This window comes from Ammospiza nelsoni, chromosome 19 (genome assembly GCF_027579445.1).
Source record: "Ammospiza nelsoni isolate bAmmNel1 chromosome 19, bAmmNel1.pri, whole genome shotgun sequence".
NCBI lineage: Eukaryota > Metazoa > Chordata > Aves > Passeriformes > Passerellidae > Ammospiza > Ammospiza nelsoni.
This window is the reverse complement of record NC_080651.1, coordinates 2,937,959-3,010,047: the sequence shown is the minus strand read 5'-3', so window position 1 is coordinate 3,010,047 and position 72,089 is coordinate 2,937,959. Positions and strand designations below refer to the sequence as shown.

At 40.8% G+C, this 72,089-nt stretch overlaps 1 protein-coding gene across 1 annotated transcript; it reads left to right on the top strand.

The window, feature by feature from the left end:
• Positions 1-11,881: 11,881 nt before the first annotated feature.
• On the top strand, positions 11,882-71,519 carry ANKFN1 (ankyrin repeat and fibronectin type III domain containing 1). The gene is made up of 17 exons (XM_059485943.1): positions 11,882-12,068; positions 18,846-19,056; positions 23,890-24,084; positions 26,110-26,223; positions 39,953-40,050; positions 40,624-40,714; positions 43,986-44,093; positions 50,480-50,579; positions 51,729-51,861; positions 52,473-52,589; positions 55,807-56,022; positions 58,080-58,246; positions 59,646-59,796; positions 61,570-61,738; positions 65,067-65,233; positions 68,358-68,577; positions 70,726-71,519. Exons 1-17 carry the CDS (start codon positions 11,883-11,885, stop codon positions 71,517-71,519), a joined length of 3,237 nt encoding a protein of 1,078 aa, XP_059341926.1. The 5' UTR covers position 11,882.
• The last annotated feature ends 570 nt before the right edge of the window (positions 71,520-72,089 follow it).

Sequence of the window (72,089 nt, the reverse complement as noted above, 5' to 3'; positions counted from 1 at the left end):
CAAATCAACCTTCTGGTTTTAATCCAATTTAGATAAAAGACAAAGCCAGACAACAAATTCACCCTGCATACTGATAGTGACTAATTTTCAAATTCTTAATAATTGTGTCCCCTAATTAAAACCAAACTACACAGTTTTATTAGACAGTACAGGCAAGAGAGCAGATCGGGTGCTTCCAAACTGCTAGAGCACAAGATTTTCTGTTAGATGATTGTATATATTAAATTGTTATTCACCTCATTGCAAATCCATGCCTTTATTTCCATCTGAGTAGCAACACTGGATGTTGCATGGAAGTTTTTTGCAGGTGTGCTTGTTTGGAAAAGTGGATAGAGGCCCAGAATGAATTCTCCCAGAACGGTATCTGCCGGGATGCAAGATATATTCTCAATTGCAATCATTCAAAAGACCTGCATTGAATGAAATGCTGCAAAATATGATGTAAAACATATTATTTACTTATTTTAAAAATGTCACAAAACAGGTATCAAAATTGGCCTGATAAATGTGGACATTTCTGTGTTTGTGCTTTGTGTGTGTGTGAGGAAGGTTGAAGCTGTTACCACTAAGAGCATCTGAAGTAAAACCCTGAGCATTTCTTTCTGTCCCAAGGCTCAGGTGTAACACTGATCAGGGCTACCTGCAGGGTAATTCTCTTGCCAGCACTGAATATCTGTAAGATTTCACTTGGGCTCAGTGTTGCCTATAGCTGAGACTGGCTGCATTACCGTATGAGCATTCAGGGCAGGTTTGTGGGGAGCTCATTACCAGTTTTCAATGACACACATTCACACAGACCATGCCCCTTAAAAAAAACAATGCAGAGAAAAGGTACCCAGTGAGAGGTTGCACATTGTGTGAATTCAGTTAATTTTTCCTTATAGCACCTCATAATTTTCCAGAACAGAGATCATTAATCATCCCAAAGTGTGTAGAAGTTTGGGCAATAGCTGTAAGACCACCAAATGCTGACCCTGAAGGAAATTAATTACTAAAGGTGAAAAGCAAGTGTTTTCTTAAATAAGCCACCTAAGCTGCCTGGTTTTGCAAATATTTATTAACACAATTCAGATGAAATCAGATCAGCACTTCTGGCTGCAGAGAGTGTTGTTTCATTGCAACAGGAGTCCTCGTTTCCAAATCCATATTCAATCTTTTAACACAGCAGCAAATTATATTCCCCATCTGTCTCCTGCGACAGCCCTAATGAATGTAATAACTGAATGGTGATGTACAAACCCTTTTGAAGTACCTCATTTATAAAATATAGGAAGTAGTTATTTATAATAAGCTGTTGGGGAGATGGGGTTTTATAGTTTTTGAACTTTAATATTTTCAATTTTCTGCATGTAACTGAAACATAAGTGAGCACATGATAACCAAACATTTTTGATACAGGAAACTCTTAGGGCAGGGTGAGCCTGATATCTCAAAGGTTTTCCCAGCCAATGTGTCTGTTCTAGGACTAACAAGTGCTTTACCATGATTTGAAGAACAAAAGGTGCTGAGACTGAACCAGCTGTGGCCCTGAGCTGTCCCACCCACGGTGACTCTGGGCATTGCCAGAGCCCTGCTGTGCGCTCGAAGCACCTCCTGCCCTGAGGTTAACCAGCAGTGTTCTCTCTGATTTGAGGGTGAGTGAGAAGGAGTAAAACACATCCCAGAGGGTCTATGAACAGCATGGAAGTTCATATAGACTTTTGCCAACACGTCAGGACTTGGCCTATACCACAAGCCCTCCTTGAAGAATTGGCCTGATAGCTGTTTTCCAAGGACTTTGCTAAGTCAGAGTTTGAATGTGGAGATAAAGCCCACAATTTTATACTCTGAATCAGATTCTCTTTGACCTGCTGGAAAACAGAGGAAGTCATGCTGCAATGAAGCAGCATGAATGAACATTTCAGCCATGAAAAGCAGGAGTTTATTTCAGATTAATTTCTCACCTTTGGATTTGGTTGATGCATTAGTTCAATGTAATAAAGAGAGAAATGGGAAGAGGGGCTGTGCGCTAAATTCATCCAAAAAGTGTGTGGTCATTAGAGAGCAATTATCACTTTGTATTCTGTCTTGTTTGTGAGATGGAGATGGGACTTGTGGCAAGGCCAAGCACTGATGTTTATTGCTCAGTGAGAGGCTGGAATGGTTAATTGAGAGGGAACAGATTCATCAGGTTCAGAGATAAAGAAAAGTGATGGCGAGATATTTTCATGAGCTGCTGTTCTTACTGCTACAGTTTTTGAAAGCCTTCACTACAGTAAAAAAATAAATATTTTTGTTAAAGCAGTATATAGACCTGCTATATTCCAAACAGACAAGACTTGATTGCACTTCTTACCGTTTAATTTCACTTTTATTGAAATGTTGCACTTGAGGTAAGAACAATTCCATCTTTTGAATTTTGCCACTGATTTTGCTGTGCCCCAGACCTCTTGTAAAGGATAAACAATCATATGTCCTTGTCTCTCTAAAGTATAAAAAGGTTTCAACAAAAACTGTTATGTCCATGTGCATTGCCTCTGCAGTAAACCTTGGATCTTCGTGATTCAAAGCTATTATAATTTCTCAGAAAAAATGAATGTTTAAATTTGAACATTGTGAAAAAGAATGGCAGTGGCAAATCTATAATTACTTCACAGCAATCTTTTCCATTCTGTTTGGGAATTCTGTTTGGGTTTTTTCACTGCTTCTGTGATGCATTGGTTTGGAATTCCTCAGAGTTATTTTCATTTAAACTCAAATGTAAATGAACAGCCACATCAGACCAAATGACTGCAGTATGAATTCCACTTGTGGAAGATTCTCACAGGCAGGCAGGGGGATGCTTCCCTATTGCAAAGATAACCTGCAGAGCTGTTCACAAAAACTGATCCAGAGAGATAGATCTCCTTGTGGTTCTTCCTCTGATAGAGCAGACAAATAGGCTCTTGGTTTGAATTGTTGTTATCTTAAACAATCTGTCTCCATCAGGATCTGAACAAATTATTCACCCCAGGTAAATGTTACCCTTTGAAAATAGCCCCTTTTCCTACTCTTTGTCCTCAGTAGCAAAGTTTTCCTGGTATGGTACCTTACTCTGGTTTTTTTTGTGGTTTGGTTTGCTGCTGGTTTTGTGTATGTGTTTCTTTCTAAATGTCTGATTTTAATATGTTAAAGTCACTAAATGCCATAAATAGACTTCTGCTTTAATCAGGGCAAACAAGCTGCTCTTTAAGGAATATCTGCTTAGTGAAATAAACAGTGCTTGGGGTTCACAGAACAGCAGGAAGCTGTTCTTCTGTTCTTTCTTTATTCAGTATGAAAAATAATGGCATTTGTGTAGTATTTTATAATGAATGCTCTTATACAGTATTGAAGAAAAGTTAATCAATCTTCAGAAACAGACTTTATATTAATAAGTATACTGCTAATTACTACAATCATATAAAAGTTGCAATGACACCTATCTATATATTTGTATGTTCTTTTTGGTCTTTTTAAAGACTGTGTCACAAGCCTAAAGATGCCTTCAGTCTAAAAAAAGAAGATGCTTCTCTGGGATGTTGTGTGTCTGCCTCTGTTCAGCTTCGTTCCATGCTCAATTTTGCTAAATTCAGTTTTTTTCTTTATTCTTTCCTAATCTAGAAATTGCCAGCTATGAAAAGATTGTTAATTTCTGTTTGTAAAATGTTCTGGTGTAACTTGAATTAAATGTAGTGCAGCTGGGAGCAGTCATGGCTGAACAATACATGGCATAAATTATCTCTATGTTGAGTGTCTGACTAGATAACATAATCAACAGGAGGCTGACAAAACATCACAGCTGCCTGTTGTTGCTGACAACTTCATTATTTCCATGATGTTCAGATGGGTAATTTGTTTCTGAGGGACAGCAATATCTTCAGACATGTCCAGTGGTCTCATGTACTTTATAGGCTTCCTGAAACTGCATGTGTTTGCACAGATTGAGGGGGTTTTCCTGATCTGGGGAATAATTGCAAGAACCACCAGCAAAGAGCTCTGCTCTGCATTGGTTTTGCAGTAGAGCAGCACTCCCATGTATCAGGATTGGTGCACATCTCCTGATAGGTAACAGCAGCTGCCCTTTGATTCCTTGGTTCAAACAGGGAGGGCTTTGAGGCACTGATGGACTTCTTATACTATTTTATTTCTGTTTACCTTAACTTAAACTCCAAAAGATTCCAAATGACTCCGTAGTTTTGTAGCTCTGACAGCCCAGGCCTGATTCTATTCCACTGCAGCCAGGAATTATTATTCTCAGGAATTTTCCAAGTAAAAAGACTAGCAGGGGTAAACAAGCCACTGTGACTGTATGAAAAATATGCCATCTTTAAAGAATTCTGACCAAACAGTTCTGAGTTTCTGCTAGTTCATTTAAAACCATAGTGTGAAGTACAAGCAGCAAGTCCACAGCTGCCACCAGGCTGAGAATTCCTCCCATCTGCATCTTTCCTCTGGGAATCTGCAAGCCCCAGGCACGGGTGCATCTGCCAAGTCCAGCTGTGCAGAGCCTGGATGTGTTGGGTTCCAGGTGGGGCTGACAGAACCCTGGGCTGGGAGCTGTGGCTCCAGAGGAAACCTGGAGGAGGCAGGGCTGCCAAGCCCAGTTCCACTCGTCACTGACATCACATTGCCTCACATATTTCAGAATATTTGGGGAAATTATTTCTAAGCTTAGTCCAAACACAATTATTTTTTCTTTACTCACAATTTCAGAATTTTTCAAGTTTGATCATGTCTGTGACTGATCAACTGGGAAATATTTGGCTTTTTCATAAGCATACTGAATACTTCTGTGTCTTTGTGGATAATAGGTTATTTGCTATGGATTTGAATCAAGAACACTGGCTAAAGTAACTAGTGAAACAGCAAGACTCCAATCAATGTCCTTGAAGAAACCCAAGAAACCAGGTAACAGGACAGAGAATAAACAAATTGGCAAAGGGGTATGTGTGAAAGATGATAGGTAAACAAGGAGCCAGAGAGGCAGGAATTGCCAAAACCAGAGTTGGAATTTACTCCAGTACGTGTTATGTATAAAAATGTGCAAGAAAGAATGAGTGTGGGGACAAAGAAACATAAACTTTTATGTGTTTGGGGGTTTGTTTGCTTTTTATTTTACCTTTCCCACTGAATATTTTTGACTGTATGAAAAAAACTACCCCATTATCTTGTTTCAGGGAGAAGAGTCACTTTAACTAGCTTTCAAGTAATGGAATTTTAAAATGAGAGTGCCTACAGGTGTCAGAGTTAGCCACTTTGTCTTGTTACTTTGGGAAGGGGTGGAGATCCCAGTCCCAGGTATCCAATCTGCCTGGCTCCACTGCTGTGATAGTGGATGGAGATCTGATATTTGAGCAATATTTGTTCCTTTTGTGGGACTGTGAACAACCTAAAAGGCAGCTTTGTCTCTTATGATGGAACAGCTTTGCCATCGCTGCAAGTAAAGCCAGGCTCCAAGTCCTTTTCTCCACTCCAGCCTTCCCACCCAGTTTCTAGTGGGCAAAACCAAATGTTTTTCACAGCCACTGCAGGCGATGTAAAGCAGGGACAGGCTGGGGTCCGGGGATGGGGGTGCCCTGCTGGGGATAGAGGATGCTCTACTGGGGATGGGGGGGATGCCCTCTGGAGATGGGGGGATGCCCTGCTGGGGATGCCCTGCTGGGGATGGGGGGATGCCCTGCTGGGGATAGAGGATGCTCTACTGGGGATGGGGGGGATGCCCTCTGGAGATGGGGGGTGCCCTGCTGGGGATGCCCTGCTGGGGATGGGGGGATGCCCTGCTGGGGATGGGGGATACCCTGTTGGAGATGGGGATGCCCTGCTGGGCACCGTGTCCCGGGACAGGGATCCCGGCGTGGCCGCCGCTCCGGGACCTCTCCCGGGCTGGGGAGAGCTGGGTGGACGCTGCCACCTATCGATGGATGGAGGAGCGAAACCCCAGCCCAAACACGGAGCTCCTCATCCCAGAAACCTCCCAAGGTCGGGGAGGAACGAGCAGAATTTGCTACGTGGAGTTAATGGCCAACACGACGCTAAAAAGCCTGCGGTGTGTAAAGCTGAGAACAGCACAGGGTGAGGTCTGGGGGACTGTGGCACTGAATCAGCCAACTTGGGCAGCCTCCTTAAACAAAATGTGCCACTAAATGTACATCTTCACAAAAACACGCAGCTTTAGCAGCAGTGAGAGCAAGAGCAGCTTGTGGGATCAGCTCTCCTTGTGTGCCACAGGCAGGGAACTTCTGACTCACCAGTCGTGGAAGGAAAACCTGTGGCAGGAGGTTAAGGCAGCAGTGTGAGTGCAGCCAGCAAAATGCTCTGTGCAGCTCTGGAGAGAGGAATGCAAGGGCAAGGAGAACTGGATGGCTTCTCTGTCCTCTGATGGAAGCATCACAGGCTGAGGATGGGCAAGTTTCTGCAGGAGATCAGACTAAAGGATCTTCTTCCACGTGTTTCATCATAAACCCAGGGTCTATTTCTTCTGTAGGTCTTTTAGCCTTCTTCATTTCTAGAACTAGATGTAGGTGTCTCTCACAGTTATTTACAAACATTCAATAATAATGTTTAATAATTGCATTTTTATCATTTGCTAAATGTATGATTACTTCTTTTACATTACCGGGAATTGCTTTGTTTCTTCTGGATTTTGAACAGGCTAATTATGAATTTATATTCGTAGGTCAAGAAGATTATAAATATATTAACTTGTGCCAAAAAACCTAATTGTATTTCACAAGAACTAGGCTTGGGCAAGAAAACATCTTGACTTTTTCTACTCTGCTAAATACTGTTTGGGTAGAAAAAGGACTAAAGCATTTAAAAAATCAAAATGGCAATGAAAAAGGGCTGCTTTCCACCATGCTGAAGGGAGAAAGCAGAAGATAGAATTATTGAACCACAATGAACTGGTGCTGGAAATGTTTAAGAATAGACTGATTTCTAGAAATTCACTCTATGTTTTTCCCCTCAACACAGCTGGAAATGGAGAATTCCTTTACAAGTGAGTTCCATAGGTGAGGCCTATATAGGCAAATAAAACTTATTTGGAGACTTTGCCTTAGAAGAATCATCTCTATTTAGCACAGCACTGAAAATGGAGTTCCTAGGCTTACATTTATTTTTAACTGATTTAGACATTTCAGATTTTCAGCATGTTTTTTCCAGATAGTATCTCAGTGTTAGAGAGGTATTTGGTGGTTTTTGAAAGATTTCCAATTCCCTCCTGTTGGCAAGGAGAAGTGACCTCAGTCAGCTCTCTGACTAATGATCCTTGGAAGGAGCAGAACAAAAGAGGGAATCCTGTAAATGGAGGGCCTGTGATTTTCAAGGTACAGGAGAAGGAATGCTGTGCATAGGATATTGTAATAGCACTTTGCAATTCTCTGCTGCAGCAAAGCAAGTAACTATTTGTATTTGATATTCTCATTATGCCCCATAACTATATGCACTTGATATTCTCATTATTTGCATTTGATATTCTCATATGCCCATGTCTGTGTGTATGTTTACACATGTACATGCAGGCATGTGTGTTGACAGAAAACCCCCAAAGAATGGTTTGATCCATATCCAGATTGGTTTAAAAAATACAGCTTAGCTTCCAGTTCCATGGCACACAAACATCAGGCCCAGGACTACATTTGAGCTTCAGCTACTTGGGCAAAAGGATGCCCTTGGGTATGAGGCACAGCACCTCAGCTGAGGTTTGAACTGTGGGAGAATCAGGCTGATCAACAGATTTTGGGAGGTTTCCAACATTTTCCAAAATCATGTCTGAATAAAACCAGGGAAGAAAACTCCGCAGATTGTAAGAGCAGCTCTGGTATCTCCTTAAAAATAATCCAAAATACTTTTCTGTAGATATTAATGGTCACTGGCTAGGGCCAGGAATTGCTGTGTTTTGGTTCTTTTCTATTATCTGATGTTGCCCTGGAGTTTTCTGATTGCATGAATTTAACCCAGTGGACTGTCTAGAAGGATAACAATTTCCTAGGTTGTTGTTTATCTTTGATTGTCACCTTCACTGTTTTTAGAATTCTGTATATGGGTATTTGAAATATTCCACATTTGACTTTGTGATTTTTTGTGGGTTTCTGTGGGTTCCAGCATTTGCAATTTTTTTGCCCTACAGTAAAAAAATGAGATTTTGAAATATCACTATTTTCCTATTTTGGAAGCTCCTAATGCAGACATTACAGGATCTGCTTTAGCATCCGTAGAGTGTGCTTTTGTTATCCATTTAATAATCTTTTTGAGGCGTAACCTGTTCAGGCTGGGAGCTTTCCAATGATGTTGCAGATGTCCCACAGCTATGGCTATGCCTGCTGCTTTTGTTGCTATGATTGCAGACAGCTGGCGTGGTAGCTTGCTTGGAGAAAGAAGAAACAATACATCACATGCAACAAGCACTACTGCACTGTGATTTTTACCCCTTCCTCTCACTGTTCTAGCATAAAACCAGCTGCTTGAGGATGGCTGCATTAATGATTTTTTGCTCATACTTCATGCCAAATTAATTACAATCACAGTTTTGTTTACTCTGGCAGTAATTATTTTTTCTACTTGCACGCTGTGCTGCTGATCAGTTTTAAAGGCTACAACAAGCTAAAAGCACACAGAAGTCATGGCATCTCTCACATGGAGGCTTCACATATTGGTCATTCCTACAGCTGCACAGGTAACTGGGACAGAGTTTAGGCACCAAACATTCTACCTGTGATACAACACTACTTGCTTTAAATACTGTTCTGCTCTGAGGTTTTAGCAGCAATCTTGGACTTCAGTAATCACTAGTAACAGGCTTTTTCATATCTGATCATTCATGCAGTGTAAGGAAGAGATTTACTCATTCTGCCCAGAGGCTGAGCCAGCAGAGACAGCAGAGCTAATGTGATTCATTGAAGGAAGAGTGGGGACAATTAACAGCAACTTGTTCACCTTTTGCCTTGGATAGCCTAAGCTGGTAAGTCAAATTTAACTCTTTAATGCACATATTCCTAATTACTAGTTTCAAGTATGTTTGATTCATAAACATACAGTACTGAGGGGTTTCTCAGCTGTTGTGTTTTCCTAAAATCCTAAGAGAATGCTTTTACAGCTATGCTGTGCCCTACCAATGCACCTGTCTTTAGAGTGTAGCATGTATGTGCCACATACAACAGTGATCTATAATTTAGGTATTTCTATTTCTTTCTCTGCAACATGTTTTTGAGGGACATGAATTATAGGTCAGTATCAGACAATTAAAAAGGAAAAAATCCCACAAATCTTTTGTAAAGGTAAATATTTTATATTAATTTGAATTTGAATTTGACTATTAAAGGACCCTGGTGATGGGGAATAAAATGGTTCAGTGCTTAGGTGCAAGTAGAAATCTGATCACAAAGATGAAACTGTAGGATGTGCAGAATGAAATATGAAATATGACCAGGGAGACCTTGGTCCCTGGTTTGGTTCCTAGCCATAGCACAGTGACAGTCACACTGGTTTGATGGGTATTTCCAGGGCAGGGCAGTAACTGTTTCCCCAGAGATCTGCTGCAAGACTTTTATGCTCTGTAATTCTTGGAAATGAAAACTGCTGTTAATTATGTCTGGTTGTAAGGGGAGCTGCTGTTGTTATTTTTTCTAGTCCTGCCTTTCCCAGTAAAACCTGGTGCTGTGCTGCCTGTTGCAGTGCTCACCTTGCTGTGGGGGTGCAAATTAGATCACACAGGGCTACTCCAAACCATATGGAGAGGTTCTTATGTCATCCTGAACCATGTCAGATTTGTGCAGAGGCTTCTGGATGTAAAAATCTCAAATGGGGCTGTTCTGCACATCTTCTTTTTCTAAATTATTAGTCTTCCAGGTGCTGCAAAAATTAGTTCTGACAATGACACAACCTCGGGCTAAGTGCATTTCAACTGGGGTGTTTGTTGTTTCAGTCAAGACAATGCACATTTCAAGTATTCACCTGATTGTTGAGGCAAGGATATGGTTGTAAAAGAAATAAAATTATTGACTTTTTAAAGGAGCCTAAAAATACTCTCATGAAATCGTTGATTTCTGTCCAAAAATAACAGCACCAAAAAACCCCTGTGCTTTCCATCACAGAATCATGTGGATCAAGCTGTCTCTTTTCCTTATTTCTTATTACGCTTTTCACCCACAATTCTGTCCAATCTCATTCCTATTGCTCTACTGTGAGTCATTTCCAGCCTAATAAGACACCACTTCCAGAAAGTTTTACAGAATATTCAGCTTGCCTTTTTTTTTTTCATTTCATACCTTGTATGTACTAGCAAGGATGCTCAGTACAATAATCTGCAGTAGCATTTTGTAGTTTTTCAGTGTACTCGTGTTTCAGTACACTGATGAAAAAATGCAGCTTGTTCACATCATGTCATTCCAGCTATTGCTTTATTGTTCCACAGTTATCCCCTGCACTTCTTTGGGATATTGATGGTGACTATACAGGGAACACATCTATGTTTCAAGTCATTTGTGATTCACCAGTTCTGTGTGGATAGCAAGGATGCCATCTGTTTTATTGTTAGCTGCTATTTCAAGGATGTTTACTTAGCTTTTCTATGGATTCACCCGCTCTTGACTTCACAGAAACATTGATGAGATTATAAAAGATTCTGTTCTCTTCTTCCATCAGTGTCAGACCATGGATCTGCTCTGGGTTTTTACTGACAAAGTTTCCACATGTGGCAAGGGCACACTGTGGTTACTGTCCTCAGAAGTTGTTTAGGTGGTTACTAACACACTGTTGTTTCCTTCTGAATGGATAGATCCTGGTTCATTCACCAGATCAAGGTGGGAAGGACCCCAGCTACCCCAAGGAATGGTAATAACTGGAGTCAAATTATGTTTAGCCACAGTCCATAAGAACAGTAACCCATGCCATGGGAAACAGGCTTGGTAGTTAACTGCTCTGAACCTTTTCTGGCTTGGTGACACAGATTAGCACCTCAGTGATGCCTAAGTTTGCTTTGGTTCAAAGCTTACACCAGCATTTTAGAATGCTGTAACAGAGACTCCAGTTTCTTTTTACAGTGTAGACATTGAAACAGAGAAAACAGCCCTGCCAACTGTCTGGGTTTTGAATGTGTATTGGGACAGGTGTCACTAGAGCACCTCTCCCAAAGACTCTCATTTCCTGGAAAACTGTCCAAGAACTGACAGGTGCTTCTCCTTTACTTGCTCAGGTTAGTATTTTCTCATAAAAGAAAATGCAGCTGTCAAGCTGTTCTCTGTAGAAATTTGAGATTCTGGAAACAATTTCTCCCTTCTCAAGAAAAGCTTGAACTTGATGACTTTCAAGAGATTCTGTGAAAAATATCTGGGCAACTGAGTTGAAGATGGAGACAAATACACTTCCTGCATTAGTGAAGGCTGGAGAAGAGAAGGCTGTACTCTAAATGGACAAGGCAAACACAGAGCAGGATAAAGTAAAACAACAAGTAGACACAACCAGTGCCTGCTCACTACATGAGGAAAAAGCCACTCATTATGAAACTGTCTATAGCAACATTTACTTTTGGGTGTCACTTTTTTCTGACACCTGTATTCCCAGAACTCACTCTGCAAAAACATTGTTTCCCTCATTAATTGAAACTCCTTCTCCCTATATGAATTAGCAAATAATTCTGGGGTGATCTGTTTTCTTTTTCCATCTTTAATTGTCTGTCTCCATAGATATCCATAGGTGTAATTCCATAAAGAGCGATTTGCCATTGAAAAAGCCCCAAACATGTGCAGAAGCTGTGTGTGAAGGTGATTTTAGGCCCAGCAGCCTTGCACTGTGTGTTGCAGTGACACACTTCTGATCAACGACGTTGGTCCAGCAAAACCTTACTAAAGAGCTGCTGCTTTCCCTCTAGAAAACCCTGGCTGAGAATGACCCAGCAAATGCACAACTTGAGCCTGCTGCAGAGCAAAAAGCACAGCATGCCCTCGTCGCCCAGCGCGGCCAAGCGGCTCTACCGGAACCTGTCGGAGAAGCTGAAGGGCAGCCACACGTCCTTCGACGAGGCCTACTTCCGATCCCGCTGCGACCGCCTCAGCCTCCGCAAGGCCTCCATGGTAACACCTGCCTCTGCCCTCTCCCATCTCCCTCCTCAGCTGCCTTTTCACCTCCACATTCTCCTCATCTCGCTTTGTTCCCTCACGAGTGCGTGTGTTCTTCCCAGCCTTACCATTAATGACCCTTTGTCAAGAGTTTGGCCTTCTTGAAGGGTAAAGACAGGCTACCTACTCAAGTGGTGATGCTTTATTTTAGGAGTAAGGTTGTAACTTGGCACTTACATGACAAAATGTGAATTAAATCTATAAATGCAAGTGTTGCTCTTACAAGAAAAGAATAAAGCATGTTTTGAGAAAAGTGAAGATGGCTTTTAATAGAAGTTCCCATTTTTCCACACGACAGAGCAAATGGAACTTGCAGGCATGGCAGATAAGTGTAATGATACTACCAAACTGTGGTGATGGTCAGTAGATAACTGATGCTTTATTTTAGGAGTAAGGTTGGTGATACTTTATTTAGGAGTAAGATTGTAACTTCTGGTGATGTTTTATTTTAGGAGTAAGGTTGTAACTTGGCACTTACATGACAAAACATGAATTAAATCTATAGAGGCAAGTGTTTCTCTTACAAGAGAAGAATAAAACATGTTTTGAGAAAAGTGATGATGGCTTTCAATAGAAGTTCCCATTTTTCCAAACAACAGAGCAAATGGAACTTTCAGGCATGACAAATAAGTGTAAAGCTACTACCAGACTGTGGTGATGGTCAGTAGATAACTGATGCTTTATTTTAGGAGTAAGGTTGTAACTTGGCACTTACATGACAAAACATGAATTAAATCTATAAATGCAAGTGTTTATCTTACAAGAAAAGAATAAAACATGTTTTCAGAAAAGTGTAGATGGCTTTTAATAGAAGTTTCCATTTTTCCACATGACAGAGCAAATGGAACTCAGTATGGCTGGGCCAGATAACAAAAATATCACATTTTGTCAGAAGGAGAAATGACACTCTAGACTCCTTTAATACTCACAAGTTATGTAAGAGACGTATTATATAAATCAGTGCAAGAATTGGAAATTATTTTTCATTCAATTAGCTGATGCTGTCCCTGCAGATTGTGCTTTCCCAAAGTCAGAAGACCTTGCATGACCTGTGGAGACTGTTGTCTCTCTCTGTGAAGAAAGACCATGACCTGAAGGAAGCAGGGGACCATGGCTGCTTCCTCTCAGCTCTTCCAGAGCCAATAGATTCTTGTTTCATAAGAGAAGCTTGAAATTCAAACAAGACTTTTGAGCTGGAGGACAGCCTTTTCATGGTAGCCAGCTGTGGTGTCGGCTGTAGCAGCTCTGCTTCTGAGGCTTTGGGTTTCCAAATGCTTTTCAGTTTGTAGGGATGATTTGAATTGAGGTCTCAAAGTATGAACCGTGGGGAAAGATTCTTTAGATGAATTTTTTAGCCACTATCTTATCTTGTCTTCTTTTTTTTTTTTTTTTTCAACTTCAATTTCAAGCATGACTGAGGGAGTGAAGGAGGATAAACCAGTGCTGGGGACAAGCCAGAGCAGACTGACATGTAGGCTGAATGAATGCCAGCCTGTGAGCATATCTTCTGACCAGTGTTTATCTAAATACACCTTTCAGATTACATTTTCCTTCAACATGGGCTCTTCTGTCATACTTCACTAATAAGAAGAGAAATTGCCAGTGAGCTGAGCCAAAGGACTGAGGAGCAGGGCAACTGCTGCTGGGGGCCAAGTCCTCTGCTAACCCTGAGCCAGTAACTCAGAACCTCAGATCTGTCCCTTTTCACTCTGATCTGCCAGCAGTGGGAGTGCCTATTCCATCAGTTATCATCATTGGGAGACCTGATTTTATGTTGTGTGGATGGGGATTTAATGGGACACAGACATATCTGTGCTAACTTTGTTCCCCCAGCCCACTACACTGTCATGGGAGTGTCACAGCCTTTGTCACTGACAAAAACCCAGCAGAGGAACCTCCAGGTACCACCAGTCTGGGGTCTGAGCTGGTGTCCACAACAGGCAGTGAATAGACTCCCACTGAACTTGAGAGGCTTTGGATGCCATTCTATCCATTCTGCTTGTTGTTTTCCCAGTTTTCCCTAGAAATAAACAGCAAGAAAACTATTAGTGAAGGGGTGGAAATATTCCAGGTCAAGTTGCTAGCTCATGTATTTTCAAATCATTGAATTTCTGTGCTGTTGAGCTAAGGAGTAAAATCATGTCTCCAGACAAGTGAACAACATTTGTTAGAATTTGTTTTCTTTCAGCTTTGGCTTGTGAAGAGTTTTCTTTCCACTCTCTCTTGCTGTGCAACACTTTCCATTCAGTAAATTGTTGTCTTGCTGCAGACATAGCAATGTCCCAAAATAGCTTTATTCTTGAACTCATGTTTATCAAAACAAGTCTTTGCAGAAACTACCTTACCACTTTTTCCAACTCCAGTAGTACATAGTGGACTTTTTCAGTCAAACTTAGAGCAAATAGCTTGAAAGGGGCACTTCATTTTAATTAAGCTACATAAGATTGCATTTCTAAACACTCTGGCACTGAATCACTTACTGGAACATGGTTATTACTTACTGCAAAGCAATACTGTAGTTCTTTTCAGTATATACATTTGTGCATCACAGCAACACCTAAATAAATTAATCACATAGCACAGCTGTCCAGCTATGATTAGAGGCTGCAGGACTGAGTCAAGGAAAAAGCAACGTAAAAACTGCTCCTAAACTTCACCCAATCACTTTTAAATGTGATTAAGTTTTCCTTTGAATTTAATGCTTTTGTCCTTTCAGAGCAGAAGGAAGTTATCTAGTAAAGGTAAATGATTGCTCTTGTTAGTATTTGTGACAATGTCAGCTGGACTAAAATAGAGCACTGGGGTTTAAAGACATTACTCCTTATACATGTTTGGATTTCTTATCCCAAGGCTGCAGATGCCTGAGACATGCTGCAATACTAGAAAGTCTTCTACATGGAATGTGATAAGCTTTTTGCAGCAAACTATATTGTTTTCAAATATATTTCTGTTTTCTGTGTGAAAGCGAATAGGGAAAAGTTGGTCAGGTGTGTAGAATGTTTTTCTGGACTTGGAGAGCTGGGCTGGATGCACATTTTCATATGGGGCAGTTCAGTAGCATGGGTGAAGATGTAATAGATACCTTGCTGCCTCTCCAGGATGATTTTGACTGTCTAGCAGAGTTTGATGTGCTCTTCTATGGAAGAGGGACGCACACATGACCATTTAGAAAGGCCACATCACAGCTGCCATGATTTTACACTCTGAAATTACAAAACTTGCCAATGTATTTCAGCCTATTGCCTGTGTCTGAATTGATCATTTGGAAAACCTGATATTTGCAATTTGATCTTGTAATGGTTTGGGTTGGATGAAGCAGCTTATAATAGTCATGCTCTGTTTCTCATTTAAATCAGTCCAGCTTTTTCAATCAGATTTCTAATGAAATGAAGAAATAGAAATTTGCTTTTATTTTTTCCCTTTTGGTGAAACGTTCTTGCCAGCAGGTCAGTTGGCAACAGCATTTACGACAAATTTAACTTAAACATGTGCTTAGATTCTGTTCAGCAACTTACTTAAGGCCAAAATTTCACAAATACTTCAGGTATTTCATTTGGCAAGCAGAAATCTGAAGATGCATTTTCAAAGCACACCAGCAGGTCTAAATCATGATAACCAAAAAACCCCAGTTCAAATCAAAATTTTAAAATTAATTCTACAGCAATCTGACAGGTAGGTAAAATCTGTTAAGGGGTGTATGTGTGTGTGTATATTTTAAAAGGACAAAATGCCTTTGTCAGCCATAATTTTGATTAATTTCAGCTATAATAGTGAAGTTAGCCATCTCTCTTTTATTATTATGTAATAGTGAATTTTTGGTTTGTTCAATGGAAGAAACTCATGGGATGTAGTACAAGATTTCCTGAGTTTCTGAAAAAATTTGAATTAAAGCTAAATAATGATATTGAGCACTTAGAGTAGCACTCTACAAATGCTAGGTCATTTAACTTTTGTGCACATATGTAAAGCAAATCAAAAGATAATTATTTATTCTGGTTTTTAAAAAAGGGACTACCATGTGTGTACACAGTGCCACAGAAGGGAGAATGTGAAGAGAAAAATAACCACCTTCCTGTCCTGAGTGAGCACCACATTACAGCCTTTCACTCAGTAATATCATCAGCTTTACCTTTTTGTTCTGCCCCCAAACTGTTTCCAACAATGAACTTAACAGAAAGAAATACAGACCAATGCAGTCCTTCAGTTTCCTTCAACCAATTCCCTGTGTAATATGCTCTTGATTAGTTCACTTCTAAATAAGTAGATTTTCATAGCTGTGATCTATTACAAGAGTAATATGCTTTAACAGTCTATCTGTTCACAATTCTGCATCATAATAATAAAGTCTCATGGAGTAAAGAGCAAGCTTTCTTTTTCCTCTGCACTTCATACATCAGTGCTCTCTGCATGTTAATTTTGAGTGCACAATACAGTGACATACAGCTGTTAAATCAATATTACTGTTGAGTGGAGCTGAAGACGTACAGAAGTATCAGAATCATACCAATAATTAAAATGTTTTGTAATTATAATTACTTAAAATTCTTTTGATGTCTAGCAAGAGCACTTCATTCTTTCAGCGTACGGGCAAAACACCAGAATAAACATAATGTTTCTGATATCAAGATTATAAAGGTGTTACATAAGCAAGACAGGTGTGTGGAACTACTGGAATGATAAGAAGTATTCCTGCATTGCAGTAAAAATTTCTGACATTTTTAAAGTTTTCCCTTATAATAAGAGAAATATGTGCTGTCTTCTTTTTTAAAATTTTCTGGACATGTGCTCTACCTAATGACAGAGTATATCCTTATAAATTATTTTTATTTTGATCAGAGGGGTTAAAAAATGATAAATAGAGCTGCTTACCATTCCATTGTCCCTTTTTCTGAGATTTTTTTATCTTATATGAACCCTGGAATATGGCCTAAGTATCTAATTATAAAATTAAACCTGAATCTTATCATTTGGAGAAGAGTCTAAACCCAAGAATGTGACAAAACCCCATGAAGAGCACTGATGTTTAAGTCATATCTTTTATTCTGCATGGAGACCAACAGAAAAAATATTTCTTCAGCGTGAGCTGTTCAGTACTTCAGTGTCTACAAGGTGATTCCCAACTCAGCACTACTGTCCCAGATTTGCATTATTGCTGCATAGCTCATCTCACCCTTAGATTGTCATCTTAACATAAGTATCTCGTTTCTTTACATTGCCAGTTTGGGGTACAGGGCACCTTCTGCACTCTTATCCTCCTGTTCTGCTGATCCCCAATACTCAGCACTGATGGGGTCCCCACTGAAACTTTTAGCTAACATCACCTTTGCAACTTCTTAGTGTGGAACCAAAAATTCACATGCAAAGAGTAGACCAGAAGACCCCTGTCAGGCCTGAACATTTTGGAAGACACTTTTAAGTTCAAGCCTGCTGAAAAAAAGCTCCTGTAGAATGGATGAAATCCAAGGTGGAGGTTGGGACTGCAGTTTCCAGAACTGTTTGGAAACCCTTAATCCATGTGTTTTACAAGGAGACACACAGATGTTCCAGCAGGTCAATGTTGTTTCACTGAGAGCAAACTTGGACACAGATATGTCCAATAAAACTATTGATAAATTGATATTTTAGAAAGAAAATAAAGTTTTAGTGTGGTTAAGTATTAACTTCCAATCACAGTAGAAGATAGTTTCAGTTCAATATGTATTTCATGGAATAAAGAGTGCATTCTGGGATGAGAATTTCTCAGTGGTTTTGGGGTTTACACTGTGTATCTGAATCTGTGCTCTGAGCCCTTCTTGCCTTGCTGGGCCTCTTGATCCTGCTAATTCATTCCAAAGAGGGAAAAACTCTATCAGGTAATTATGGCAATGGGACACTGGGAGAGAATGTAAAGAATCTTGGCAAATAACTTGTCATAACTTGCAGGCTCCAGAAGGAGCCTCATAAGAGAAACCTGCAGGCCCTGCTACTCTCCTGCACCTGCTTCTCCCCAGCTCAATTAGGAAACAACAGGGGCTTTTGTATTGTGCCATTCCTTTATCTCCTTGACATTGCTAAGGAAAAGGTTCAGTGGTTCTCCCTGCCTGAGAGTTGGTGCTGTGGAAGTTCTCATGTTTGGCTGCTTGTGCTCTCTGCTGCTCAGACATGCACACTGGACAATCCAGTTTTTCAGTCCCATTTCTACATCTGTTTATAAGGCCTACAAATTTCAAAGTTTCCTCTGGTTACAACTTAAAAGCAATAATACAGGCACCTAGAAATAACTGAGGTGACACACTGGGTCACACTGGAACTGGGAAGGTTTTTCTGCAGAACTGCTTGTTTGATCTGGATTTTCATCATCTGGTTGTAGTTTTCTACTTGAAATTTTGAGTTTGAAAAACTCAGTAGTCCAAGGCTCTGCCAAAATTGTAGTGTGTCATCCAGTTTCACACTGCAAACATAATGTTGCTCATACAGTTTGATTACAGGACAGATGTCTAAATAAAAATGTGTTTGTTTCATATGGGTTTGAATGTCACTTGAATTTTCCCACAGACGTGAAGCAATTTCAAGCACTCCAGGGGTAGACCAAGCTCAGTTCTGCTGCAAACATTTGCCTTGCTTCAAGCTGAGCCTAAGTTGGGGCTGGAGGCACAATATCTTATTTTCAGGAGCAAAACACAAATTTTCTCTATTTTTAAAGCACTACCATATGAAAAATTTTACTGAATTTCTGTCTTTATTGAAACACAGAACTTCCAGTGCAATGAAGCTATGTTTGAGGCCGTAGAGCAGCAGGACCTGGATGCTGTTCAGATTCTTCTTTATCAATACACCCTGGAGGAACTGGACCTGAACACACCGAACAGCGAGGGACTCACTCCTTTGGATATTGCCATCCTGACCAACAACGTGCCCATTGCCAGGACCCTTCTGCACGTTGGGGCAAAGGAAAGCCCACACTGTAAGTAAAGAACACAAACTGACTTAGATAATTTCTTCAATGAGATCAGTTCTGCTGTTAGTGAAAATCAATTACACGACACACAAAAATTGCCTGGTTTTATCATAAAGATGATTATAACAAGAGTGCTGGAGGATATTTGCAGCAATATCTGCTCGTTGAATACGTGCTCAGTAGATTTGTTCTCTCTCTCTCAGATTCACCAACTAACCAATCATGTTGAGCTTCTAATGTGATTAACACCGGGGCAGCTGGGTTAATAGCAACCTTGAGAAAAAAATCTTTAAAAATATGGCAACAGAAACTCAGTGATTCAAAGATCGTGGTCTGAAATGCAGAGTTTGTCATCAAAAGTGAAAGGATGATGGGTAGTCTAGACTTTGCTTTATTTTTATTATCCTTTTGATTCTGGCTATGCTGCCTTCAGGAGGCTGGTTATATTGAAACCTATCACTTCCATTCCCGACAGAACCCTCACTACTGGTCTTCAAATGGCCTCAAATCCCACTTAAATGAGAATTTCAAAGTTCTACAGAACCAGAGAAGACCTATACACAAAACAGACCTTCTCACTTTACTGGAATACCAATATTGCTTATAACTACATATTGTAGTTATAAAACATCTTTGTATTCCTTCATGGGGCTTTTTATGCCCAGTTTGTGGGTTGGAGGGTGACTAACCAACCCAATTAATCAACCATATACCATGACACAAACTCTGACGCCTTATGTGGGTCTAAAAATACCCCGATGTAAGAGAATTTGTTTTAAACTGTCAATGCCTATATTTAGGACATTCCCAGCAAGGCTATAATGAGACTGTGTTTGAGGGGTTCGGCCACTGCAGACTCTGCCATTAATTTGAAGTTAGTTAAATTAACAACATTTAGTGCTGGCATGTCAATCTCAGTGCTCCAGGAAATTGCACCTTGAGGCTACTAACATTGCCAGTTTTTTCACTGGAGAGTGTGTGTGCATGTGCATGTTGAGTTTTTTTGCCAGACCCTCAGTGTTGGTACACCTTTATTGCTTTTCTATATCCACAGCACTTATATTATCATTTATTCTGGCCTCCTTTAACCTTCCCTGGAGGTTTTTGCATAGTGTAGCTGCTCAGTGAAAAGAGTTTTTTAGTTTTATATTTATTTGTTTATTTTTCTGTCATGGTTCATGACTGAGGCTTTAAAAAAAAGTGTGACAGCATTTAGAGTACATGATTGACTGCTGAAGCAACATTCATTAACCATGACAAATCTAGAGGAAAACACAGTCTTGAGTGTTCTAAACAGCAGTAAAAAAGACTAAACTAATTTTTCATTGACCTCATCTGTAAATAAATGCAGTCTGATGGCGAGCAGGGGCAATCATAAATTAGTATTCATTTCCTGTAATTAATGCAAACATGCCTATGAACACAGAGAATATGAATATATAACCACCTCATTTCCATTTCAAAATATACCCACCAAATTTCCACTTCACTTATCTTGATTTTTAGTTTTTCTGATTGAAATAATGGATGAAACATTCCCAGTAAAAAGCAAACGATCATTTTGTTTGGATTTCTTACCTGAAAGGTTTGCAGTGGCTGTTTGAGAGTGAAATGCAAAAACTTATTTTCAGCCCTCAGAACAAAGGTTCAGAGCATCTTTGTGCATGTCTTCACTCTTGTGGAACTGATGGCAGTCACCTTCTATTTTGTCCAGACTTTCTGCTCTGCTTTTCGTACTCAACAAACCCTGTTCAAATTAAATCCTGTTTGTATCATCTCAGGGCTGCAGGAGCATGATCCAGCACCCAGCAGGAGTATTTTCATTCTGCTGTGGTGGGCAATTGAGCAAGACTTCTGCAGGCTGAATGGGAGGGTAAAACCCTGACTCACCCAGTTTGGGGACTGGACACAGCATCTCTTAATGTGATTAGAAGTGTACAAGACAGATGCACAGAGCTGGGAAAAGGTGAAATGGAAGAATTCCTCATTCCAAGTGCAAACAAAAAAGCTTCCTTCACAGAAAACCTCTGCTCTTTCACTGTATATATTAGCTGTAGTGATTCAGCTGAAATTTCATTATAGCCTCTAACCTAACTCTGTAGAAAAGAGAATCTGGAGGACAGATAGTTTCCATCTGTATCACCTGGATTTCTGCCTGGAACAGCAGCAGATAAAGCAATAGAAAGTAAAACTATGATCTTCATCTCCACATGGAACTCAGATTATATAAATCTCAACAGGAACCCAACATCTTTTATAAACAAAGTAACTAAGATCAGAGAGTAGACCATTTAAAATATTAATTTAGTTGGGGAGAAGACAAAGTGATATCTTTTCAGTTACTATCGTTTATCATATACTCATGGTTTGGCTTGTTCATGTGAACCCAAATAAAAATAAGATTAAAATTCCCACTGGCTGATTGGACATCAGAGACTCAGCAAATGTGGATCTGAGCCTTGATTAAACAGATAGAGCCAGATCCTTAGTGAGAACTTGAACCAATGCCAATGCTCAACCACCTGAAGCTCTGGCACATAAAATCTCCTTCCTCAGTCCTGTTGTGCTATCAGATGTGTTGCATGTTTATTGTAAGCATGGATCCAGGAAACCCTATCACCTCTGGCCTCCCAGTAAACAACAGTTCTGAGGATACCAGCAGGTTCCAGGGAGCCTGGCCATATGTCCCTGATGTCCATATGAAGAATGATCAAACTTAAGAAGGCTGGCTTCAAGCCAGCTTCTGAAACCAAAGTCTTAGAGACAAACATTCTTCAAAAACAACTCTTTGGATGTCAGAGGTGTTGAGTAATTCTTTGCTCTCCCGTGGCTGTAAAGATCCCAGGCCCCTTTTCACATCAGTAGGGTTATTCTTGGACTCTGCTAAACTCTGGCTGTCATCCTGTTATGAGAGACAAAGACAAAAGTTAAAATGAGAGGTTCAGGCTGGATAAAACAAACACCTTTTTCACTATAAGGACAACGAAGCAGTGGAACAATCTCCATCCATCCTGGAAAGTTTTCAAGACCAGACTGGATAATACCTGCAGTAACTCAGTTTGACCTCTTGGCTGAGCCTGTTTTGAAGAGTATTGGTCTAGAAAAGTTCCTTTCCGATCTAATTTGTCCCATATAATCCCAGTTTAGAAAGAATGCTTTCATATCCACATACATATATGCTCCTGTCATGTTTTGGTGTCAAAAGCCTATGAGAGTCTTGGTGCTTTATATGGTACAGTTTGATGTTTTCAGAAATGTCTGCTGCTCCTGACTTGTGCAAGTGAATGATGGGTTCAGTCTGTGTGAGACTCCTGCTGTTCCTGTGAAAGACTTGGGGCAACCAAGAGCCTGCCTGTCTCTACTTAGCAATTCCTCACTATTGCTAAGAGAAGCCACAGTGCCAGAGCACTGATTATGGAAAAAAGAGGCCCTTTAAATTAACGCTATCTCAGAGCTCTTCTGCAAAAACACCGAACACCAAAGTGATTTTCTGTGATTTCAGAATTCCTTCTCTAGTGCACTCTTTCCTACATATTAAAAACTAAATCAATACCTGCATTTATTTTCAAATTAAACATCTTTACAAGTCCTACTTTCTAAACTGCAGATTGAACAATTTTAGGCTAAGAGCAACTCTGAAAATGGGACTTGATTCACCACATTTCACTGTACAATCAAGGGGCTTGTTTGGGAACTTGGGCTAAAATCAAACCTATTCTAGTTTGTAACCTATGTGATCTTAATTTTCACCTTGATGTAGCCCACAATACTTCACACAGAAAATCTGAACAGCTAAACATCAAATTAATATTATTATGAACAGCTAAACATCAAATTAATATTATTCTAGGCATGGGAGGAAAAAATCTCCATGTGGCAAGCTGCTCACTGCCTGTCAAAGGACTAATTAAATTCTCTGGACAAAACTGTGAAAAGAAATCAATTCTCTACCAGCCGTGGACCTTAGGCACAAAAAATTCTTAATTTTGCCTATCAGATCTCTTCTTGTTTGGTGAAGTTTATATATTGTGTTTGTAATCAGTACAATATCCTTTTTTTAAATGTAAGTTTACAATATTATACTGAAGCAGAGGTTAGAGAGCAAGGTTATTATTTTAGCTTGGTTTTCATATTTGATTTACAACAGATATGCAATTTCAGTCTAATTAAGACAATTCTAAGCATAGGAAAAATACCTGAGGAAAAAATTTGGCAAATTAATTCATGTGTTAATGACATTTAAGTGGCCTGACCTTTAAGGAAAATCAAAATAAATGCAATAATACAGAAACACTGTCAGAATACAACCTGACACCCCGTTGTTCAGGGTGCAGGTAGCACTCGGATTAAATGGTGGCTGCAATTCTCCTGGAGCGACAAATGTGGTTCTGTTGAAGTGGTGATCCTGTAGAAGGGCTTGATTTTCCTCTGAAGGTCCAGAGGTGGTTATGGAGACTTTGTCCTCTGAGAATCCAGTAGAGAAAAGGCAGCGGTGGTGTTCCAAACCTCAGATCATATCCGGGTAAGAATGCTTGGTATCTCCCCCTGGGCGGAGCATCTCCCAAGGGGATGATGTAATTTTATCAGCCATGCAGTGACACTCAATGGCCCATGAACAGAAGAGACACTCAATGGCCCATGAACAGAAGAGATCCCTCAGAGTTATCAGGGATGAGTCATGAAGGAAATAAGGAACTCTGCCCTGTCTGGTTCTAACAGCTTATGAAGATGGTGATGGAATACACACTTTTGAGTACATCTTACATTGTAACCTAAGATGTGTTCTGAGCACGGCCAACAATTTGCCAAGCACTTCCTATTTCCCTCTTTTCCTGGCAGTTGTGACCGTGGAGAGCAGGTCTGTGCACCTGAGCACGCTGGTGCAGGAGGCCCAGCAGAGAGTGATGGAGTTATCGGTGCAGGCAGCGAGCGAAGGGCTGGGCACGGACAGCGCCGAGCGGGAGAAGCAGCTCAAGGGCTGGGAGTGGAGGGCCAGGCTCTACCAGCGCATGAAGGCCGGCTACGAGCATGCCCGTGAGTATGTTGCCTTTTTCTCAACTTGGAAATGAAACTTGAGGTAATTTTAGTAAGGAGGTAATAGAAAAAGGGACCTTTATTTGAAGGCCTTCAGGGGCAGTTATAGAAAGATGTCCACAAAAGCCCACCCCTACAGGGATGATGTCCACAAAAGCCCACCCCTACATTTTTATCGGTTTTAGGAAATTAGCATAATGGATAAAAAGGAGGATGAGTGGTGATGCAATTCCCCCCACCCAGGTCAAGCCCCTTCTCTGTAGTTCCCCCCTTGGCACTGGCTGTGCTCTGAACATGAAATGGATCTCAAGGAGTTGCTCTCAGCCTTGGTTCCCAGGAAGAACCAAGAACCCTGCACCTCCTGGAGCTTGGAGCTCTGGAATGTTTTGTCTTTGTTTTTTCTTGCTGCTTAAGGAAAGGCTATGGAAAAGCACTGGGTAAACTAGCTACTAATACAACAGGCTACAGAGCTCCAAATATAGGTGTGGAGAATACAGGGAACATATAAAACAAAAAAAGGCAAAAATGACATCAAGTACAAGGAAACAGCAAAATTCCAGGCAGGAATCAGCAGCTGAGAACCCTCTCCAAAGATGATGATCCTCACAGCACTGCTGTGAGTGGGAGCTGGAGGAGGTTGGGATGGGGAAACTGAGGCACAGAGGTGAAATGGCCTTTCCAAAAGGGAGAAGGAAATCACTGTTAGAACAACAAAAGTACCAAATATCTGAGAGAAACAAGCACATGGCTCCTTAAGTTGTCTAAAATTAATACAACATCCAACATACCAACTCTTCATTCAGGATGCAATGATTCTGCCCTGCTTATCTCTTTTCACATTTACTCCTGGATCTCATTTAACATGTTCAGAATTTAAAACAGGATGCTATAAAACAACATATGAATAGGCGGGAAAAGGGATGGAGATGTTGGCCTTTTCTCTGTTGTAATTTGATTATTTTTCAAAAGAACTTACTATTTTGGAATGGGATTGTTCTAAATATTTGATCAAGCAGTGAAATTTCATTTGGCACATAAATATTGTGAAAATTTAACCTTAATTTTGATAAGCACTAATCTTAATTTTGGTATCCATTTCATCACCACAGCCACAAATTGAGTCACTTTAAACAGTTGTACAAGTGAGTCTGTATCCGAATTAAATGGAATTTGGGCCCAAATGAAGGAGTAAACAGGCCTGAATTGTTTCTAGACACATGGATCTTTTAGCTGTATCCTATGTGATGGAATACAATCATTGCCATTAACATTTTAAAAATCATCTTTATATAAATGTACTCACAAATAATTTTTGCAAATTTATTGTAAGTTAAGGTTATTTCTTCAAGACAGATGTAATACTCCTTCTCTTAGATACAAAATACAGGAAATACAGAAATAGTGAAAGTTAATATACTGACTTTTAAAATCAATCCCAGCAGTAAGTCATGACATTTTTGTGCTTTCTGAATTGAGTCTATTGATATTCTGCAAATTAAGCTTTTTTTCCCCTTTTTTTTTTAAACAAAAATGTTAGATCCCAATTGACAACTGCATTTTGGGGCTATTGCACCAAAACAGTTGTGAAATTTGCAATTTTTGAATCCCAATAACATAAAAATGTTTTCTGGTTTTTGATGAATTTGAGTTTGTTAGTGAAACCATCAAGGTTTCATTAGCTCTTTGTGGTTTTGTCCTTTCCCTCTCCTCTTATCCACCCCAAGAGATTTATAGGGGCTTTTCATTGACATAATTAGCATGGATCTGTTTTATTGGGTTACATATATGCAGGAAGATATTTTTAACCAAAAAGGAGCCAAAAACCATGATAGAAACAAATGGTGTCTGCAGGATATTGTTAGTAGGGTCACTAATTAAAATGCTCAAAAGGCAGAAAACACAAACACCTACAACCCAAAGCTCACAATTGCAGGGTGATTTTCAGTGGGTTCTTTGAAGACTCAGGAACATTGTTTGAATAGGATTTGTTGTGCTGAAGAGCTGATGTTTTCTCTTCTCTCCCAGGAGCCCCCGAGGCGCCAAGTAATGTCTGTCTCATGGTAACGAGCAGCACATCACTCACTGTCACCTTCCAAGAACCCCTCAGTGTCAACTCAGCTGTGGTGACCAAGTATAAAGGTACTGGATTTTGACATCTCTCATTCCCCTTAACAATGTAAAAAAAATTTGAGGGCTAAGTGGCAAAGGTATTTATATGCAAGAGGTTATATTATGATGCAAGTAGTGTTTAAATGTAATTATTTTCCCAGTAAACAGACATAGAAGTGGAATTTTCTTGAAAGATTACCCAAGGACAAAATTTTTATTAAAAAAAAAAGAAAAATAAATTAACCAAAAGCTTTCTCCATGAGTGCTTTGAAGAAGTTTGCTTGACTCACTGTGGTTAAGACATCAGCTCAATGACTGGGTTGAGATGAGCAGTTACAAAACACAAACTAACTTTTGGTGCCTGTGGGCTCCTGAAACCATGTGTATCCTTGTAAAAGCCAAACCCACACCACCATTCCTTAAAGGAATGCCTCTGGAAGCTGAAACTTCTGGCACAGGCATCATACAGCCCAATTAATTAGCTATTCCAGGGCTGCCACATCATTCTTGGAAGAGTGATACATTTGGGGTGGCACCAGTTAGTTGCAAAGTGGAATGAATAAGAAAATGCTTCCATCTGAATAGCCCTGTTGAATAGAGATGGTTTTAAAACAGAATTTCTGTTCCACAGGAAATTCCAACATTAAGCAAAGAAGCAAGTTTTATTGAAGATTAGAACAAAAATTAGAATTTTTTAAATTTCCTGTTTAAAGGAACTTTCAGGTTTTCTACAATCCTTGGAACAGTAAGTTCTTCAGTGTTCAGCACCGCAATCCACAGCCTCCAGCCTGCAGTGGGAGCAGGAATCCTCCCACAGGTCCAGGGACTGGGGATCTGCAGCCTCCTTGGCCCTGCCCAGGGGAGTCAAGGAGTGGGAGCCTCAAAGTCCCCTTAGTTATTTCCCCCAGTTTCTCCCTTCATGCTTCCTGCTGTGTTTGTTTCTTTGTGTTAATCATTGAAAACTCCTTTCAGAGGTGCCTAAACCCAAAGTTCCTATTCTCACAGGCAGCACTGTCCTGGCTGTGTGGTGGGGAATGTTTCATGTTTCCATGGGGGTGTCCCAGGGATGGTTTCAAGAGGAGAAATTCAGAAAGATCTCATCCCTCAAGGGTCCAGCAGCTCAGGTGTTTCCAAAGGTGGGACAGGCAGTGCACAGGCTCCACTGGCACCAGCACAAGCTCCCAAAGCACTACAGGAGTTTATTTTGGAAAGGGTACATTGTCTCTTTCCTTCCTCCTCCTGCTTCCAGTCAGATTCCACTCATCACTGGCTAGGCCCAGCAAAATAATTTTTTGCATTCTACGAAAAAAAACCCCAAAACCCAACCTCCCAGACACTACTGAGGCCATCAAAGTGATAATGCCCTGACAGCCTCAGTAGAAGGCAAATTAATGTATTACACCTAGTCAGCTGTGCAGTGTGCAGGAAGTGTGATTTTCAAAAACATCAAAGCCCTTTAGAAGCCTAAATCTAATTTTCAGCAATGGGTTGTGTTGCCAGGAAACTAAATTTCATTTAAGAGCTTCCCACTGCCTGCTTTACTCATGAAAACAATACTTGGGCTCCTAAAACAACAAAGTTCTCTAGAAAATATCAGACTGTTCTTCGTAATAGTTGCATTTTAAATAATCCTGAAACATTGTCCACCCTCTAATTATAATGATTCTTGGTATTTTCACAGAAAATCACATTCCCAAACAGAGCTAATTTTTAAAAATAATTCTGTGAAGGCTGCAGTACTTTTCTCTTGGGTATTCATTTGGGTTGAGTCTGGTTTGTACCATGTCAGTGGTGTCCTGTTTTTGATAAACACATCATTCAGAGAAATTTAATCCAACCTGACCTAACTTTCAGACCAGGTAGCACTGCCCTGTATTTTGAATTACCCTCACTCATGATCATTTTATGCTTTATCAAGTTGACAGTTAGTCTTGACAGAATATTCTTTTTAAATCCTTTGTCCCAGGAGACTTGTATATTTATGGTTAGATAAAAAGAAAGATCATTAATAGCTCCTTTTGGTGACTTTCAGGAATTAATTAAGCACTGGTTGTAGAATTGTTTATTACATTATGGAGTGAGATTCTTTGTGCTACTTTGAGGGGTCATAAAATGAACCTTTCAAATGATCACTTGCAAGAATGATTAGAACCAGCTAACAATTACTAGCCCTGAAAGGAGAGCTTGATAACAAAGTGTATCTTTTTAGTCAGATATATAAACCTCCCGTCCAGAAAACCACTGAAGCATTTTGCTAATTCAGGAACAAAAAAAAAACCAACCAAACAAAAAAACCAAAACAAACAAACAAAAAAGAAGATATTAATGTGGGGGTTTTTTCCCCCTCAATACTTTACCATTTCTTTTTCTAAGCAAATTAAAATTCAGGAGCATTTGCACCAGTGTTTAGGGAATACTTGCTCATTAACAGAAACTAATAATGTTCTTTTCTCTGGACCTGAACCGTAGGGAATAAAAACTGACATCAATTCTGTTTGGCTTAGTTTAGTTCCCTAAAAACAGTGAAAAACTGCCAATTCAATTTATCCTGTGTCATCTTTCTTTTTCCTTTTCTTCTTTCTTTTTTTTTTCCCCAAAGCTTTATTTGCCCAAATGTTTTTTAGAAACTGGGCTTGGAACATTATCTAACTGTCTGCTGTTTTCCTGTGTGTGATCTTTTCCCTTGTTAGCAGTATAACTTACAAATAATCATAGAGGAGAATAATACTTTGCACTCACTCTCTAACCACTAAAACCATCTCACTTCATTAGGAGATTTAATTTTAACCACACACGGTGAATGGGTATTGACTTTGGTGTCCCAGCTGGATGGCAGCTCAGTGACTGCATTCTGTTCAGCCATTGCTTTAAGGAGCCAGAGTATTCTTTACTTCCTCTCCTGGATTGTTGTTTAATGTTGCAGGCACCATCCTAATGGCTCCCTTCAGCTTCCCTCTGGAGAAGGCTGCAGCGTGGTGGTGGCTGACGTGAAATGATTCCTAAGTATATTGTAACTTAGTAAAGTGTTTTGAGGCTGGAAGCAGACAGCCATGGCATAAATCAATAATAAAAGTAATAATCTGCTCCATGCTAAGAAAGACTCCAAGCCAGAGGCACCTCACCCCAGCCAGTTTTAGGAAGGATGTGAAGCATCACTGTAATATTGAGGGGGAAAAAACCCTGCCCTTGGCTAATTGTGCCCTAGAGCCAAACTTCACATCCCACCATGGAAGTACTTAGGACCTGCTTTAGTTTTACATCTTTGAAAACACAATCAAAACCTTCCGGTTAACATTCAAAACATCTTGCCACAGTTTGAAGCCAGGGAGAGCTTTCTGTTTACACCAGCACACTGGTACTGCAGGATGTTTTGTTATCCCAGAGCTGCAGCACTGAAACCATCTCCTAAAACCACCCCACAGCAGCACCATCAGCACTCAGACAGCACTCAGCTCCCAGGAACACCCACCAGAGACAGCAGCAAGGGCTTGCTGGGCTTTAAGAACTCTTGTCTTTCACTAACCAGCTTTTTTGGGTTTGCGTGTTCCACATAGCACATACACATAAAGAAAGAGGGATTTTTCAAAGAAAAAAAGTGAAAGTAATGTTAAGTAATTTTGTCGCATTTATTTTCTGTGGATTTTAAACCTGATAATTATTTTGCTTTTACAGTGAATAAGTACAGATAAACCTCTTCTTACTGCATGATTTTTTTTCATCCATTTCCCATGAGAAGTAGTCATAATAATGCTGTGATACCAAAGTACAGGATAAGGAAGGAAAATGGACACAGTGTTGATCACTACCTACTGGAAAGAATCACCATGCAATGAAAAATCTCTGTTTATATTTTATTTACAATTTTTAAACTAACATCTATATTCCCTTTTGAAGAAAAAAAAATGAAACAGCTTGTATAACCCAAGTTGAGCTAATTTATTTTAGAGCCTGGAACTATTTATGTTTGAAGAGAAAGGAAGAAAGACATGTTTGATATAGCAAACAAAGCTAATCTCTGTTTGGTTGTAGTTGTGAATGCCAAGTTATTTTCCAGATAGTGATGCTGAGCTGTCTGGGCCACTTTAGCCCTTGTTACCTTTTTGTTTAGTTTGGTCTTTTAGCAGAGTATTTCATGTTTGTTAGAACTACCCAGCTGCCTTCCAGGATTTCTTTTGGATGAAGAGAAGATTTTTATTTTCAGTCAGTGTAGCTCTTTAAAACACGAAACAAAACAAAACAGGTTGGCTTAGATCAAGAAAGAAGGAGTCATGTTTTGCTTAAATTTTGAGAAAAGGTCGTTCCCTGCCTCCTTTCTTCCAAAGCATTTTGTGATCCATTTCAGATTTTTTTTCTTTTTTGAATGAGAATAATTGTCTTTGAGTCACTGTTTCAGTCCTGACTGGATATGCAGCAGCCCCAGGGTGTTGCTGTCACAGGGCTGCATGAAAAGGGTCAGTGCCAGTCCAGAACAGACCAGTACAATTTACTGCTGTCACTGGGAGTCTCAGTAAGGGATGGGGGAGCTGCCTTTGCACTCAGGGTCAGCACCTGTGCTCAGGAATGAGGAGCCTGGGCCTGTGTGAGACCTGCCCTGGAGCTCCAAAGTAACCTGGATCTGGGATTCTCAGCTGGCTTCTCACCAAGTCAATGGAAATTTACCTTAAAGATTTCAGTGTGAAAAACCTCCAAGACTTTACAGGAGTGATCCATAAATTTTGTGTGATTCTGCATGTTTTATTCTTGGGGGTCATCCTTTCACAACCAAATAATCTCATCATTTTGTGTGGGCTTCTGCTTGTCCCCATGAACACATACAAACAGCAGATACCACATTTTTTAATTTGTGTTTGATATGTTTATCAAAAGTTGGCCTTCCATGTTTGACCAAGTTTGGATTTGTTCCACAGCAGGCTCCCTGCAGTGATCCTCAAAGACCTAAATATACAGATATATTGCTATATCTCTATATCCATATCTACATATATCTTTCTCCACTTTGGTGGCAGCTATCTGCTCCCATAGCAGTGTCAGAGTGCAAAGCAGGAGGCCTGTGCTTTCTTTGACTTCTAGAAGAACCCTGGTTATGGAAATGAATGCTTGTGGAAGCAAGTCTTATGAAAACAAAGTACTTTAATAATAATACCTCTGTCTCTCTAAAGTAGATGCTGTGTCACTGCTTGATTCTGGTCCAGTCCATAGCGGAATTGAGCAGCATTCTGCACTTGGTCTTGAACCCTTTCCACTTATTATTCAAAGTTTCTTTGTGTATTTTGAAATTCATTCTCTCTTTTTTAAAAACAGTTCTTGCTCCATAAAAAGAAAAGAGAATACATTTCTTTGTAAGACATTTGAATTTATCCTGCTGAATAGGTGTGGTCTGATATTTTTTACAGTAGTTCATTTATGGCATTTTATTAGGTCTCCCGGGCACTTTATTTGCACGTTACATTTTGGTAGCTAACAGGACTGTGCAATTTGACTTCTATTTTTATGCCTAGCCAGTACAGAAATGTATAAAAGTTAAAACAAACCTTTCTATTTCTAGCTCCTGTCAATGTCTGTAGTATGTGCTGGACTCTACATAAAATTTAAGACCTTCTATTATTTAAGTTTTTTATGTATTTAAAATCACCTTTGAACATGAATCATATATTAAGTGATGGTGTAATTAACTAATGTGGCTAATCAAACACTATTTACTCAGCTGAATCATTCTTTCCTCTTGCTTTGTGTTTTATAAGGATTTTGAACAGCAGCTCAGGATGAATAGCTATGAGAAAACCCAGACATACAGTCTCTACTTTTGTCTGCCTTCATTTCTGAGGAAAAAGGCTCCTATCATGATGTTGAATTTTAGACACTGCTTTGTCTTTTATGTTTGCTTTGACTTACCAAAATTATTGAGTTTTGGGGTTTTTTTAATGGTTTGTATGTGGCTGTTACAGCTCCCATTTCATAGGTATGGCACAGAAGAGGTGAATTCCTTGTAGTCAGTGGCAGGACTGGAACTCAAGACCTTCAGCTTCTGTCTTGAAGGAGATCAATGATTTAGCAGATATTTTGATTAATGGATTTGGGAATGAAGACTTACTGAAGACTTAAACAAAAGCAGAATGTCTTCAAAGGGTTTATGGCAAAATTTCCCTGCTCACAGCTTCATCTTAAGTCTTCTCTGGCCCATCATGGACTTCCTTGGACCACTGACAAGCATCAAAGGTCTGGGTCTTATTTGCCTCCCCAGCCAAAGCCTGATCCTGTTCTAGTAATCAGATCTGACCCCCAGAACTGATGCCTGTCTGTAAATTTGGAATCAGGTCTTGGGATCTGCTGCAACCTCCTACCTCGTGTATTGAGCATAAACTGCAGGGTTTCCTGCTGCATGAGTGCCCAGTTAGTTCAGGCATGAGCACCCCATCAGTCTGTGCACAAGCACCCAGTTAATTTACTAATGAGCACCCAGCTGGCTCCCCCACGAGCTCCTTCTTACCCCAGTTCACACCTGAGCACCCACTGGGCTCACTCCTGAGCACAGTGATGGGCATGGATGGCAGTTTCCAGGAGCCAGGGTCAACTGAAGGAGTGGGAGGAGGTCAGGAGAAGCCATGTGATGCTCACAGGTGGCCTGGCCACGTCTCATGGAAAACCCAGCAATGTGTGAAAGCCACAACAGAGAGAAGGGAAGCTGACCGTAGGAGAGTAGGAGGACAAGCACATTAAGTTCAGTCTAGGAAAGATGATGGGTAGATGTTCACTTAGATGTTTTTCTAATTATATTTACTTTCTTCTACTTTGAATGAATTATTAGAAATTTTGGTTAATTTTCAATAAATTAAACTAAGTAAAATCTCCCCAAATCAAGGATGGTTTGCCTGCCACACCTGTCTGCACTACTAGGGAAGGTGAAAGCTCTTTAAGTTACTGTAGGGATTATTTTATAAAGAAATAAAAGCCTTAAATATGTTTAATCAACATCTATGCAGCAAAGTCCCTCTTCATATCACAGAGGAACTAGAGAACAAGGAGTGGAATCCCATTAAACAGATTCCTTGAATTACCCTCTGAGTACTTCCTTCCGTTGTTCCCCACGCTGTGCAGTGCTCTGCTTTGCCTCCTACCTTGTGATAGATTACTTTTTTGAGTGCATTTTCCCAGCTGCTGATTATTAACTCTATTTCAATGCCGTGTTTTGGGCCAGAGCTGAGCCTGCCCGTGCGCGTTGTGCCGACGCTCAGAGCACAGGAGAGCAACGCTCCTACTGCCAGGGGAAGCTTGCAGAATCCCAGCCAAGCTTTTCCAGCATGTGAAGCCTCTGCATAAGAACCCCATTTATTCTTCAATCCCCTCTCACAGTTCTAGCACATGTTCTCTCCCACTTTTCCTTCCACAGCCGCAGTGGGGTATGTTTGTAATTTCAGGGCTGAGAAACAAATCTTGGCTGTTATTATAATCCATTGTAGCTTTCTAACCACTAGCCCGCATTGGAAGGCTGCATGTGCACCCACATGGCACATTTTCTTAGTTATTTATAAAATGTTAGTAAGAAATGTCATTTCACTAAGAGAGGAAAAAATTTCCTTCTTGTACTGGGATAGCTGGCCTTATTGCAAACAGATAGAGAATTGTTGGGATTTAGAAAACGCTAATCAAATACTTGAGAAAAAAGATCAATTTTCTTTTTATATTCTCTTGGTGAGAATTTTATTAAAATTCAGTAAAAATAGTATCTTATAAATCATTTATATAATGCAGATTTGCTTTAAGATGAACTAGTCATGAAACCATGATCAAGCAAAGATGTGTCTTTGGCACCCAGCCTGCTGTCATAATGGTTCCCATAAATGTCAAGACATAAAATAGAGTATTCTGGCCTGGGTCAAAGGAACATCCAGAAACAGGGCCACAAGAAAGGTTATTTAACATCATTGGTTATTATTAGCAGGCGTAAAACGCAAAGGAGCCCAGAGCTGTTTGGAAGAAGATTTACTGCAAATAAAGTATTTGATTATTAAAAGAAAAAATATCTGAAATAAGTAATGTGAAGATTTATAGCCGTGGAAGTTCCAAATGAAGATGTGCTCTCTAGGAATAGTCTAGATATGCTTTTTTTGGTACTGTCTTGCACTGCTCTGTCTTGCTCTGCTGAGAGGCCCTTAAATCCCCCTCCAGCTCTTTCCTACCACACCACAGCAGTGCTCTGTTTGCCTCAGGTGGGCACAGAGCTGTTTGTTGCATCTTTTTTCATTTCTCTTCATCTTTACTGATGCTTCTCTTTGTACTAACCCAGTACAAAGAGCCTTGGTTAAGTTTACAGAAATAACTGAAATGATAGATAAGATCCAAAATAATGAACACTAGTATTTAGAGAAGTTTGGAGCACAGGTTTTAATTTGAGCTGTACCTAGAAATACAAGTCCCAGGCCATGACTGTGTTTTAACTTCTGTGTTTGCACAAACTGCTCAGTGCCAAACATTTGTTTTTTCCTAATGGAAGCATTATGCTGTCAGTAGTCCCTACAGCTGGTATGGCTTGTCTTTCTCCTATCACTTCTTGGAGGATTTCCAAACATGAGAGAACAGCCTGAGCTGAAAATGTGAAAAAATTGGGTTCCTTTCCTAAATCAGGCTGGACACAACAGCTGAAAACAGCAAGGAGGAGCTGACCAAATACTGCAAACAGTGTTCTCTACCAGAGCTGGTCTCTACACCAATAGACTCCTGCTTTTCACTAATGTTCAGGTCTCTTCACTTGTTTGATAAATATTTGTTTAGGGTCTTTCATCCTGGTTTTATTCATATGAATGGCAGAGTTTAATGCCCTTAAATCCAGCTGCTAAGACATTATAAGAGTAAATAATTAAAATTTTTTAAAGATCAGCAAGCAGAAAAAGATGGCATGAAGAAATTTCTGGTGGTGATTTCTGTTATGTTTTCTATTTCAAAGGAAGCTAATAAATAACACAGTTATTTATTTGGAGGCCCTTGGAAACACAAGATGAGACCACTATCAGCCCTGGCCCTGGACATGGGAGAAGGGGAAGGAGACAGAACCTTTGCTGCTTAAGCCTTCCTTAAAAGCTTGAGTGACAGAATGACTGCCCAAGGTCACTCAGCAAGTCAGTGGCAAAGGCAGGAATAAAATCCAGAATTCCAGCTCCATTCACTACTCTGCAGACCCCAACAAGCAGCAACAGAACTCCTGTCCCTCAATCTAATTAATCTCCTCAGCAATTCAATAATATAAGTGCAAGGAAAAACAAATGTCAAGACAAGAAATAAATTCTACTGTGGCTCAAGCTATTTACTTGACTCAGGAGAAGGTGCTTTCCTGAATGAATCTACAATAGGGTCAGAAGGTGGTTTATGTCTTCCCTTTGCCCTTTATCTGTCTCTCTGTCTCTCTGAGAAGCTGTTAAAGGCATGCTCAGTATAACAGAAGGATTGTGAGTGGAAAAGAAACAGGTGAAAATAAACCTCTCCCTTTATATTAAAGTGTGTGAATTGAGTATTTAAAAAAAAAAAAAAAAACAGAAAAAAAAAACTTGGCCACAAGTAAGTTACATAACTTAAGCCAGTCTAAAATTATGTGCCAGCAATTTACATGAGTTTTATGTAACTGTTTATACTGCTGTTTATTTAAAAATTACTACTTATCTTGGCGACCGCAGCAACACATCGTGCATTTGCTAGCTCTGGAATACAGGGCACCTTCATTAAAACACATAGTCACCAATATATTAAACACACAAAAAAGCCCTGCTCTGACATAACATGAAGTGTCAGATGGAAAGCCGCAACAGCAAAGACATTCAGCGTTCACAACAAAGCAGCCCTTTGGGGTGTTCAGAACAGGACTGGAACATGCTCCATCCTTAATTCACCCAACAGCTTTCAGGTCCTTTACAGCACAGTTGGTGCAGTCTACAAGACCAGCTCCTGTTCCTGGGCTCTTATAAAGGACCCTCTTCATCCTCAGCTTTCTATACTTGAGCATGTTTATAATTCAGCATTTACATGCTGAGGTGAGACAGCCTTTTGTTCCCTCTTAAAGTCCCAAGGACTTCAGCGTGACACAAATGGTTGGTAATTTCTGTTTGCTCTCTCCTAGCACTCTCCCTCTCACAAAGGAGGCAAAGATTTAGCTAAATCTTCATGATGGGTTGCTCATGCAAAATTAGATAATTTTTAGGTCCAGATCCTTCGCCAGGGTAAGACCATGAGTGAGTGGCTTTGTATTGGTACCAGGAACAGCTGCAGACATCCCACGAGGCCAGGCAGTGGGAGCAACACTGCCCTGATACATGGATTTTGTCCTTGTTTGGGGCCTTTTGACTGAAAAAGGTTCTCTAGCCCTCTTTACTTCATTTTTACCTCTATAAAATAGGAAAACTGGTATCTGTGTCCTCCTAGGAGGTTTCTAGCCCAATGAATCAGTATAGCAGAATATTCTGTATTATTTTTAGATGACCATTACAGTAGAGAGCTAAAAACTGGCAATGCAGAGCAGGAGATATAAACCAAAGTGATAAATTATTTCCATTGATTTGCATTTCTTTAAAGCTGCATCATGTCATCTTCTCACTTGAGTCAGTAAAATCAAGGGAGGAAAAAAGTTTGTTAAAATTATAAGTAAGCAAGAAAATTCCAAAACTTGTTATGAGTTTCTTTATGACAGATATACTTTGAAATGAGGGGGAAAAGAAGGCACTATTCCAACACAGCTGTTGAAAAAATATTTATTTTTCAGTTATGGAAATTTTTATTGAAACTGGGGGACAGGGTTTTTTTCCAAAAGTGAGGTTTCAAAATAAATATATTTGAAAATTAAGTTTTGAGCAAATTTGGATACACCATCTTGTTAGGTAAATATCCTTTAAAAGGAGGGTTCTCAACCATGATAACCATAACCTTATCCACAGGCAAATATCATATTCCTGTGTTTCAGTTCCATGGGACTCAGACACCACTGGCTAAGCTGAAAACAAAGCAAAATGCTCGCATTGCTGGCTGCATAAGGAGAGGCACAGCTGAGCCTCAGCTGGCAGCCAGTGAAGGATGGGATAGTGGGGGGACCAGGGGGGGACCTGCACCTCATGGCAGGACGAGCCCTGGGACACTGGGACACCCTCCCAAGGCAGCTGCTGTCCCTCGAGGGGCTGGGACATCCCAGTGTCACCCAGCATCGCTCAGGGCCTCACTGACACCAGCTGGGGCAGCAGCTTGCCCTGGGAGATCAGAGCACAGCCCTGTGATTTACTATCACAGAGCCTCTCAAACTTCCCTGCTGCTCCTGACACAGCTTTGAGGATCATGTCAGCCCATTCTCTCCTTGGAAACTCAGTGTCTGTCCCTGAACTCAGCAGCCTTTGGTTATTTCTGAGAACAAGCTGCCGTGCTGTTGCTAGTCACACCACCAGAACTGTGGTGTTCCTGCTGGTCACAGGCTTGCAGACAGGTAAGATTGCAATCCCGCTCAGATTAAGGCACTAACTCCTCTTCAGACAGTGTGCCAGCATCTCTAAATGTTGGGAGCACTCCTCTGAATGCCAAATGCAAGTAGAAGGGGACCCACATCAAGGACAGGGCTGCAGTTTGTTTGTGTAAGCTACCCAAATTTAATTATGCCTCTCAAAGTACCGGATTACGTCTGGGCAGCCTCCAGTCCATGGAACAGATAAAAATTTGGGAGGATCACAAGCTGCTTAGAGCTACTTCTCTCATCCTTGGCTTCTGCTTTGTGCTGCCCAAAGTGTGGCCCAACCACTGTCCCTCTCTTGGAGCAGGACCCTGGGGCATGCCTGGGAATTCCAATGAAGGCAGGATTTGCTGGCAGGAGCTGTCCTGAGTGACACTGTCTTGCTTGACATGAATCCTTGGAAAGAAAAAGGGTGTCTGAAGTGACTGCAAGCCTGTTGACAATACATCCAGCAGCTTGAGCAGGGTTTTCCCTTCTGGTTTCTCCTTCTGGAAAACAGAAAACATGTCTAAGTCTGCAGCATGTGTACAGTGTCTGCAGCAATTTAATATGAGTGGAGTTAGAAACCTTGAAAATCACGGTTTACAATGGAAACTCTGACAGGCCATCAAGTTCAATGTTGCCTTTAAGTATTCCTATAATTAAACTGTCAACAAAACCCTACAATACGGTACTGCAACAGCCTCTACATTTTCCTACTAATGTGCAGAGATAGCTTCCACTAAAGGTGGCAGTAATTAGGTATTTAAAACCCGTGGAAAACTAGAAAAATACACAGTGAAAAAATTCAATGAGAATATAAAAAACCAATCTTCTTTTCATTGCAGCAAACACAAAAATGTTGCAGAGCATGCTGTGCAATCATAGAAACAAAGTGCAATCATAGAAAAGGAGAGATTAGGGGAGAAGGGAAAAATGAGTTGTGCTATTGATACTTGGCTGTTTCAGAAAAATGTGTTGGCAGTTAAATGTTATATATGCTGAACAAGAAATTCTCTGAAGCCATTTTCTTTTAACGTGAAAATACTGGTATGACACTGCCAGAAGATGAAAATTCCACATGTTGAAATTAGAATACCTATATCCTCTGATCTATTCTAAATTATCAACTCCAGTACTAATGAATATACAAATAAAATGTCTAAAAACTATTTTGTGAATAGATTTTAGGAAATAAAGAAAAGCTTTATATTGAATTCTTTGGTGTAAATCCAGGAAATTAATGAGATTTCCCAGTTTCTACTGTAGAATAATTCAAGAGATTAATTTCACTATGGTTTTGATAGGTTTTCCTGGAAGTTTGAATCTGAAGGTACAGGTCACTAAATGCCAGAGGTATGACTCCAGGATTAACCAGGATGGCACCTCTCATTAATAAGGAATAATTTAAGAAAAAAGGCTGGTTTCCTGCCTGCAGTCATCTGTTCCTCACTTGCACATATCCTTTTTCCAAAATCTTCCAGTAGTATTTTATGCGCAGAATAATTTTTTCAAGTACTGAGGAAGAGTACGGACAGCATGACAGCTGATTGCATAACCCCTGAGCTCAGCAGGAACAGGAGTGACAGGAGCACTTTGGTGAAGGTGTCCATCACAATTAGGGCTGAAGGAAAGATGGGAGGGGTCTGTCAGCCCAGCAGCACCCAAATCCCTCTGAAGGTGGATTCAGCTTACCAGGTCCTGGTGGAGCTCTGTAATTGCAGTGACCAGAGCAGCAGCAGGCCTGGCCAGGAGAGCCAGAACCTCTGAAACCAACCAGGAGGCTCCAGTGAGTGTCTGGTCCAAGGAGAATATTTCTATCCTAATTAGCCAAGGGAAGTCTGTGGGCCTGAGGAGCCAAAAGGACTCTCTGCCCATGCCCACCTGGGAAAATCCAATGCAAGTCATTGCAAATCCAATGGTTTTTGTTGGTTAGGATGTATAAACTGCCAAATGGCATTAACAGGTCCAATTCCTTCACCTTTTCTTTTCCACTGCTTCTCTGTCTTTAAAAAGAAATTGCTTAAATGAGCACAATGGTAACTCAAAGTAATTTGTATTGCAGTCTATTTTTAAGCATTCTTTCCTGAAAAGCTTTTGAACAATATTTTGGGTTTATCTCCCATACACAGAGATATAATTTAATCACTGTGTATTTGCTATACATTACTGTTGAACATGACTTTTAGTACCCACATGGACTGGGAAACTGCTAGGAGAAAAGTTAACCTGTGAGTGATTCAAGTCCTTTAGCTTCTTTGCTTGGACTGGTACCTGACTTGATTTTCTCCTGCTATTTGTTTCTAGTGGAATGGAGCTCTTCAGAAGACTTTTCTCCTTTGGCTGGTGAAATAATTATGGATAATCTTCACTCTTTGAGGTGCTTCATCACAGGTCTCAGGACGGTGAGTTCCAGAGGACTCATTTAGACCTTCATGGCCTGGTCCCCACAGTGATACAAAGAGAACTTGCACCACACCCTTGGAAATCACTGCAGAGCCTTTCTTGTAGCAACATGTTCCAGTGATTGAGCACAGTATGTCTGGTAGCCATAATCCAAAAGTCACAAAGGAATAGAACCAGTTTTGAGTTATCATTCTCAGGAGAAATTGGGAAAGACTGGAGCAAAAGCTGCTGTTTTCTGGATCATGGGATAATCAGTGCAGAGCAAAGGCTCTTGAGAAATCTAGACCTGACTCTGGTGACCTTCTTCTCCTTCTTCCAGAAATGCACATGTTGATGGCAGTCATTCTCATTTTTGTTATTTGTATTTGTATATCTATTTTACACCAAACAGAATTGGGTCTTAAACCTTGTCCTCAAATCTTTGTAGTATGTTTCAATTGATCATGGTGCATTTAAATTATTAAAACTATTTAAGCTGGAAAAAAAATCTTTGTGAGGCACTGCTTTGCAGTTGTTACAGCCAAGATTTTGAATCCAGTGATAGTTTTGACTCCAGTTGTTTCTATTTGCAGGGCCAGAGATATTATGTCCGTGTCTCGGCATACAACATGAGAGGATGGGGACCTCCATGCAAATCTACTCCTGAATATGCTTCTCCTTCAAGTAGGTGGGCTTGGTCTGGCCTCCAGTTTGCTTAGTGATGTTGGAGTTCACAATGTAATTGTCATGCCACCTGGGAGTGAAATAAATAATAAAACTCAATTCTTTCCAACTCTCAAAAATTAAGCAAAATAATAATTGATGTATATTTATGTCTCAGCTTTTATTCTTCTCCAGTCCTTTGACAGAAAATTGTTTTCTAGTCATTAGCACTTTAAAAAGTTAGAAATATTTTAATCTTCTTTTCTCTTAGTAGAGTTCTGATATATGGAACTTCATTTTTCAGTACATTAATAGATCAAAACCTGATTCTGAGCTGCTAGAAGCAAAACACTTACAAGTATCTCATGTAGTTTTATGCTTTACCTTGTAGCATTACAGATCCCATTCACTGGACCACTCTTACAGCATTCTGTACATAAAATATTCCAGTGTGGACACACATGGTAGTAGGATGTAGCCTGTAAATGTTGCAGAAATGTCAAAAAGAAAATGTTCCTTATCCAACCTCTGGCAGTCTTCTCAAACTTCATTAGGGCTATGAGTTGTCATTTGTAATTTTTAATCTATTATAATCACATTGTATTGTTAGTTGCTTTTCCAGACTTAGTGTTCCCTGCCAAACTGGCTCAGTGTATTACAGCTCCCCTTGTGTTGATTAATGCAGTAAAGTGGGACTTCTCTTTTCTATTGCATTAACACTAGTTTTTATTAGGCTAATGTAGCAATTTAATAACCTTGCATGCTAATGCGAAAAAATATAACAAGCTGTACCTACTCTCAGCAGTCATAATGGAGAGGGTTGGATAAATAAGGCTTTTGCATTACCATTGTCCCATTTTGCTTCTTTTTTTTTTTTTTTCTTGTGCTTTCTCCAGAACAATACCAGAACTAGGCTAAAGAAATATTCTGCTTGAGAACAAAAATGGGCTACAATAATGGGGAAAAATCTACTGTGGATAACTAATAACTTGGTAATGTGCAATTACCTTGACTATAGCCAGGTGTAACTACACAGGACTTGGCCCCAGAAACCCAGAATTTACATCAGCTGGGGGACAGATTCTTTCACAGTAGCTGCCAGTTAGCCAAATATCCCCAAAGAAGGAGCACTCCTGGCAAGACAGGTGGTATTTAAGACTGCAACTTTGTATGATGTGAATTTTGCTTTCAGCATATTGCATTCTCTTCCCTTTTTATAGTCCCCTGCTATTAACCTTCTGAAATCTGACATTATGTGCCAGCTCCAAAGTTTTGGCGTGTGAAGGAAATCTTCCTGCAGATTTCAGTGGATCAGCACAAAAGCCATGGAGAGAATTCTGTTCATTCCCCTTGTACAGTATCTCAGGGTGCTAAGAGTACAGAAAGGTCTGTAATTGCTGGGTTTAGGGCCACATGCTTAAGCTTTACAGTGAGATCAGCAGAGCCTAAATGCAAATCTTTTCATTAAGTAAGACTCACATTAGAAAGACAAGATGTTATTTACCATTGCAGTTACTGGGGGCAGAATTTCCCTATTCACATGACTGCCTTCACCACTGGTTTTGAAAAGCAGAAGATTTGTGCTTGGCAAGGAGGCAGCAAGCTGACATTACACCAGTGCTGCATAAAAAATATGGCCCTAAGCTAAAATTTAAATGGGAATACATTAATGCTCTACAAAGTTGTCTGTATCAGCAGCCATGAGAATATGCAGGGAAAGGAAAGCTTCAGGGCCTGATGCTGGTCCAATCCCAGAGCACCAGGCTGGTGACACTCTTGGACATGCGTCTGTGTGTGATGGCAGGGAGCACTTGCCACTTCCCTCACACACAGCAGCAGCCTGGAAAGTGGTGGCCAGCATTGTGCAGCTTCTCTGTGAAATCCCAGTAGACAGAAACATTTCTAAGTTTATTCATGATCAGGTGAGTGATGGACAATGACAGAAGCTGGTCTGGTTTCTGTGTCATTTTTAAGGTAGTCAGCAACCTGGAGGTTCAAAAAGTTTGGAAACCACTGAGACAGAGAAATCACAAGGTTGTTTGAAACTCTACCAGTTTCAAACACTTTGATACTGGTGAGTTCCAGCTGGTCCCTCCTGGCTGCTCACAGGAGCTCTGAGGACATTTTCCCCACACTGAGCAGTAAATGCAGCTGACCCTGATGTCTGCAGCAGCACAGAGCACACAGGACAGCCCCTCTGCGGCTGTCACACTGCCCACAGGCTATCAGGATACCAAATGTCTTCTCTTTCCAGCCTTTCATGGGGCTTACTCTGGCTGCTACACTAAATGTAAATAAACAGGTATTTATATCCCTGGCATAGTGAGCCCATTGGAAGGAATGCTTGACTCCAAACTTGCACTAGAAACTGGATCTGTATATTTAGTGAGTGAGCAAACTGCTGGTGGCTATGAGTACGTACGCGGCCTCTGTGCCAGCAAGATGGGAGCATGTCTCCTGTGCAGACAGATCTCTTAATACCTTGATCCACCATTCCTTTGGGCCAGGAAACTGGTGCAATGAGCTTTTCTCATTATAATCAAAGTATTAAAATAGCCAAGTCTGGAATTAAAGAGCTCCTTTCTGATACACGCGGTTTCTTCCTATTTGTGATGAGTTTGTTTTTTAAAATGAAGCCTGAGATTCTCATTAGCAGCAAGTGAGTGAAAACAAAGTCTGCTGGTGGTTGAATGTGTGTGGGACAAATGCAGCAGGTTTTTGCCTCAGGAGTGCAGTGCTGAGCAGCCCATGGCTCCAGGGCAGGAGCTGCCAGCGTTTGCTCAGGCCTCTGCTGGGAGCAGATCTCCAGAAGTGATTTTACTCCAAGCATGTTTCTCTGGCTACAGAGCGAGCTCTGGGGGTAGGAAGATGTTCATTCTCTGCTTTGCAGAACTGTAGGTGAGCTGTGGAGCCTCCTGGTGTCGGCAGGAGTGGCAGAAGGAGCATTGTGTGACCTTGGTGAGGGGCTGAGTGCCAGGACGGGCTGAGAGCCGCCCTTACTGTGGCACCAGAGCCCACTCATGGAGAGAAACAGCCATGGTCAAGTCAGTCACTACAGGAGCTTCTCAGAGCTGCTTGTGAGCTCTTTGTTAATAATCATTATGATTAATCACCCAGCTGGCACGAGGCAAAGAAACCTCAGTGTACAAGTAACAACAGACTTAGAAACAACTCCTGCCTGCCGAGATGTAAAACTCCTCTAGAGACGAGAAGTACCAGAGGCAACAAAATATTTTTAGAGCCTCTCCTGCACCTTTGTGTTTCATTTCTGTTTATTTCCTTTGTTCACCAGACTGGAAAGACTGCAGTGGAAGAGAGCCTCAGCACAGGAGACACACGGAGGCCCTGGAAGGGCTCCTGCAGCAGGTCCGAGCCGCGCACCAGCACCACAGCTGCCGAGGTGAGCAGGAACGGCTCTGCTGGGCTGGAGCCTCGCTGGTGCCTTCACTTTTAGCTGTTTTCTAACTAGGTCATACCTTCTCATTCATCAGGAAAAGAAAGATATTAATATTGGCCCATCTGGAATCACTTTAGCACACTATCTCCCTCTTAACCCTTGAAATTAGTTGGATGAAAACGTCGGAAGGCTGCAATGTGCACACACACAGGCACAGGCTTTCTCTCTCCATACCCTACACACCTACTGATTTGTTTTTCCCCACAAATTAGTTTCACACGGGATTCCACTAAAATGTTTCAAGGAAGGCTCTTTTATTTTTTCATATAAAGAAATACTTTAGACAGTTAACAACTGGTTTGGATCAAAAGGGAGGAATTGGCTGCCTCCAAATGGAAGATACTAAGTGGATGGCATGCCAATCCATAATGAAAAATACTTGCACGATGCAATGGGAAGATAAGATTGCTACATTTCAAAACAGAATGGATCAAAACTAGGAGAGAGTTCAAATCTCAGCCAATCTTCATTCATGAGAAACAGACTGTGCCTTTAATAGCTCAAGAGCCAAAGCAACATCTTGGCATTCTTTTTAGAGCCTATATAAAAACTCCTGTTCTATATGGGTTGTTGAAAAGTACTATTTATTTTCTTAAAATAAACTTCTAACTGGAATAAAAATTGCAAAGGGACTTACTTTAAACAGAAAAGTTAAACTATCATGAAGTTTTCATTTTTCTTCACCTAGTATGACTGATATGTCAAGTTGCATCAACCGATTTAAAATCACAGAAATATTTTGAGCTGAAATCATCTGGTTGAAATGAAAAGATGCAGCCCTTGTTGCAAATTTGTAACCATCACACTGATCCACAGTCTGACACAACCCATTGTAACCATAGCAACTTCAACTATTCATCTATGATGCTTGGAAAGGAGATATTGCAAGAAAATGTTGTTTCTCTAATTAAAATTCATGCAAACATTATCACTTGCAGGTGGTCTTGGTACTGGAAATACAGATGATGTATTCTATCTCTTACATGGATTTTGTGCTATTTAAGAAGGGATTTTTTGTGGTACAGTTTTTCCTTTCTAGAACTAGTGCCTATCTCAGCTCTTTCAGGCCACCTTTCAAGTCAACAGGGACTAAGTGATGGAATATCTGAAAATATTCTTAGCATAAATTGTTTTACTGACATAGCAGCCCAGAACAAAAGCAGTTATAAGCATCATACAGAAAACACCTCCTTTTGACATTCTGACACCAGTGCCTGCTTCTTATAAAATTTCACTGCTCCTGAAATTAAGCCCAGTGTCAAAAAAAAAATCACTTCATTGTTGATTTCCTAACACCTTTTCCTTGAATAATAAATTACAATACAGAAAATGTGTTCAGTTCAGAACATTTTCTTCTGTGCCTGAAAGGCTGTGGGACCCCACACTGGAGTCAGCTTGAGCAACACCCTTGCCTCCAACCAAATAAAAATCTCATGATTGCTCGTAATGCTAGCATTACACAGTAGTACATTTTGGATAAATCAGCATGGTATCATCATAGGAGAACCTTTGGAACTTTCCTTAAATATATGATGATGTCAATCCCTTTTATTTCACTAATTTGGTAAGAAATCGAAACAAAGTTTGCAGGAAAAGTAAGAATTATGACATCACTTTGACTCAGAAATTTTATTCTGATATTTATCAACCTCAGTGGAATCTGAAGTGTTTGATCAAGGATCTGAGATAAGCTTATCAGAGAACCCCAAATAACAGCTTTCACTTGATGTAATGCAGAGGCTTGATTTCTATTCTTAATTCTATATTAGCATGATGGACTGACAGGGTGGAAGTCAGCCTGGGCCTGCTGTTTACACACAGGCTGAGGAGCTGCCCAGGCATTTTTCTGTTCTTTGCCATGACTCCCTTTACCACATTCCAGTAAATGCCAGCCTTGGGATCTCTGTTTGCCCCATCTGTTGTAGAGCTGTCAGTAAACAGCTGGACATTGTTTGAGGAAGATCCTTGACTCTGCCTCCAGTGCTGATGAGCTGTGAGAGCAGAGCCAGGCTCTGCAGGAACCAGAGCTCAGTGGGAGCAGAGCTGGGTCCATCCTGGCGCCCCACAGTGACTCCTGTGGATTCAGTGGGAATAGAGCTGGATCCATCCTGGTGCCCCACAGTGACTCCTGTGGATTCAGTGGAACAGAGCTGGGTCCATCCTGGCGCCCCACAGTGACTCCTGTGGATTCAGTGGGAATAGAGCTGGGTCCATCCTGGTGCCCCACAGTGACTCCTGTGGATTCAGTGGAACAGAGCTGGGTCCATCCTGGCGCCCCACAGTGACTCCTGTGGATTCAGTGGGAATAGAGCTGGATCCATCCTGGTGCCCCACAGTGACTCCTGTGGATTCAGTGGAACAGAGCTGGGTCCATCCCGGTGCCCCACAGTGACTCCTGTGGATTCACTGGGAACAGAGCTGGGTCCATCCTGGTGCCCCACAGTGATTCCTGTGGATTCAGTGGAACAGAGCTGGGTCCATCCTGGTGCCCCACAGTGACTCCTGTGGATTCACTGGGAACAGAGCTGGATCCATCCTGGTGCCCCACAGTGATTCCTGTGGATTCAGTGGAACAGAGCAGGGATCAGTCCTGGTGCCCAAGTGATTCCTGTGGATTCAGTGGAACAGAGCTGGGTCCATCCTGGCACCCCACAGTGATTCCTGTGGATTCAGTGGAACAGAGCTGGGTCCATCCTGGTGCCCAGGCACCTCCAGTGCCCCACAGAGATTCCTGTCCCACTCGTGCTCCAAGGGCAGGACAAGTGACAGGAAGGTGGAAAAACCTGAGAGCCATCAACCTGAATGGTCTGAGATTATCTGAACAATGCAGGCAAAAGCCTCAGAAGCCAGAGGGGCTGGAGGACGAGGCTGTGTGCTGCTGCTCCTGCGGGATCTGGGAGGGGACATTGCCCACATTCCAGGCAGATCTCTGCCCAAGTCTGTTCATTCAGGCTCTGCCTTCTGCCCTGTGCTCTGCATTGCAGGCGCTGGAGAAAACAAGCTTACAAAAATACCAGGAAGAATACACTGGAATGTACAGTGAGTTTAAGAGCTTTTGGAATTAGATCAGCTGTTGCTTTTGAACCTGCTCTGTGATATGATGAAATCTCCTAGGGAATTACTTAGGAAGCTTTGCTTTCATATGTTTAATCTTCTGGAAAACCCTGATGATTATAAACAACAGTCATCCATTTGTCTTCATAATTCCATGCTACAGACTATCATAACTGACTTAGAACAATTTTATGTCCTGGCAACACTTCAAATATATTTTTAAGTATTTTTTTTCTTTTTAGATCTTTCTTTCTAAGCAATTCAGAGTGGATTAAGTAATTGTGTGACGCTTCATTAAGAAAGGAACCCAACTCTTCCGTAGAATTCTTACCAGATATTTTCCTTCTGAAATTCAGTTGAAATGTTTTTTACTAGACAAGTCAGAGGTGAAATAAAAATGTTCTCATTTTAATTTGATTCACAAGCAAAGTAAATAGTTTTAATTGCATTTAGCAAAGAGAAGGATCTCTAATTCCACAAGGCATTTAAGATGTTTAAATTATATTTTTTTTGTGAGAATATACAAAAGTAGACTTGAAAACCAAGCTGTAGACTGAGAAGTTCAGGTTGAGAATTTAAGAAGAGACCCCAGATGCACACAAGTTTGAAGGGATGGTTCTTATTCTTCCAAAAGGTTGCTTTTAAGTATGGGTTGCAGTTACGTAAAAAACTGCAAAGAAATCTTTATAAACCCTCTACCTTCAAAGAGAAAGGCTGCCAATGTCATAAATACACTTTCTTATTTAATTGTTGCCTATTTCAGACCAGGTTTGAATGCCTCTGATCTAAATCTAATCACTGGAAATTCTCCCATCTTGGCTGCTATGTGCTCACTCCCAGGCTTCTATTAAAAGAGCTCACAGCTCAGTTTCTGTATCATTTGTTAATATAAACTTACTGTGTTGCTACTGATGCTTTTTTATGAAGGTTATTCTATGTTATTTATTAGTTAATTAAGTAACAGACAAAGTTCCATTTCCTGCAGATCCAAATTATCCTCTAATCTCAGCTCCATGTTTTCTGGCTTCTAGACACACAATACTGTAAAATAAAAAGCAAAGAGCAATATAGGAGAGTTTACCATCTCCATCTAGTTTTACATTAAGTCTTTTGCTGTAACTCTTTTGCTGTTGGCTTCTGCAAAGCTGGGGACTAAACTCAAACCACTAAATAGACCAATAACATATATTTCACTTGTAATGCACCCTCTTATTTTAATGCTGCAGTGTCTTGGTGCTTTATACAAAGTTATGTTGCTTTACCTTCAGTAATTTCCTCCTCCATTTCTTCTGTATAGATGGAGGGAATACAGAAGAAAATAATTAGAATGAAATTTATATTCCTAAATTGATCTTAACCTTGGAAGAATGAAACAGTAAGAAAGGAGTTTTTATGTAGCATTTGGTTTACATTACTGCAATACAGTGAAAAAAGTTCACAGTAAAATAACCATTATCTGAGGAGATATGGATGGAAATACAAAGGAATATTTTTGAAAGAGAAGAAAACAAAGTAGTAGTCATGGATTTGGATGAGTCTGTTTAAGCTGAAGAGTGAATTGGAGAATATGCCACGGAGAACAAGTTTGCACTGGAAAGACAATGGATGTGATGATCTAATAAGTCTCACACATCTGAACTGTATGATTTCACCCCCAACAGAACCTTGTTCTCTTTGTACTTGCTGTTCCACAGAGCAGTAATTACTGCTAACAATGTGTCTGCTTGCTGGGCCTTTCAATGTGCCAATCATGGTGCAAATTTATTCAGCATTTTAAATATGCTGAGCACTTCCACAGATGGGCTTGTGAAAACAGCAAATTTAGAGGTTCTTCAAATACTCAAAATTAGAACTCACCAGGGAAACACAGGCAGGCCCCTCCTATTCTGCACCAGAGGTAAGTGGGAAATACTCTGAGGACACCTGAGGAGATGAACTGCAGCTTTCAGCAAGTGGCTCTTCATGAGTCATGGGTTTTCCCACTGGAGAAGGGTGTCCCTCAAAAAGGGTGTCCCTCAAAATGTTTCACACTTCAGTCTGGATGGGGATCCATGCTTCATCCAAATAAACACTCAGATCCTGGAAAAGGGAGATGCACTTTCACAGTGACATTTTCTGTTTTGTCTTTCTTTTCATATCACAGCAAATATCTGAATAATTAACTCCATTTTTCAAAGTATTTCTGCTGTTTCTCTTGCAACAACATTAAACAGCACAGACATTGCAAAAACCAAAACCAAACCCAAACAGTATTAAATGCCCATTGCTTTCAAATCCAGGTATGAACAGCAACTGCCAGTACATTATAAAGTGCTGCTTGTCCCTGATTGCCACCTCTTGGTGTCCCCTCCAAACCTGCTCAGGCACACAGGGGTTCACAGCTGTTACACAGAACTCAGGGCTTTCAATGCCCATGGGAAGATATTTCCTTGGTTTACAAGGCCATGCGTGAGAAAAGACATTTAGTCAAATTCATCAAAGTGAAAAAAATGCAATGTATGAAAATTTAACAATATTTTTCTTAAACATAGGGACAATTTTATAAAATTCTTCTATTGGAGAGCTGGCTCAGAGATGCTGGCAGGCACACAACAGGTCTTAACCTTGACATGAAGTGAACAAAAGAATTTAACACCTCTTCCTTGGACTCAGATTACTAGGGAGCAAGGGTAACTGTGGAAGCTCTGAGACAATAATGAGAGGAAGTTGCTGTGATGGAGAAAAAAAAATCCAAGCAACAGCAGATGTATTTAATGTGATATAGAGAAAGATGAGGGTTAATCTGGTCTCCTCAAAGCTTTTCCTTTGGTTTCACTGGTGATGCTGGGATGTCAGTGTCAGCCAGTGCCCCAGTTATTCACTTCTTAGAGGCTTAAGCTACATGTGGTAAGAAATTTAGAAATTACAACACCCTAAAATGTTGACTGATGATTCAAATCCCTTCTTGGGTTTTTGAGACCACTTGTAAAATTCCCATCCTCTCTGAGCATTAAGAGTGTGTAGGGCTGTTTCAAACTTGCCTCAGAGCAAAACAGCTTTATCTTGTCTGAGTTTGCAGCAAGTAAGGAAATTGTCTGCTGCTGTGTATCACTAAGTTAATGAAAACACCATCAAAGGGTTGCATTTGAGCATCTTTCTAAATGTTTTCTTTTGAAAGGAATGTAATGGGCACTGACTGAAATTTAGTACTGTGGTTCAAGAAACAAAGGTTTTTTTATGAGACACTAACTGAAATTTAAGAGCTGGGTTGGGTTTGCTTCTTTTTCCCATTTCAGAAAGTTCTAAATTACAAAATGCTGGTCGCAAGCAATCGGTTTCCAGAAGTCTGAAGCACCTTTTCCATTCATCAAACAAGTTTGTGAAGACTCTGAAACGGTTTGTCATTCCTTCTCTGTTCCAGGCATTCTGAATTTTGGCAGTTGTTGTTGTGTGTTAGAGAAAAGAACCTTAGAAATATGTGTGAATATGCCACTACTGATGAGACAGTAATTGGTCAGAATGAGCTGATAAAATCACAGATGTGTAGGACTGGTGCAGCTGACAGGAAAATAATGCTCCAGCTCCTACTGAAATCAATAGAATGTTTTCCTTGTTACTTTTGGAAGTGGATTCAAATTGTTACAGAGTGAAATATTCTGTGTAAACCCAAAGTGCAGTTACTGAGCTGTTTGAAAGCATTGCCTCTGTTGCTGCTCATTAATGAAACTACAACATTTATTCATTCATAATGTAAGGCACAGAGCTCAGATAACACTTGAATAGTCCGCTGGCAACAAGCTACACACATAGAACTCTGACATCCTCAGCTGGGTTTGCAGCCCACTGTGAGCCAACTCTCAGCCCTAATTATTTGTTTTAGCAAATGGAAGTTGCTTATTCTGGATTATTTCTTCTTCCATTGCCAGGAGTGTTCAATTTGCATTTTCTTCTTTGTATTTTGATAAGGTTTTGATTCTTTCAGAAGAGCTCTCCAGAGTCTTTAAATTCCCTGCAGTAACTACTTAACATATGTAACTAATTGTGAGGGTAAATATTGAAAGGAATGATCTCTATAAACAGGTTTGCAGATATGTTAGCCAAATTACACTCAATTATACCAATGTAAATCCATAATAACCCACCTGATTTCAATTGAGTTACTTCAGATTTGCTCTGAATAAAGGAGGGCAGAACTAAGCACATTAATTATAAGTTTTAGTAAAATTTCTGATTTCTAAAGGGCATAAAGTCTCCATTGTGTACTGTGCACTGTGGCAAAATTCTCACTGAGACTGATGTCAGTGGCTTGCAAAGATCCGTAATCTCTTAGATTCACGTAGTCTCACATCATCTAAAGTGATAAACTTCCCAGATATTTTTCAGAATTTACTGACTGAAGGTGCATGACCTTATATTACACAGAAGTTTAGACCAGATGATTCACTTTGTCTCATCAGAACTTGACATCTACGATTCTTTGACTAAATTTGGCATGGATGTGAATAGACATGAAAGGTGTTTGATAGTGTTTCCTTCTCTCTTTAGGGGACTCTACTTATCTGTTATACTTTTTTACAAAGACAATTTGTTAGTAACCAATGAAGATCAAATCCCAATTGTGGAAATCGATGACTCTCACAGTAGTTCAGTTATGCAGGATTTCCTGTGGTTCACAAAGGTAATGGGAGTCTCATTTCATCTACTGCTTCTGCAAATGTGTTTCTAGCAATGCATAGGCCTCAGCTCATCACTCTGAATGTATGGAATGATGTCAGTAAAAAGCTGAATGATGAAATGCTCTATCACTCATGTTAAAGGCAATTTTCACAAACCAGTCATGTGGATTAAATCCTGACTGGGCCACTGACAGTGATACAATTAACTCTTAAGGTATGATCCTAGATGAGTGATTGCTATGTGGGTACTTACAGGTTTTATGGACATTTAGAGCAAGGGCCTAAAGAAATAACCAGGGGTTTTAAATTTGGTATTGTGTTTGTGCCATCACTCAAGTTGTCTCACACGACTTTTCTTATACCACAAAGAACAGTAAATCAGTTTTGCACAGCAGTCCAAAATCAATTGAAACAGGTTCATGGTGTTTACAGAATACCTCCTGTGTAAGTCAGTATCTGTGCCATGTTTATCCAGTCAGCTGAATTGTCATCTGCAGAAACACAAAATGTGCAGTATCTACTGATTTTTCAAGTCCAAATTGCATTTTAGTATCACTTCTGCTTTTGCAAATGCCGAGAACAAGAGCTGGTTGAAGTGGATGTGTTTTTGCAGCTGTCGTGCATGTGGGATGACATCAGGTGGCTGAGGCAGAACATGGCAGTGTCTGTGTCCTCCTCCACTGCTCTCCAGGCCAGGCAGAAGATGCTTTCAGCAGCAGCACAGCTACAGGTGGGTCCCATGGCACATTTCTGGCTGTTAGCTCAGTGACTTTGCTCTGCAAGGGACAGAGCTGCCAGCTGTCCCTGGGACTGTTCTTTGGAGCAGCAACCTCATCTCCAGAGAAATGAGGCACTGAGTCTCTCCTGCCAGGAAGGAAGGAGTTTATTATAATAGAAGTAAAGAGCAGGAATAGCAAAGGAAAGAAACAATAGGAAAAAAGAACAAAAGAAATAAACAAAGAAACAAATATGAACCAGTAAATAATGACCAGGCAGAGAAGCCTGTGAGTTTGCAGATTGAGAATTCAAAGTTATAATCCTAGTATTTGCTCTTGATAGACTCTTATAGGCTTACTCATTATTAATTATTAGTCTCTTAATGAAGCATTTAAAGTCTGTTCCATTCCAGCCCCTTCAACAGATACAACCTGAGTGTTACTGAACAGGTCACTTAAATCCTTCTGTCTCAGTTCACTACTTGTTATGCAAACAGAAATTACACTTCTCCAGCAGAACATTTCTACCTTTATTGCAAAGCTTTGAAGTTGGGTTAAGTTGGGTTTCACGACAACATGAAATCTCTAGATGGCAGGCAGACACTTCCATTAAAATAGTTCCTTTTGTGGGAAAATACATTTTCAAAAAGCTGTGTGCATGGTTGTTATGGAAAAAGTATATCCAGGCCTCACTTTCTCCTATCTTTTGTTGAAGCCACCAGAACTTCCCAGAAAATCAGTGGTGCACTGCTGGCATTGCTGCAGTGCTGGACACTGCTGGACACTGCTGGTCACTCTGGCCACATGTCCCCCAGGCTGGGTCACAGGGACCTGGTGTGCAGCCCCCCACTCACTGTGGGGCCATTGCTGACAATATGCATGGGGGAGTTTGTTTTACACCTTTTGGTGGATGCTGTGCAGCCTTCCTGGGCAGCCACCTGTCTGGACTGATTTCCCCAGCGTGCCCCAAAGCCCAGCCTGCTGAACATTATTGGGGAACACCTGTGTAAGGCAGCAGCTGCTTGTCATCCTTGGAGCTGTCACTAGGGGAAGTTTTAACTGGATCTGCTGAATGTTCCCCCCCTGGGGCTGGCTCAGCTCAGGTGGCACAGGTTTGGTTAGCTCAGCTCCATCCCCCCGTGCAGATCCCCTTGAACAAAAATCTGCCCTGGGAGACACCCAACATCCCCAGGGCATCGTGGTCTTATTGGCTACCAGGGAGGCAAAGTGCAGAGCTTGAAACACAGAGACACAGCAGTTATGCCCATGTGGTGTATTCCCTGCTGAAGTTTTGCCAAATTTATTGCCCCAAATGTCTGTTCTGTTTGCTTGGTCCCTGAGGAGCACGGGGATTGTCACCCAGCTGCCAACGTTGTGTGGCCTCATGGGATCCACCAACAGAAGGATCTCAATAAAGTTCATATGGTTGAATACTTTTTATTGAGGCAGTTAATAGACTGACTCTGCAGGAATTCAGGACAGAATGGAAAAGATCAGTGATGACACAGCTGCTCGGGGACTAGATCAGTAGAGCGAGAGGCAACAGGGACTGCAACTTTGCCTGTTGTTACCAGCAGACAACTAGAGCAAACAAAGCACAAGTGATGGTGTAACAAGCTAAGCAGACACAAAACTTTTTAGGGCATGAATCAGTCCCATATTGATATTAGTGGGTCCCCCATTCCCTGTGCTGGAATGTCATTCACAACATAGTGACAATAAAGAACTGTTTGTTTTCATCTGGGCACATTCATGTGCTGCAGTAATTAATATGACAATGAGATGGCTAAGGACTACTGCCAGGATCTGCCCCAGCTGGAGACACAGGGATTAGCACAAAATGTACACTCAAGACAGCCAAAGTCAGTCAGAGAAGGAGACAAACCCCAAAAGGCAGGGCAGTTAAAAAAGGCAGAGGAGATGGACTGTACAGACCCCAACAGTCTGCCCTGGAAAGAGATGCACAAAGCTGCAATAAACAACCTATACTGCCCAAACCCAGGCACTGTGCCGACTGCTGAAAGTTTATAAACAATTTCATAATATTAAAGTTGATAAGTAAATATTGCCTGCTAACTGCAGATAATTAATTTCAGTATAATCTATTGGTTTACAATGTCATTAAATTAATGTACAGCACTTCCCCAAAGATACAATGTGCTTCATTGTGAATTCAGTTTTCCTTTTACACTACCCTTCTCCCTATCCAGCTTACTGTAGATCTCTTGAAAAATCACAAAGTAATGAGCATATTTTAAATGTTATGCATTTTTCTTTATAACATCTGGGAATCTCTTCAGTGGCTGGTCACTGGATTGAGTGTGTTTGCACCTATAAGCAGATGCCTTACTGTGTGAGGAAAGGGATTTTAACCAAAATATATATTTTATGTGGAGTCTTTTTAAATTACTTTTCTTTAATCCTCACAGATTTTCCTGGAGAGCTGTGCCTTGGTAGTTTTGTGAGTTTCTGCCTGTTTTGTCTAGCACATTATTGGTATCTGAAGTAAAAGGATTCGTGTCTCTTCAAATCCTGTGCTTCACAAACACACTGCACAGTTTAGCTCCAGAATGATTTACATTCAGCACAAATATGAGGGTCTCTTGCTTTTGTTGCTGAAAATAATCTGAATAATTTTAAAATGGAGAACAGAGAATGGAGATTACAGTTACTTAACATAGAAAAAAATATTTAAAGTGTCTATTAGGAGTGATTTGGGGGAAAAGGAAGAATTTTATATGATCTCTGACATTTGGTTGTGGGAAGGTTCAGATAAGCACCCAACTCTTAAGCAAGTTCAAATCAAAGAAATCACCAGCAGACCAACAAATGCTTTCAAAAATAGCATCTTTCATCTTTACATGACTGGGCAAAACAAGGAAGTTTGGCCCAAATATGTGAATTTCTTTGCAGTAAATAGGTGGATCAATTTGCCTTTTACAAAGGCATTGGGTCATAATAGTCTTTCTGAGGTTCTCCATTAAGCATTGGAGTAAACACTGCTGGACCAAATGCATCAGAGAATCCACAACTCAATCCACAAACACAGCCTGAGGGAAAACATTTCCTTTTGTCACTAAATGGTATGACTGTAAGGCAAGGGTTTGAGAAACACAGTGCCTCATTCTTAGTGAAGCTAACAGGAGTGATGTCAATGAGCACAAAATTATGTTTCAAATGATACTCTCCTGATATGTGATAAATAACTTTCATTTTGTGTTTGTTTTCTAGAATTTGCTGGGAACTCACAATTTAGGCAGAGTTTTTTACGAGCCCATCAAGGATCGCCATGGCAATATGCTGATAGTTACTGTCAGAGAAGTGGAGAGCCTGTACTCATTTTTTAACGGCAAATGGATGCAGGTATCCAAACTACAAAGCCAGAGGAAATCCCTCTCAACTCCAGAGGAGCCAACAGCATTAGACATCTTGCTCATAACAATCCAGGTAGTGCTTTGCTTCTCTTACTGTGTGTTATTTGCTTTTGTAAAGCCTGTGCCAGAGCCCCCATTTTTGGAAGCCTCTTGTAGAATTTTAGGCCTTAGTCCAGTGCCCAATAAAATTAATGGCAAGGCTCCCATTGAGAGCAAAGACTTATATTACTTCCAGTGGATCTGGGATCAGATCCTTAATATGCAAAATATCCATGAGATTCTAAAGAAATTACTTCAAAATCCTAGCAGAGAATTGTAGTTTCTATCAATTTCGGGAAACCAGGCTATGGAATTTTGTAGCAAGGGATATAAAAAAGCTTTAAAATTCTCTGGGATGTTCTTAAGCACCTATACAGACACTTCGAATTTCTACACTCTGTAAGATTTTTCCATCCAACCTTGAAAACTAAATCTAGGTTTTAAACTTTACTGTTCTACTTAATAAGCTTGTTCTGTGGGGTTCAGCGTTCCTTGGAGCCTGGTATAGCCACTAAGGAACCCTTAACTGACCATAACCCTCCTTTAATTTCTGCATCACATGCTCCTAGACTTGCAATTAGAGAAATGCCAAGGTCAGGACTGATCTCAGAAGCTGCTTGGCACACTCAGCTCAGTTCCCATCCCTGAGTGGGGGTTCAGAATTATCTCTGAGCACACATTAAACAGAGACAGTCTATGTTAAGATTAATACATGTTTTCTGTAGGTAACAGCAGCCAATCTCCCTAAAATTGTTGCACAATTACCCAAAATACAAGACAAATCATTGTCTTAGTCCCTTCTTTAGCACTGTCCATGAGATGATGGCTGCTGTGGTTAATTTTTGAATTAGAGGCACTTTCTGGGGCACAGACTCTGCTTTTCATACCGGGAAGTGACAGGCAATCAAAATATATGTTACCAGGTTTTAGGAATGTTAAAAAATTTCCAAAAGACAATAAAACTTACCTGATCTATGCTAGATTTAATGTATTACAATGTGTTAAAGGTGCAGAAAATTGTCAATCTGGGCAAAAGTTTTATATTAGGAAAAGCAAACTGCAGTCCTGATCAGATTTCCACAGAGATCCTAGTGGAAAAAATGTTCCCCTAATGGTTTACACATTCCTATCTAATGCCCACCCTTTCTTCTATTACTTGTTTAATCATCGAGTGGGTATTTTGTTCATGAAGTGCTTGTGAAAATGAGGGTCTAATTGCACTGGTCAGAGCCAAGCATAGCACTGGCAGATAATTTGATGGTTCCAAGAGTAAAGGCACAGGGCCAGGTGTCTTAATCCTCACCCACTGCAGAAGCACACATTTCTCAGGATGGATGGCAGCAGACATCATTTTTCAGGTAGTTTTGGAGAACTGCTATACATAGCTCTAAAAATGTCTCCTGGCCTCAGCAAATTCACCATCAATACTAATTTCCTCTAAGCTCTATTTGTTGATAAAGATATTTGTTCAGAAAACGCTGCCACTTGTTCAGTTTTGCAAACTACCAACCCTCATGCTGACAGAGATCTTCCTGTTGACAGCAGGTGACACAGAGCAGGTTTTGGAGAGATGTGGGCTGGCATCTCCCTGGGGACAGCCCTGGCTCCTGCAGCCCCTCTCTCCCAGCTCTGCCCCAGTGCTGCCCTGCTCTCTCTGTGCAGCCACCAACCAAACCCAAACCAGGGAACTGCTCAGCTGAAAAACAACTGCTCCTTTTCCCAAGTTGTTTTCCAGAGGAATCAGTTCCCTGACCTGGCTCACCACTGAAATGATCAGACAGGAGGCAGAGGTGGGGGTTATTTAAGCCAGTTTAAACACCACAGTTGCAGAAGATTGAAACCTCAGGTTGTCAGAGCCAATTCCTGCATGACACAGAGACCTTAGAGATCCTGTGTATGGCTTTAAGTGAGAAGTTGTCCAAGTGCACCCGAGCTACCAGAGATTATTCATATGCTTAAGCATGTGCTTAAATGCTTTTTGAATTGGGAACGGCGGCTGTAAAAACATTTGCTGCTTTCTGCTCCCAAACTCTTCTGCTTGTGTGGAAAAAGAGAGGAGATTTTTATGTAGGACTGTTTCCCTTAAACCAGGACATACTTTCCTATCACAAACGAAGTCAGCAGCGCCTCCCTCCCGGCCTGTACCTGGGCTACCTGAAGCTCTGCAGCTCCGTGGACCAGATCAAAGTGCTCGTGCTGCAGAAGCTGCCCAATGTCCTGTGCCATGTCAAAATCCGAGACAACAGCAACGTCTCCAAGTAAGTGAATACAGAGATTTACTTACAGAGAGAGAGAACAGTTGTTTTAAGTTTGAAACAATTGATCAAATGCTAATGCCGAGGCAATTCTGCCATTGCAAAGCTGTAGGTGCAGCGTGGTTTGGCTCTGGAGTGTGGCAGAAGGGTTTGGCTCCAGGCTGTGCCATCCCAGAGGCCCTGCTGGGCTGAACAGGTGCACCTGAGCTTCCCCAGCACTCTGAGAACCTTCCCAGAGCACATGGATGGGGCCCATTGGTTGCTAAGGATGGTGTTCCATGGTTATTCCAGTCCTGCACAGGGGTAATGACCTGTTCAGAAGATCATAGCCTGCAGCCCTGCCTCAGCCTTCAGTGGATTCGGTGCCACCCTTTCCATGATTTTCACTGACTGTGGAGTGTTGCTGTGGGGAATTTTTCTGTTTATTCTCTTGTGTGATATCTGGTTTTTTTCACCCTAAACCACAGCAAACCCACAGCAATTGAAAACCATATTTATAAATGCAACCAGCCAGCAAACTTCTGTGCTTTGGAAAAGCCATTTTCCCCTTGTCCACTGCTCCCCTTATCCATTGGCAAGGGCCCTCTTTGTACTGCCTGGTCCTTGCCCAATGGAAAACACATTTTATTGATCTTTTTCTGGAGCTTTTTATTCTTGTATCATTTCAGCAACCAGCTGAGAATTTTGCACAAGGAAAAAGGACCTGGATATTTACATAGACAATAAGGATATCCAGAATGTAGTAGTGAATACTAACAACAATGTTGGAAGGAATAGAAAGGCAAATGCTTCAGAGTTTATAGCAATCCCTGACTTGAAGTTTCAGATCAGAACTTTATTTAGGAACAGATTATACCACAACTATTACTTGTCTTGTAGTGGGGTTTCCTGTACATTCTTTTTCTTTTTTAATGTTCGATGCTGGCTGCTATTCAAGACTGAATACTAGGCAGGGTGAATTAGGGACTGGATCCAGAACTATGATTCCCATGTTTATCAGGTCTCAAACAGAGACACATGGAGGAAAGCAGGAAGTTCTTTGGCTGCAGTCAGTAGAAGATTGTCCTTCACAGAGATCAAACCTCCTGTAGCCATTTCAAATGCATGTTTTTTAAAATATTGTGGTAGATGGGGAATGCAGAATGTGAAAGAGAAAACCTGGAGTGAGAAGCCTTAGTGAAATATTTCAAAGGCAGTTGGACTTCCAGAGGAATGTTCAGCCTGATGTACATGTGCTAGAAAAATAAAACTTTTCAAAGTTCAATCAAGATAGCACAAGTTTAGAATGTTTTGGTATATGAGGATTAAACTATCAACAGATCCCAAATGCACATACACTGAATTCCTGCTTGTGCATTGAACTGTTGTTATATTTCTAATTTTAACTTGACTCAACATACAGAGATGAGTGGGAATGGATCCAAACACTTTCTGGCTCAGAATCTGTGGAAAGTATGGATCATACTTCAGACTGCCCTACTCAATTGTTCTTGTATGAGCTCCAGACAGCAGTGAAAGCTCTCCTCAAACAGATCAATCTACCTCTGCATCAGGTATTTGCCTTTGTGGGATTTATCACCTTTTTAATACCCCATTCTTAAGAACACAGCGAAAAGCTACAAAACTGTGCCACTGAAAAGTAGAGATTCAATGTCAGGGTTGCAAGAAAAGCAAAGCAGAGAAGTTTTGTATTCCATTGTTCTGAGGGGGAACATCTTCAGTAAAACAGTTCTTGTCCTGGACATGTGAACACTCAAGGATTAAGAGGCAAATTTCAACTGCCTGCTATTTTTTTCATCTTATAGCTTATTTGTGCAACTTCAGGCAGGTCCAAATAGGCACTTTTGCATGAAAATTGTAGTTTTGATCACCTTTACGAAGCTGACAAAGAAAAAGAGTCATTTTTGCAGGCAAGCACAGCAAGTGACAGTTTTTTGGGACACTCTGAGTGAGGCTGTAGGAAAGGCCCAGCAAAGACATAGCATTTTGCTGGGTTTTGCACACAGATGAATGTACCCCCTCTAAAACACAAAGTCCCAGACCTCCAGATTTCTGTGAGTGAGGAGAGGTGTCTGGCTTTACATTTAGGTACAAGAAATGCATATGTGAATAAATAAAGTCAGGAAGAATAATCTATGATGTGAAAGATCCATGAAAAAATAAGCTAAGAAGTTTGTTTCTTGTTTACATGAATTCCATTTTATTTTGGTCTGCAAAGGTAAAGAGGTCTTAAAGTAGAAGTAAATCATCTTTATATCACTTCAAGGTCTGTTTGTCCAGCTAGAAAGATGTGGTCTTAAAATAAATTAACCTGGTTCTACATTTCTTGATTTTGAAAGGTTTAGGCTTTGCTTTTAAAAAGGAATCCATCAGTGCTTCACCTTGTAGCTAGGGAAGAGCCAAGTAAGACTCAAGTAAATCCAAAATTAAGACAGATGGTGTGCTGCCTTGTGGTCAGTCACTCTAATTCAATAGGGCTCTGTACAGGTCTCTATATTACTGCATTTGCTTGGAGGTTATACCTTTTGTGCAACCTTTTTCTCTTCTTTTAGAGTTAGGGACTAAAATATTGAAATCACTGTGCAATATGTTCTTCAGCTAAGCATCTGAGCTCATGCATTGTGCCTGAGAGATGGATATCAATGTGACCTTGTAGTTCAACACAGATACAAATGGTCTGATGGCTCAGCACCAAGCTTTCATGTTAATGAATTGCATTTTTAATTCCACGGATTTATTTATGTATTTTTATTATTTTTGTGGTAACTAGGAGCAGGGACAGTGGCACTGGGGCACAGCCAGGGCAGAAGGCAGTGCTGCACACAGCAGCTCTGAGCAGCCTCAGGCCACTTCTGCCTGGGCCATTTTCTCTTGCTGCAGCACTTGTTAAACCTTTTCAGTGCTGTGTTGAGGGAGAGCTGCATATTTCTCTTAACCAACCCTAAATTGAATCTTAAAGGTTTTTAATTGAATCCATTTTCATGTTTTCACATAATTATGCAATCATAATCTTGAAAAGCACATGGCATGTGATCATTTTCTGCCTAATAAGAAACATAAATGTTGTTTTCAGGGGGGTTGTGCCTGTGTGTGTTGTTTTAATGTGGAACATTGCAGCTTTAAATCTTTATTTTATGTAGTGACATGAACCCACATTTAGCCACCACCACCCCCCCCCCCGCCCCAAATATTTACGTTTTATAAAAATTCCGAGCTTGATGTTGTGCAAATTTTCTTTAATGTTTTATATCATTTGGGGTGTTGTTTATATAAGTGCCATGTTGTAATTCTCTCCTATTCCTTCCCCCGCGCGTGTCCCCGTACAGGCTAAGCACTTCCGTCTGTACACACAGGAGGTGTTGGAACTGGGTCACAATGTCTCCTTTCTTCTCCTGCTCCCCGCCTCAGACGACATCTGCACTGCCCCAGGACAGAATAATCCTTACACCCCACACTCAGGATTTCTTAACCTCCCTCTTCAGATGTTTGAACTTGGTATAGTAGCTTGCTTCACCTAGAAATATTAACCCAGTCTCCTTATAATAAAATCACAAAGTTGTATCTGTTTTCCCCCTTGTCCCAGTGGAGAGTCAATAAATCACATGATGGCTTTGGCAACAACACTCCCTAGAACGGTGTACAAGTTACAGAGGGAGCAGAGCAGTTAAAGCATGCACTGTAGCCATCGTTATTGAAATGCAGAGCAGACAGCAAGGCCCACAGTCATCCACTATGTGTCTATAAGCTGCTTTGCAAGATGATGTTCTTTAAAAATCAGAACCAAGAGATATTGCACATGACACAGCAAGGCTGGAGTGGGACAGGAGATGCAAAAAACATCTCTCTAAGTTGTCACAAGGATAATTGCTGGTTCTGTAATGGGGATTTATGCAGATCCTGATTACAGATGGTCCTACTCAAGGTCTGACTCCTTTACAGCTTTGTGAAAGGTCTGAATAGATTTTCCCATATGAAGGGCATCTTTTTCCCTTTGATACCTGGAAAAATGCAGGAGACTGTCCTATTGCTGTGGTGCAGCAAAAGCCTGTTGTGAAAAATGCCAAAGCACTGGACTTGAATCTCTTTCTTTGGAGAGCACATCTGCTGCTGCGGCAGATTCAGCTCTCTTCTTCCACTGCATTGCTGACTGGGCAAGAATTCTCCAAAACAGAGTTTTCCAGCTGTTTCACAGAAGACATAAGATGCTTGAGCTTCAAGGTCCTCTATTTCTCATTTCTTCTTCTTTGGTCCACAGAGAAAAGAAAAGGTTCCACATAAAAGCAGCTCATAAAGACTTAACAGTTCTTTTTAGAAAGAATATTAAAATGTGGGGGCTGCTGAGCCTTACATGTCAGTCTGCTCTGTTTCCTTCTGGCCTGTAAAACTGGGATCTTTCTTTCCTCTGCCTTCAAGAAGAGAGAAAGATATGAGCCAAAACTGATGGAGTCAGTGCACCAGGAGCCACTGCAGGAAAGGCTTTAGTGGCAGCTGTGTGCCAGTGATGTCCCTGTCAGAGGTTTATGTGACACCATTACTTTCCTATCAGAGCCAAGTGCTGCTCAAATCATTTAGGTAGGAGGTTAGATATTCATGGAGGGTATTGCCTTGCCTGTGTTTCTGCAGTCACTACTCATCCATGACCTACCATCACCCAGCAACACAAATTTCATTTGGATCAGGCATTTGCAGCAGCAGTGGATTTATGGCACATGAGCCACAGCCCACTGTGGTGCTGTGACAGCTCTGGGGGTTTCTGCTGCCCGTGGGAGGACAGATGCCAGCTGAGCTGCCACACAATTATGAGTGGAACAGCCACACAATACATGGTGTAGTCTGCCAAGAAGAAGTTACCCCTTCAAAGGACAGCTAATGTAAGAGTTAGCTCAGTGCTTTGGGTCACATGGCCGTGGCTGCAGTGCCCTAGAGCCAGACTTTTATCTTCTGATGTGCCACCCTGAAGCCTGTTGGCCTCTGAGGATGGAGCACATCATTTCTCCTGGTGAGAGGGGCCTGCTGCCCTGCTATGCAAATTAATGCACAGAGCATATTAATCTCTGATGCAATTAATCTCCTCACTAGATGTTGTGCAGGCTATTTGATTCTCATTAGGTGGAACACGGGCCAGGGGCAGGAGTGCCTCTCATTTCAGGGACACAGCCTGCATGGGATGGTGCGGTGCCACCAAACATGCAACAGAACCACCTCCCAAAAGGCATTCCTGGTGCAACCCTCTCTGTTCTGCAATGTTGCTGCAGTGGGAAAACAGTTCATGGTAGAGAAAACAGTATGGAAAGCTGAATTTTACTTTTGAGTATTTTTTTAAGTAAGCAATCCTCAGGCCAAAGGCAGATGACATTTCAATATGACTTATTATATATGTATCCCTGATGTTCTATAAAGTGACTGTGATTCACATCTCAAATATTAGAAGCTTCCATTCCCCATTAGCTGGTGGCTACCAACTATATAATTGCATAACCACAAAAGACTACGTTGAAGTAACATTTGTTAAAGTAACATTAAAGGGTCTGACTTAAAACCACAAAGGCTCGAAACTTCAGCACTGGAGCCGAAACCGCAGCTGTAATTCACTCAAGAGTCTACCACATATGGCATATGTACTGGAAGACCACACACTATTCACACTGGATCCCTGCAATATCTAGGCATTGCTGAAACCAGAAGGTAGAATTCATTCTTTCACTCTTTTTTGTGAGATGTCTGTGTTAAGATTAGGCCTTTATTGTTAATGCTAAAAATGTTTCTGTGATTGGATCTCTCAGTTGAACAAACTCTTCTCAATTATTCTAATCATACTGTTTGTAAGGGACAAGTAGACACGGGACACTGTTTTCATTTCTTTTTAAAAATATTTTTTATGAGAAGAATATATGCATTTTACACCTGGAACTCCCTGAAAAATGCCCTGTCCCAGTCCAGGGGAGCAGCAGCAGTAAATCCCACTGGCACTCGCTGCTCTAACAGGGTCAGCTGTATGTTTGCATTTACTGCAGCACCAATGAATGGGGAAGTATTTCTGAAAACTTGCTCTCCCTCAGCAAATATGAGTACGTTTGCACTGCCATTTGGAGAGGTAACTGCTCAGTTTTGCCTGAGCAGTGGCAGGTCCTGGAATAATGTATCCTTAACACACTGGATAAATTGACATTTGCAAAGCTCCATGGCACTGTAGCTATGCTGTCTCTGTTACCTCTGGTAAAGAGGATAGTTCTGTGCTGCTCCAAAGTCACATTATACAAAGCTAGAGGTCATGTCTGAACTTTTTGTGTTACCCTTCTGCAGGAGAGTTCAGAAGATGATGTGTGGTAACACCTAAAAAAGTTTTAATTATTTCTCCCAAATTGTGATAACAGTGCAGTCCAAGAGAAAGTTATCAGCCTTCAAATTTTTTTGTTTCATTCTGAAACACTCAATTTAAGAAAAAAATTAAATATTAGTTTCATTTTCCAGCCATGTCACTACTTTCTTGATAAAAGAAATGATGAGCTATAAAAGCCTCAGAAATAGCCTTTCTGATTAAAGCCATCAAAGGCAAGATAGCCTCTGGAGCTGCATACTAAGGACCTGATTATCCCTTCACTTAGATGTAATTAGAAATGATTCTTTTGAAATCAGTGAAGCTACTGAGTAAATCCAGTGTAAATGAGAGGAGAACTGAAGCCTGTATTATTCATTTCTAGCTTAAAGAAAGCCATCCAGAGTTAGTTACTATATTTAATAAAATTTGTGTTCTGAACGCTAAGGATTTCATATTTCATAACCAGAATGTAACAATTTTCCTTTGCACTTGGTCTTTTCACAGCTCATTTTTGCTGTTACAAGGAAAAATTTATAAGCCTGTATTGCCGCCTTTCTGCTGTCATAGAGCTGGACTCTCTGAAAACCCAGCAGTCCCTGAGGGAAGCAATTTCAGACAGTGAAGTCGCTGCAGCCAAACAAAGACACCAGCAAGTTATAGACTACATACAGGTAATAGTCTGTTTCTGACTATTCCAAGGAGATTTTAAGGTGGCTTTCTTAAAAATTGCATGGGGCTGTAATTTGAAATCTAAATGGAGAATTATTCACAGACATCATAAAAAGAGCAGTTGTATCAAAAGTGCAATTCTGTTTTTATGAAATTCAAACCCAGAACATGCTTTCCTTAGTTGTTGCTTTTATAGAAGGATTTTTATGGGTAAAATCAAATGACAGTTATACTAGACTGTTATAAAGAAATGTGTCAGTCTGCTTGTAAAACTCCCTCCCATCTAACGTGAGGTAAGCTAGCACCATGTCTGGGCATTCATTTGTGTAAGAGTTTTTCTTTGTCTGTATGAACTGGGGACATTTTTCACCACAATAATTTGGCAATTAAAAAAATTTAAATGAAAATTCAGACTAGGTTGTGGAGACAACCTCCACCAACAATATCACACTCAGGAACACAGCTCTGCATTTCAGATGTCAAGCTGGCCCCAAAAGCAGCTGTGAGCCTGGCCAGCACCATGCAATGACACTGCCTCAGTCCTCCAGTGCAGGAGGATCCCCAGTGTTACCACACTTGTCCAATTTGCTTATTCTCTGTCCCTCATCCTGATTTTCCTCTACTGCTCCCAAATCAAGACTTTACCTACTCAACTAAGGGCTCTTTGAACTACCCTCCATTGTGCAGCACAGTAAAGCCTATCCTTTTGCAAATGATTTTGATAATTGGTTATTTATAGATAAAGCTCATTACTTTTGCAGAGTATATCTACGAGCATGGTTGACCTGTCTCTCTACAAGAGAGATGCAAATAACTTTTCAGCTCTATATTCTTAATATTCGTTATCTTCTGTTGGAATAGGGGCCAAGACACTATCCCATTGACAAGATGTTTGGCCCTCCATAGAACAAAAGGATAATATTTCTATTTATCTTTGTTCTGCATGCAGACCCCCTTTGCCTTGTCCACTTGGAGCTTTGGGCAACCTGCAGCAGGGCAGAGAGGGAAGATCCATTGTACTCCCACTCTCACACTCAGAAAATCTAGCTTTCTTGCAGTCCGCAGGAGAATTTGGAAAATTTTTACCCTTCACATAAAACCCAAGCATTTTTATATTAATATGCAGGTACTGTATAGACAGTTCTGTGTTCCTCTTTTCCAAAGTGTTTGAGTCACATATCTATGCTGGGAAAATAGGGGAGAACATTTTAAACTTCAGTGTTTTGTGCTGAATTATTGTGACAGTGTATTAGGCTTGTCAGGTTTCCTCTCAAATGAAAACCAGCTGCATTCCACCTATTGGCAAAAATATCTCTGCCTACCACATACCACAATCTTCACTGGTGACCACAAAACCACAAGAGCATTTGTGTGATCCCAGATCTAAGACAGTGTTGAAGTCACTACACAAACCAAACATTGTAAAGAGCAAGGGACTCTATATAAATGCAGTTCTGAAAAGGAGTCAGAGGGCAACTGAAAAGTAAAAATTATTGAAAAAAACCCCAGCCAGAATGTAAGGTACTTGGAGTCTTTACCAGAATGTTACAGAGAAAGGAAAGAAATCTACAGACACTGAAACTAAAACTGAAGTTAAGCTGTAATTCATATCATGTAATGCTTCAAATGTTCCTAAATTGTAAAAGAACCACCGTTCATTACAATGTCCTGGGAGAAACCTAACAGGATTTGCATTTTAATAAACTGCATTCAGGATGGTTCTTGTTTGGGGTTGAGGGAGGATCACAGAAAGGATGTATAAAATCTCTAAAATCAAATAGGTGAGATGTTTGCTAACTGGAATTCTCTTCATGGAGCTACACTGAAGTCTTGAAATCATGCAGGATTATGAATTAATCTCTGAACCATTTGCTATTCTTATTGATGTATATTCTTAGCTCATATTAACTCAGTGGCAAGGCTTGCACTGACATCATTGGAGTCGGGATTTCACCTTTACATAAAAATGGCCATACTAGGTCAAAACCAAGATCCAGCTGCCCAGCTATCCTGCCTCCAACACAGCTCATCAGCAACTACCCCAGCGAATCTGACATCTACAGCATCCCTTGGGAGTAACTTTCACACTTTGAATATGCATTTTGTGAAGCATCTCCAGCTAAGAGAAGTTGCCTTCAAATATCAGTCAGCAGGCTCTCTGATCCCTCTGGCACTCCCCAGCAGACAACTGTCACTGCACAGAGCACCCCTCACTTTTGCCTCTCCATTACTGACTGAACTCTCACTGCATTCTTGCAGAATGTAGCTTGTGTAACTGCAAAGCAGCTTCCCTCAAGCACTGCAGTATTAATAGGAAGGCTCACTTGACATTCACTGTAGGAAAAGTGCAAGGGAAATTCTAGAAAGGACACTGCAGCAGGAGGGTATTTACTCACAGCTACTCTCATTTGATGGTTGCAACATTTGCTCAGCCATCAAAGATCTTGAATGGCTTGAAGATGATGTTTAAAGATGTTGAAAATGTTCCATTATCAAAACACTCTTCAGACCCACACTTAAACAGCATCTTTCCTCTCTGCAGAGATACTTAACCTAAATCCTGCTATTGATTTAGGCACTTGTCTCTTAATGCCATCAAAAGGCATGTCTTACAACTGCTTTTGTGTAGATTTATACTTTTAAAATGTATGGAGACTAAAATGGTAAGGAAAAACTGCAGTTTGGCTCATAGCTGTGCTTCTGCCCTCCATTTATGTATCTGCACATGTGTATGTTCTTTGATAAAAACTAGGTCTGACCTGAACAGTTGCTTTCACCTGGGTTTGAAAAGATGCTCCAGATCTCTCACTTTTATTCCAGTGCAGAATCAAACCAGCTTCCAGGTGTGCTATAAACTGATCATATTTTTACTCTATCAAAATACAATTTTCATTTTCTCTCCATGTCAGATTTTAGGTCTGGATTCACCCCTCCTAACTACACATTCATAATTGAGGTACCTCTTAACCAAAATCAGTTCAGACCTCCTCAATCTGAATGTTCTTTTGGGGGATCATGCTGCTCTCTCTTAGCAGTGACTACAGACTTGCACTTGAAAAAGAACACACTTAGGTAGAATTAATACTCATACTTAACTGTATTTTGTCACTATTATTTTCTTCACAGCAAATTGATGAGATCTGGAGGGACATGAGATGGATCACAGAGGCACTGCAGTATGCAAGATACAAGCAGCCAGCAGCAGGCCTGCCCATAAAGAAGCTTGTGGATCTTTCAGAAGAACACTCTCAAAAGAAAATGAGCTCCACCTCTTCACATCTAGACTGTCTTCCTTCACCTCCCCCTTCTCCTGAGCCTAGAATCCAGAGGAGAAAAGCTGTGAGTGGTAAGAGAACTTTTCTTTTTTTACCAAGCACTCTTTGAACTCACTTTTAATTATAACAGTTTTTGTATGTCCTTTCATAAAAGGAGTAAATTTTTCCCATACCTGTCAAGGTATTTTAACAATCATTTTACCAATCATTTGCCACTCAGTATACTGAGATCCTTCTGCAATCTTTACAATAATTTTTTACTTTCAGCTACTCAGAATAACTGCTCATCATCAGCCAACTTTGTCACCTCACTGTTCCAGATCATTTAAATGCACAGGTTGGAAGGGACAAGTGCTATCACTGGCTTCTCCATGATGTCCAGAATTCCAGTAAAATCCATCCATGGTGAAAGCTGACTGCTTCATTTTTTTGCCTACACCATCAATCTGCTCTTTCATAGGGAAGGAGCTTTCTCTCTGTCCCAATTTCAGCTGCAGAGCCCATGTTAAAGAACATTATCACAAGCCCTGCAGAACTCTGACGATGGCTGTGTATTTATTGTGCACACGTTCAGAGTTTTGTTTGACTGATGAGACATGAGTTGTTAGCAAAAGCTATTGACCCATTCTCATCACTCATCTATCTATTATTCCTCCCCACAGTTTTCATTAATTTGACAGAATCTAACTCAATTTTTTCCAGATTTTCCATTTGCCACCTTCTGTATCTCAGGTATTACAGCCATTTTCTTTCCAGGCTTTCAGTTTTCCTCTGTTTAGCAGCAATTTTTTCTCATGCCCCTCTTGCTTTGTTTTGATAGAGCAAATTTTAGTGCCAATTGTCCAGTTTAACAGATGTTTTCACACACCTCTCAGAGTTTTCAGTGTTTTAGAGAAGCATTTTGAATTACACAAATTACACAAAGAAGTACCCACCTCACTGACCATTATTACTTCACTGCATAGCCAGAAAATTAAACTGATGAAAGAAATGAATCACAGGAAATAAAGATGAAGCAAATGAAACAGCAACACCCATTTTGCTAACAGAATAAGGACTTTGGAGGAAAAAATAAACCATCATTCTGCTGAGATGTCTTTAAGCAACAAGTAAATGAAACAGCAGAAACAAAAGCAACAGATGCTGCATTAAACAACTGCCATGACCATTATAGTAATAATAATTTGGTGTTTTTTCAAATTGTCAGTTTTATACAGTTAAGGAAAATTAATACATCTATTCTGACTAGATTTCATGAGGTTAAAAGAAAAGAAGCCTGAAGAGGCTGGTGCTTTGCTTCACTCCATGATACAGTGGTGTTCTTTCTCAGCACCCCTCCCTGAGCTGTTTTTCCCCTGTATCACAGACCATGAATACAGAATAATCCTTGGCTCTGGTACAGTGCAAACTGCAGTTTTATCTTGTCCTGCACACCCTGGATTCATTAATACTGGGCTCTATGGCAATTTACACAAGCTCCAAGTGAGCAGTCAGCACTGTATAAAATCGATGTTTAATTCCTGGAATCTAAGATAAACTATCCATGGCAATGGAGCATCAATCTATTCTATCACACATGCCACTATTTATTATTTTATTGATCCCTCTGAAGCCCAAAGACAGCAGCAATTTCAGTGTCAGTGTGAGATGTGGTCCTCAAATTCGCATTTGAATTCTGTGTGTCTGTTTTGGATTTGAACACACAATGCACCTGATGGCCAAAAGGGCAGTTTTTATTTATCAACATCCATGTTGTGCCTTGTGTCTCTTACCACACTTATAGTTGCACATTGCTCACACTCTAGAGATATAAATCTAGAGTAACTTAATTGACATCTTAAATAAAAACAGAAACTGGATTAGAGATTTTCTCTCTCACAAATCTCCATGTCTATGAAATTTAGTGAAAGCAAGATAAAAGAAAACAGATCCTCTCAGAACTTAATCCCAATTCAAATTCAAGTTTTTCCCCATCTTTAACATAATAAATTAATTCTTTCTGGTTTTCCTAATTCTGCCACCACCTGTCTAACACATCTGTGACTCCTCCCTGACAAATCCTCCCTGACTGCCTTTACTGTCACTTGGCCTATGGCAATTTCACAGAGGAAACACACAAACGTTTCCAGCACTGGAGATTTAAAATTAGGACAAAACCCACATGAATGACATGTCTCTGCTGAGCTTGTCCTGTGAGTGTTAACCAGCTCTCCTTGCAGACTCCCAGCCCTGCTCAGATGAAGAAGGCTGCTCCGAGGTGTTCCTCCCCACCGACAGCGACTACGACTCCAGCGATGCCTTGAGCCCAAGGGAACTGGACCTGATTTACTCCTCGTCCCAGGACATCTCCCAGCAGGCTGGCAGTGGCCTGGGTGGCAGCGCACCCAACGTGCTCCAAGCCCACGACCTGAAGCCCTGCCTGGCGCTGAGGGAAGGCCTGACAGAGTGTGGTGCCCTGGACACCAGTGCTGAATGCTGCACAGAGCAGATGAGCAGTCTGACAATATCAGTGCTTACACCGAAAAGCACGGACAAGTCCTCCAGCTCCAAGCAGCCACTGGGCTTTTTAGGGAAAAAAAAGTTGGGGAAACACCAGCATTACAACTACTTCAGCCGGCAGCACCGCTGGCTGCGTGTGCACAGCGAGACGCAGGCGGGCTCTCTGTCAGAGGGTGTCTACACCCAGCACCTGATGAGATCCCCAGACCTGGCTCAAGAACCTACCTCCAGCGAGCAGGTGACCATTCCCATCGATGGGTCTCGGGGCACCTTCGTACCTCATGCATCCAGCCTTCCAGAGGATGGCAAAGGCAGGTATGAGGAGCCAAGGCAGGATGTCCATAGGATACATGTGGAGCCTTATGAAACATTTCTGGATGGAGAGGGCAGGTCCTGGGCGATGAGCACGGAGGCTGTAGAACACACAGATGTGCACAGTGCTATGCAACAGATCACGGGGCCAGAGGAGCAGTCGGGTTCTGCTGTCCCAGAAGTTTTCAGCAGCACCCTTTAACCCCAGAATCCCGCACTGCTTCCCATCACTCCACATGAGATATGAGCATTGTGATCACAAAGGCCATACTTTCAAAACCACTGGTGAAAATCCAGCTCCTGAAATGGCAGCTTGTGCCACTCTAAGGAATCCTAACCTTTTGACTTCATCACCAGATTTCTGGTCTCACAGAGGTATCATCTTTCATGAAGGGAGCATTATAGTCACTGGCATCTGCAGCTTTGCAGGTAGACTCGTAACAGTCACCACATAACAATGTGCAATTGAGTATCAGGTTTTGCAGGTCTCTTCATTTCCATGTTTCTCTGAGCATGCAAAATTTTAAGCATGAGTGGTTCTGCCTGCAAGTTATCAGAAGTTGTAACATCCTTGGTGACCTTATGTTAGGACTGTGTTCTAAAGGTCTATTAACTTGTCTCCCACCACCTCCTGCAATTTTTTTTACTTTTCAGCTTCTCTTGAATGAATTTAGGTTGGAAATAGCTGAAATACTAACGGGTCTAGTAAAACAGATAACCCAGAGTTTCTAGCCACTTAAAGAAATGAAAATTCTTTCAATGTATAGAGAAT

Excerpts from the sequence above, each read along its gene's own strand:
- ANKFN1 (XM_059485943.1), top strand. The coding sequence starts at position 11,883 with ATGACCCAGCAAATGCACAACTTGAGCCTGCTGCAGAGCAAAAAGCAC. Across the intron at positions 40,715-43,985 it reads TGAATATGCTTCTCCTTCAA|ACTGGAAAGACTGCAGTGGA; the intron begins GTAGGTGGGCTT and ends TTTGTTCACCAG. Across the intron at positions 65,234-68,357 it reads AAGTTATAGACTACATACAG|CAAATTGATGAGATCTGGAG; the intron begins GTAATAGTCTGT and ends TTTTCTTCACAG.